Here is a 72,089-nt window from a genome sequence, read left to right on the forward strand (position 1 = left end):
TCTAATCAGTTTCACCGGAAAACCATGTTAGAACGTTATCTGCCATAACTCGTTTCCCTTTGCTGAATCGTACACTGTCTTGAAATTAATAAACATATGAAGGATTTGATTGTTATACTTCCGAAATTTATTGAGAAACTGCCGCAAGGTGGACATCTCATCCGTCGTTGATCGGCTCTCACGATACAGGCTTGACAGAAACTCCCTCGCGAAAAAAAGAAGCGATTTCGGCGATTTTCTGAGGAGAAAAATAAAACTCAGAAATCACAACACAAATCCTCAACAGCAACAAGCGCGAGCTTGTCGCGCAGCGAGGAGTTCGTCCAATACTCATAATTGCTTGTTGTCTTTCTCTCGTCCACTCACACTCAAGAAGCTCTCGCGAGTACCATTCTCATACAAAGAAAGACTCTCGAGGCAAAAATAGGACTCTTTTATCCGGAATCATCATCGGCTCTATTTTCGTTCCCCTCTTCCTCGCTCGATTTTTATTGCCTATCTGTTTGGGGTTCGTTCGCTCCCTCGCGACGAGGCAGAAGCAAAACACTGCTCTAGAACATGTTGCAAAAATCTTTTGATTTTGAGGAGAATTATCCAGCCTGCTCACGAAAACCCGCCTGATATGTGCCGACGATGAACTCCTCAATCGGCCTCAACTTGTTAAACATAATTCCGGTCAAAATTGTATACGCTGAATTGAGAAGAGTTCAGGCCAAAGATGTTTAAAGGTCCTACACCCTTAAACAAAAGTACACAGCGAATGAGTAACTTGCGAAAAGACAAAGGATTTTCACTCATATTTGCGTACGACTGGATCAGCACAAAAAATGTGCTGATCCGGTGTTACACAAATTTGCGTAAAATTTCACACAAGTTTGCATGAAATCTTTTGTCTTTTCGATCGCTGCGTGAAAGTTACTCCTTACTCTGTGTACATTGATCTTTCCGTGTATCTGTAGAAGAGAGCCTCTCTTTGGTTTCCCTCTCTTTCGTTAATATCTCAGCTGTTTATTTGTATTATGATTGTCTTCTTGCATTGAACGATGGTCAAAACAATCTTTTTTTGATTTGTACTTTATTTATTTATTTATTAACTTCATCTTCAGCTATAGCTGTACAGATTGTTTGGTTACTTAAATTAATTGCCTAATCCTAGTTTTAAAAGTCGTTCTAGATAAATTGAAATCAAACCACGGTACACTGTTTAATAAGCAAACGCATCTCTCGAACGGGTGATGCTGACCATACGCTGTGGAATGTCGAGCAACCCAGAACAATTGTCGGTGACGTAAACGGCGATCCGGAGCATAGAAATTGACTTGATGTAGAAGATCTGGGCAGTCTAAACGGTCACATAAAATATCGAATGCGAACATCATCTGTAGGAACTTACGTCTTTCACGAAGAGTTTCCAGTCGTATCAGCTGGCATCGTTGTTCGTATTGTGGTAGTCTCCGCGGGTCATTCCATGGAAGCCTTGTTAGCGCAAACCTCAAAAAACTGCGTTGAACTCGTTCTAAACGTTGTATCTGAGTTTCATGATATGGTGCCCAAACTGGCACAGCATATTCGAGTACACTACGCACAAAACAGCTATACAAGGTTTTGAGAGCGTACACGTCATCAAAATCGGCGGCATTACGACGAACGAAGCCTAGCAGCGAGAAACCTTTAGCCGTTGTCAGAGATATATGTTCGTTGAACTTTAGCTTTGAATCCATAATCACTCCGAGATCTTTTATAGATTCAACACGTTCAATTTTGTCTCCGTCTATGGTGTATTCAAAGCTAATTAGAGGCCTAGATCTTCGGAAGCTTATTATTTTGCATTTCCCGGCGTTAAACAGCATGCCATTAGATACACACCAGCTATCTACGGTATCGATGTCCTGCTGCAGAGCAATGCAGTCGACGACGGAACTGATGGTCCTATACATTTTCAAGTCGTCTGCGAACATAAGGCGGTGAGAACTTATACGGTGACAGAGGTCATTAACAAACAGGATGAATATTAACGGGCCCAGATGGCTTCCCTGAGGCACTCCGGAAGGCGTGGTGTAAATGTCAGATTTTGCGGAGTTCAGTTTAACGAAAGCGGATCTACCAGTTAGATAAGAACGTAACCAAGCTATGAGCCACTGAGGGAATCCGTATTTCTCAAGCTTTTCCAGCGTTAAACTGCGCAAATAGTTGGAAAGTGTACCATTACATTGCAATAATTGAAAGAGAAAGTGAATAAAGAGAGCTTCTCAAATGCAGATAGGACCTATTGAAATGTTTGGCCTGAGTTATTCCCCTGTAGCTCACGCACAACAGTTGATGCCCATTTTTGTATAAAGGACAAATGAGACCAATTGGCAGACAGTTCTTCCTCTTCCCATATCTTCAATATAATACGGTGTAAGAGTCTGTACAGCTGCTCACCACCGTGCTTGAGAAGCTCGGCTGGAAGTTCGTCCTTCCTAGCAGCCGTGTTGTTCTTCAGTGCTTTAATGACTTACTTGGCCTCGTTTAGCTTTGGAGGTTTCGCAGCCATTTCGTTGTCGTCGATTTAAATCCTGTCTTTCGCTCCTTGATTTCCACTGTTGAATAATACCTCGAAGAACTCTCTCCTCCTGGCAGCCACAATTGTTTTATATGTCAGCAAGTTTCCACTTGAGTTTCCATCAGCGTAGTTGCCAAAGACGGGAGAAGGCACTGTTTTTATCCACACGCTTTCGAAAGTTTCGTAAAACCTTCGCATATCAACCTGTTCCATACCCTCTTGCGCCTGAGTAATCACATTTTCCTCAAACTCTCTTTTCTTTTTGCGATGGATTCGTTTTGTGGCTACTCTTGCTTCCCTATATCGATCCTTCCAATCCTAGGTTGTGCCTATCATCTATCAGTCAGCTATCGTACTGTCTCTATTTAATAGGGCCGCATGTTGAAACGCATAATTCACCGGTTCCTTCTGTCCACCACGGTTGAAAAGCGAGCTCGAATCTTACTAATTACGATATAGGAACCCCTAAAAGTTCTAAAATCAATGACGTCCGAGAAGTATCTGCCAGCACAATGCCGATTTGATTGCAAATCTCGTCGTTTGGGTGTCTCCAGGTGTGCTTGCAGATATCCTTGCGTGCAAAATAGGTGCCACTTATGGCCATTGGTCATCCCTCTGTCAATAGCAAAGTTGACTAATCTCAGGCCGTTGTCGTTTATGATGGAGTGAAGACTCTTCGTACCGATGATTTTACGGAAAAAGTCTCTTTCCTGACCTGTGCGTTGGTGTCACTAATGACATTCTTAACCTTCCGTAACTCGTGCGGTTGGCACTTTACCTGCACAACGCTAATGCTAAGATGCTGAGTACAAAAAGCAAGATTTTTTCAACGTGTTGTACAAAATACAACAGCGTGATCGCTCGGCTCGAGGGTTAACATTGTGCTTTGGGCATTCTCCATAGGTCTTGTTAAGCCATTCGTTGAACTAATTTTTCATCCTCCGGATAGATATAAGCAAATTTGGCAAAATTTACCGAATAACAGCAAAACGTTGCTGGTGACTAGCAGAGTTTACTGAACGAATCAGCAACCTTCAGCACAGCAAGATTCATTATAACCTTATAACATCACCATTATATGTGAACATCAGCTTTAAATAGCTGACAGGAAACGATACCTGAAGCCTTCTGTAGAACATTCCACCCATGGAGGAACTCACGATAACGCATCCAAACAAACGCAAGGACCAAATTCCATCAGCAGCACCGCGCAGCGGTCGATTACTTTGTATAAATAACGAAAAAGTCGTGGAATTCTGTTTGGTGGTGTCGTGATGCGGCTACGAGTAAACTGACGACGACGTGACAATCAATTACCCGGTCGGGCGGTGCGCGGTTGCGACCGTTTGAAGCCTCTTGCCGGTTTTACATGATACCCCCGTGCCGCCCGCGTCACACGAGCGTAGCGTGACAAGAGTGGTAGCCGGCCGGGCGGATTGGTTGGTCCTGTGGTAGTGTTGGCCGGGATGAGAGAGGTGTAATTTATTGTCTACCTCGTAGATCAATTGTCGCGACGACTTACCGACAGTAACAAACAACAAGGACCATTGTCGGCGTCGGTAGTCGTCGTCGGTGTCGTTGTCGATCGGTGCGAGACAGTTGAAAAGTGAAATCAGTTTTGCTTGGCTATAGGACGCGGGGGACGGCGTCCGATGGTTTTATTTTTGGGGGCCGTCAATGCAAGACGAGAATAGTGCATAGCTCTACTTTCTCGGTGGCAATTAGCATTCCGATGGCTTTGTTGAGCGTTTCAGTATAGCAAAATGTACATTCTTGGGATTGTCGGGTTGTTGCGGGGAGATTCTGTGGTGACCGCTGCTAGACCGATTGATGAAGACTGCATCGGCAATAAACGGCTGAACAGTCGAGAGGTTTGCTATAAAGCTAAAGAGATATTTTTGTTTAGATTCTACAGTAGGGTGACTGGCACATGCATAAAAAAACGGGATTTTTGTTCCTCTTCCGACACAGTCCCTACTGGTTAAATTGCCAAGTAGCAACAGAATGTCCGAGTACGAGACGTCAAAACCTGTGACGTATATACGACAGCTCACGCAACAGGAGAACAACCTTCTTTAGCATGCAATGTTGCAGACTGCTGCAATGTCCTGAACGACTAAGTAAGATTGGTGGCGATGCACCGTTGAATGTCACCTCTGAGAGCTGCCGCCGGCCAGCGAAGAACAGGCTCCTCTACCTAACCAAGATTTATGTGCACCCGCTCGAGAAATGTTAATTGTCAATATTAATTAATTGCAATTAACGTCTATAAATACGAGCGTTGGTCGTCTCTTTTATGTAGCTCCTCATTTGCCGCCGCCGCCACATCGATTGCTACTGTGTAGAGCCATCACGAGTCACGCAAAGTTGCAACTTTTTTTTCGTTTCGCCCATCCCTGCAGTCAGTGTGCATCGACGACGACGATGGCGGCGGCTGCACCGTGATAGAGATAGTACATCTCTATTTGCCATGCACTTCTAAAAGTGCAACCGGGGCAGCAGCTGTAGCCAGCAGCAGCAGCATCCGACCGGCAGTGGCGGCGGTGGCAGTCGACTTTGTGCAAAGTAGATTAGCATCAGTTTCAGTTCAGCACACGAAACAGTAGCCGGCACATGGCAGGATGGCGACGGCGACGACGACGCCACACAAAGCCCCCGGGAGAGATTCCTGCCGGTCAGCTAAATAAGTCATGCCACACCAAATGCAGCCAAGACTATCTCCATCATCATCATCGTCATCGTCGTCATCGGCATCGCGATCGATTCCGGTGGAATGCATTCCCTGCTGGAATGGAATATATGTAGTTTACGTCTACGATCGTAGAGTCGACTCTCAAACAATTGATTTTCCTAATGCTACTACAGCGCAGTCGAAGTAATGCGATGAATTGCTTGCATACTTAGTTTATCACACCAGATGAATCTTACTTTCCTCACTGATCAAACTAAGGTCTGAGTGTCCTCTGCTGTAGTAGGAGCTACTAGGTCCACAGCCGTGCGATTCCAGTTCCGTACTCTACGAAGGGTCTGCAAATCATCCTCCACTTGATCGACCCACCTCTAGAGGACTGCTGGAGTACAGTGAAAGCAGCCATCAACGACGCAGCCGAGAGCACCATCGGGTACGTGGAACGGAATCGACGGAACGAATGGTTCGACGAAGAGTGCAGAACGGTTTTGGAGGAGAAGAACGCAGCGAGGGCGGTAATGCTGCAGCAAGGGACTCGTCAGAACGTGGAACGTTACAAACAGAAGCGGAAACAGCAGACCCGCCTCTTTCGGGAGAAAAAGCGCCGCCTGGAAGAAGCGGAGTGTGAAGAAATGGAACTGCTGTGCCGTTCCCAAGAAACACGGAAGTTCTATCAGAAGCTCAACGCATCCCGCAACGGCTTCGTGCCGCGAGCCGAAATATGCTGGGACAAAGACGGAGGCCTCTTGACGGACGGACGTGAGGTGATCGAAAGGTGGAAGCAGCACTTCGATCAGCACCTGAACGGCGTGGAGAACGTAGGCACGGGAGCCCACGGCAACGGAAGGAACGACGACGCCAGTGCAGCGGAGGACGGAATTGAACCAACTCCCACGCTGAGGGAAGTTAAGGATGCCATTCATCAGCTCAAAACCAACAAAGCAGCTGGTAAGGATGGTATCGCAGCTGAACTCATCAAGATGGGCCCAGAAAAGTTGGCCACCTGTCTGCATCGGCTGATAGTCAGGATCTGGGAAACCGAACAGCTACCGGAGGAGTGGAAGGAAGGGGTAATCTGCCCCATTCACAAGAAAGGCGACCATTTGGAATGTGAGAACTTCAGGGCGATCACTATTTTGAATGCTGCCTACAAAGTGCTATCCCAGATCATCTTCCGTCGTCTGTCACCTAAAACAAATGAGTTCGTGGGAAGTTATCAAGCCGGCTTCATCGACGGCCGGTCGACAACGGACCAGATCTTTACCGTACGGCAAATCCTCCAGAAATGCCGTGAATACCAGGTCCCAACGCACCACCTGTTCATCGACTTCAAAGCGGCATACGATAGTATCGACCGCGCAGAGCTATGGAGAATCATGGACGAAAACGGCTTTCCTGGGAAGCTGACTAGACTGATTAAAGCAACGATGGACGGTGTGCAAAACTGCGTAAGGGTTTCGGGTGAACTATCCAGTTCATTCGTTTCTCGCCGGGGACTGCGACAAGGTGACGGACTCTCATGTCTACTCTTCAACATCGCGCTGGAAGGTGTGATGCGACGAGCCGGGCTCAACAGCCGGGGAACGATTTTCACAAAATCCGGTCAATTTGTGTGCTTCGCGGACGACATGGACATTATCGCCAGAACATTTGGAACGGTGGCAGAACTTTACACCCGCCTGAAACGCGAAGCAGCAAAGGTCGGACTGGTGGTGAATGCCTCAAAAACAAAGTACATGCTGGTAGGCGGAACCGAAAACGACCGGATCCGTCTGGGTAGTAATGTTACGATAGACGGGGATACTTTCGAGGTGGTGGAGGAATTCGTCTACCTCGGATCCTTACTGACGGCTGACAACAACGTGAGCCGAGAAATTCGGAGACGCATCATCAGCGGAAGTCGGGCCTACTACGGGCTCCAGAAGAAACTGCGGTCGAAAAAGATTCACCCACGCACCAAATGCACCATGTACAAAACGCTAATAAGACCGGTGATCCTCTACGGGCACGAGACATGGACCATGCTCGAGGAGGACCTACAAGCACTCGGAGTTTTCGAGCGACGCGTGCTAAGAACGATCTTCGGCGGTGTGCAGGAGAACGGTGTGTGGCGGAGAAGGATGAACCACGAGCTCGCTGCACTTTACGGCGAACCCAGCATCCAGAAGGTGGCCAAAGCCGGAAGGATACGTTGGGCAGGGCATGTTGCAAGAATGCCGGACAACAACCCTGCAAAGCTGGTGTTTGCAACGGATCCGGTTGGCACAAGGCGTGGAGCATAGAGAGCACGATGGGCGGACCAGGTGGAGCGTGACTTGGCGAGCATTGGGCGCGACCGAGGATGGAGAGCGGCAGCCACAAACCGAGTATTGTGGCGTACTATTGTTGATTATGTCTTATCTTAATGATGTTCAACAAATAAATGTATGTATGTTGATCGACCCACCTAGTTCGCTGCGTACCAAGTCTTCTTGTATCGGTCGGATAACTCTCCATTTTATTCGCATTGCTATCCGACATCCTGATGACGTGACCCGCCCACCGTAGCCTCCTAATTTTCGCGGTGTGGACGATGGTTGGTCAGCAGCTGATGCAGCTCGTGGTTCATTCGCCTTCTCCAAGTCCCGTCTTCCATCTGCATTCTGCACTCAGCAGTAGGCGGTACGCAACGCCTTCCGTTCGAAAACTGCAAGGGTGCGTTGGTCCTCTGCACGTAGAGTCCATGCTTCGTGCCCATAGAGGATTACCAGTCTAATTAGCGTTTTGTAGATAGTTAACTACGTGTGACGACGAACTTCGTTCGATCGTAATGTTTTGCGGAGTCCATATTAAGCTCGATTTGCTGCCAAATGCGTCTTTGAATTTCTCTGCTGGTGTTGATGTCGGCGGTCACTAGTGAGCCCAAGTACCCAAGCACGAATTCTTCAACCACTTCGATTTCATCACCCTCCATAGAAATTCGGGGTGGCGGGTGCGGTAATTCCTCCCTAGACTCTTTGCCATAATGTAACTCAACTAACACGTATGTCATATAAGAGCTACGGCAGCGTAAGTTTTGGTTGTATAGAAATTTATTTGACGTTATTTTAACACAACGCTAGAACAACGTCAATTTAACTACTATACAACCAATATCTGCGCTGCCGTAACTGTTATATGACTTGTGTGTTGCTTGGGTACTTCGTCTTCGACACATTAATGACTAATACGATTTGCCTGACTTCATTTTTTAGTCGGTTGTACGTTTCGACCATCGTATCAAATTGGCGAACTATAATATCAATATCATCAGCGAAACCAAGCAGCTGAACGGGCTTCGTTAAAATTGTACCAGTTGTGTTTCTCCCGCTCTCCTTATTACACCTTCTAAAGCAATGTTAAACAGCAAGCACGAAAGACCATCAGTTTGCCGTAACCCTCTGCGAGATTCGAAGGAACTCGAGAGTGTCCCTGATAATCGAACTATGCACATCACTCGATCCATCGTATTCGTGCATAATCTGCCATAGCTGGTCAGGATCCATTGTATCATGCGCCTATTTAAAATCGCGGAACAGGTATTGTGTGGCACGTTGTATTCGCGACATTTCTGTAACACCTGGCGGATGGCGAACATCTGGTCCATTGTAGTGCGTTTACCCATGAGTCCAGCCTGAAACGAACTCTCTTGATGATAGACGGTGGTATAAAATTTGAGAGAGTATCTTGTAGGCAGCGTTCAGTAGTATGATCGGGCGGTAGCTCCCGCAATTCAACTTTTCGCCCTTTTTGTAGATGGGACACACGATACCTCCCATCCATACCTCCGGTAATACTTCTTCCTCCCAAAGCTAGGTAATGACCCAGTGTAGTTTTTTTTATCTGTATCAACGAGATTTTTAGTTTATCTCGGGACCCACGCATTACTTCCCTTCCGAAGGAAGAACTCACGTTTTGCGAGTTTGTCGGAAGTGGGATTCGATCCCAGGTCCTCGGCGTATGATAGTCAAGTGTTCTAACCATCACACCAGGTCCACTCCACAACCAGTGTTGTGCTCTCATCAGTGCTTCTCCACCGTATTTTAGAAGCTCGCTTGGAAGTTGATCTGCTCCAGCGTCTTCGTTGTTTTTAATCGGCCAACCTCCTCCTTAACCTCTTGGAGGTTAGGGGGCAGTTAGTCTTTCGTCCTGCGCACGTAATCCTAGATCTGTTACCACGCCACAATCGGTGCTTTCAACGTCGCCATTTAAGCGCTGCTCATCGTAATGCTGCCTTCACCTCTCGACCACCTCACGCTTGCTCGTGAGAAGATTCCCATGATTGTTTCGGCACATGTCGGCTTGTGGCACAAAGCCTTTGCGCGAGCGGTCAAGCTTCTTGTAGAACTTCCGTATGTTCTTAGCGTGGTACAGCTCTTCCATCGCTTCACGATCTCGTTCTTCCTGCTGGCGCTTCTTCCTCCGGAAGACTGAGATCGTCCAGTACCGCGCCTGTCTATGACGTGTCTCATTCGCCCTCGTACGGTGTTGCAACATTCTCGCCCATGCTGCATTCTTCTTGTTTTTCAACTGTTCACATTCGCCGACGTACCAGTCGTTTCTGTGATTCGGAAACCTAGTGCTGCAGCCGAGGTACTACCTATGAAGGATCGAACGTCCCTCCAACCATCTGCAAGTGTAGCTGCACCCAGATTAACCTTCCGTAACTCGCGCGGTTGGCCACCACCAGCAGCACCACGACAATGCCGAATACAAAACGAGATTTTTTTCAACTTGTACAAAATACAACAGTGCGATCGCTCCCGGGTTAATCTTATCCGGGATCGTATTCGTCTTCTTAGCATTACGTCGTAACTTGGCACAGAGCCTGCTTTTCAGCTTGATGTTAAATGAATACGTTCACAGTTATTAACCCTCTAATACCCAAATTTTTGATCTAAATATAATTTTTCGTCATCTAAAATCGATTTAAACATGTTTTGGAAGATGATTCTTTTTAATTCTCGATTTCGTGAATTTCAGTTTTTGATTTTTCTAATTTTTATTTTTGAACATCTCCACAGTTTTATATTTTTCCTGGAAGCCTATTTGGGGTACGGATTTTTTTAGATGAAAACATTTTGAGATTGTATGATTATTGTTGAAATATTTTTATTTTTATTTTTTTCATAGAAAATTTTATTTTCCGTGTAATTTTAAGGAAAATAATTTTAGAGTGTATTCGATTCTCTTAACCCTCGAGTAATCGCGCTGTTGTATTTTGTACAACACATTGAAAAAATCTCGCTTTTTGTACTCAGCATTGGCGTGGTGCTGACGCAGGTAGTTCACCGCGCGAGTTACGGAAGGTTAAACTATAAAACTAGGATTGAATGATGTGGGAAAAAAAATAAAATATGTTAATTGTAGCGATTCAATACAAAATAAACAATGACTTCTACAAGGTGACTAAAACATCAATTTTTCAATGATTTTTAAAAAATGTAAATGCGCTTTAAAATACGCCAAATACCATTTTGAGATATAAAAAACAGTCCTAAATATTAGCCAAAAATATAAAAAAATTGATTTTCCATGGAACAAAAATTACAAAAATTCTCAAACTATACCCCGTCTAAAGGCGGGGTTGGGTATTAGAGGGTTAACTGAGGACTTTCTTAATCAACTAGTTTTCGTTATAATGATAGGACAATACAGGTTTGTGGCTGTCACTCTTCATCATCGGTCCCGTCTAATGCTCGCCAGATCATGTCCTGGTCCAGCCATCGTGTTCTTTGAGTACCACGCCTTTTTATATCAACCAGATCAGTAACGAGTACCACCTTTGCAGGGTTGTTATTCGACAATCAACATGCCTTGCCCACCGTATTATTCCGGCTTTGGCCACCTTCTGGATGCAAGGTTCACCGTAACGTGCAGCGAGCTCGTCGTTTGCCGCCACATACCAGTCTCCGGTACTTCTGAGGTATCCCCGCTTGGTGTTACGTTCTGTCATGTTTGGTTATGCCTGCTAGCATGTAGTCTGTTTAAGACGCATTCATCACCAGCCCGACCTTTGTCACTTCGACACCGTTTCAAATGTGCTGGCAAATATTATCCATATCGTCTCCAAAGCACACAAATTGATCGGATTTCATGAAAATCGTACCCTGGCTGTTGAACCCGTTTCGTCCCCTTACACCTTCCAGAGAGATGTTGAAGAGCATGAGGGTCCGTCACCTCGTCGCAGTCCCCGGCGAGATTTGAATGAACTGAATAGATCATCAGAAACCCCATCAGTTGACACATCGTCCATTGCATTTCTGCTTTGATCAGTCTGGTAAGTTGCCAAGGAAAGCCGTAGTTTTCCATGACCTTTCATAGCTCTGTGCGATTGATACTGTCGTATGCCGCCTTGAAGTCTATAAAGAGGTGATGCGCTAGAACTTCTGGAACATATTGGCCGTACTGCGAGAACTGGTCCGTTTTCGACCGGCCGTCAAAGAAGCTGGCTTTATAACATCTCACAAACGCATTCATTCTAGATGACAGACGACGTCAGATGATCTGGAATAGCATTTCGTAGACTGCATTCAAAAAGGTGATTGTTCTGATGTTCTCACATCCCAAATGATCGCCCTTTTTAAGAATGGCGTAGATTACCCCTTCCACTCCTCTGGTAGCCTCGGTAGCCCAGATCCTGAATCAACCGGTGCAGGCAGCGGCAGGTGGCCAACTTTCCCAGGTCCATCTGGTTGAGTTCAGCTACCCGAGCAGAAGCAGAATAACAACAGCATAAGGAGCTGTGTTATTAGGGCAAATTAACGAATAATAAAATCGATTATTTTTAAGTTATTACCATAACATATTGTGTTATAAACGTGTCTGTCATAAGCGGCAAAATAACAAGTTCCATAACAAAAAAATGTTCCTGGAAAACCATTTCAATAACTTGTTTTGTTAGTTTCAATAACAACTTAATAACAGTGAATCCGGAAAATATTTCAACAACAAATTTTGATATTAATATGTTATTGATAATAATCGGAGGGCAGAATTTTCTATGATATCCAACTCGTTACTAAATAAGTAATAATACTTATTATATAAATTTATTCGCTTCGCACAAACCTGCCAATAACAAGAACCTCACTCTGACGTAAGAAATATTTTCAAATGATCGAAAAATACTATAGGGCACTGCATGAAATTAACTCCTTCTCTTTCACTCTAACAGAAATTTTGTAAACAACAAGGCCAAGAAACGTCAAAATCCCATACAAATTCAAAACAGTGCAGTGCCCTATATTCAGTTTTAAATTTATTCTAAGAGATTTGATGTCGCAAGATAATCGAACTTTAGTAATTTCTGTATTATCAAATACGACGAGCTTCGATTTCCACCTGTAATTTATAAACTGTTATACTTTAATTGTTTTCGGAACACGTGTGACCTTTGTTTTTTTTCAGCATAGAAACTGAAGAATTTTTAGAATGCTCAACAGTTTTGCAGAAAATTTTTGGGATATTGGAAATATGTATTGTACAGATTGTAAGATTGTTTTAATTCCTCCGATTTTTCCCTGGATTCAAGAATTATGTCGAATATTCCTCCTGAATCGTAGAAGAATTCCTCCAAAAATTTTGCTATAATATCTCCTTAACTTCCTCTGATGATTCCTACAGGACCAGAAATTTTTGCAATCTTTTTTCTAAAATTCCTTTATTTATTTTCTAAGGATTCCGTCGAAAACTCCTTTTATGTTTATCAAATGACTTTGTCATAAAATTCTTCCAAAAATTTGTCGACAGATTTGGTCATAAACTTTTTCCTAAATGACTTCAAAAATCTTCCAGAAATTTCTCCGAGAGTTCTTTAACGGAACCTTTCATGGATTTTCAAAGGCTCCTCTCGAAATTCGTCCAGAATTCTGCATAGAATCGCTTCAAGGGTTTCTTCAGAATTTCTTTTGATCATTAGTCCTGAAGTTCATCTTAAGATTTCTCTGAAAATTTCTTTGAGGATTTCATCATGAGTTTTTCCGAAGCATTCTCGAAGAGTTTTTCAAAATATTCGGCCAAGAATCCTAATAATTGCTCAGAAGAATAAACTTCGGAATTTCTAAGAAAATTGCGCCACTAGTTCTCTTGAAGACTTCTCCAGGGATTTATCGAAAGGTTCCTCCAGAACTTCCAAGTGCTTATTCAAAAATGATTTAAGGAATTCTTTAAAGGAGTCGTTTAGGAATTTCCCTTTTAACTGAATACAAAAATGGAACAACACAGAGGGACAGGTCATAATTGTCGAATTGTTGCTGTGATTTCAAAACTTGTTACTGTTGTGCTATTGCTGATAAGTTGATCAATAGTACAACAATAACTAAACTTATACGTCAACAAAACATGTTATTTAAATGTAATTTAGTTAATGTATATCAATAGCTTGGTTATAACAAAATGAGATTGTCCAACAAAATTTGTTATGGTAAAGCTATGCTTTGATAATTGAATAATAACAAAACAAGATATAAAAACAGGTTATGTGATTTCATAGTTATTAACTTGCAATTCTCCTCTGCTCGGGATACGGTACCATTATAACAAGCTTTGTTGTTTTTCTGTCCTCTACTACACTAAAGTTGTCGTTTTCTCTGTTGCCTTAGCTACCCGTGGCTACATTCTCCCGCCATTCAAGTGTCCCATCAACCTTTCAATCACCTCACGACCGTCCGTAAGGAGGCTCTCAATTTTATCTCTATCGGCAGCTCCACATACCGAGTTTCCAATCGCGAGTGCACATTTGAGCTCAGAGTCCTTCCCTAACATGGGCAACAGGCGCAGCTGTTATTTTTTTTATCTGTATTAACGAGATTTTTAGCCCTAGGCTAGTTCATCTCGGGACCCACGCTTTACTTCCCTTCCGAAGGAAGAACTCACATTTTGCGAGTTTGTCGGGAGTGGGATTCGATCCCAGGTCCTCGGCGTGATAGTCAAGTGTTCTAACCATCACACCAGGTCCGCTCCACGCGCAGCTGTTAGCCGCTTCTCCAAAAAATAGACGAAGCATCTCTCCCCTGTTAGCCTTTAACCGAAGTATCCACCGGGGTTGGTAACTTGATCTTCCCTGAGGTTACTCACAGCCTCGTCGGTGCACGCGGAGGTAGGGATAGTAGTTGTTGGGCAAAGACTTGTGATCTCCTTACTTATCTCCTTACTCTGCTGTACATAGTAGCCGTTTCCATTCCATTCGGTCCATGGCTGTTTGTCTCCAGTTCCGCACTCTGCGTAGGGTCCGCAGATCGTCCTACACTTGGTCGACCCACCTAGCTCGCTGCGCAACACGTCTTTTTGTACCGGTCGGATGACTCTCGAGAACCATTTAAGTCGGGTTGCTATCTGACATCCTGATAACGTGACCCGCCTCCCGATTTTCGCGGCGTAGGCGATGGTTGGTTCTCTCAGCAGCTGATGCAGCTCGTGGTTCATTCGCCTTCTTCAAGTCCCGTCTTCCATCTGCACTCCGCCGTAGATAGTACGCAATACCTTTCGTTCGAAAACTCCAAGGGCGTGTTGGTCCTCTGCACGTAGGGTCCATACTTCGTGCCTATAGAGGACTACCGGTCTAATCAGCTATTTGTAGATAGTTAATTTCGTGTGACGGAGAACTTTGTTCGATCGTAGAGACTTGTGATCTCCATGTGATCTGAATTACACAATACCCAGGCTGTACTGTATCGCTTCAGTTGTAGGTCCCTTATGGAAGACGCATAAGTGAACTTTCGGTTATTCAACAAGATTATGCTGAGGGTGTATTGATTCGTTTCTCGGGGGGCTACAAACTTTATGTTAGGTTAATTTCCTTGTATAGATCTCGATGGAAGCAGAAAGCTTGTTATTGTGATGTACAAATAAAAGGTTTGAAATTTGGTGAGCTCGTTTCATGCTATTATGTTTCCTTTCATGTATGTGAATGTTAGACCACTATGCGGCAGCAGAGGTGACCGCCGCTCTTTTACGATGACTGTAACGGCACTTTTATCATGATTACTTATAATTCATAAGTAAGGTTATTAATGAAATTTAATTAATACTCCAACAGGAAAGTGGAGACGACTCATGCAATTTGGCATGCTAATCGAAAAATGCATAATTTCTGCCACCAGTCTGTACCTAGAAACCAGTCATACCCTTATCCGAAACCAAAACTGAATTCCATCACACCGCTCCCCTTCTTGCGTCAAATTCCTATTCAGAATCTTAAATCATGGCATGGTTGGGTGAGGGCAGCCAGCAGTCAATGCATTACTGGTTCGCCACTAATTAGAACATGTGAGAGGAGGAGTGCATACACGTCTAGGTGTTATTGAAAGCTGCAATGGACTTTTAATCTTTAATCACCTAGCCGCTCAATTGTGCATCACGCAGGGGCCCTTCGTCTGTCTGCATTATTGTACGTAGGTACATTACCTTGATCGTTCATTCTTGGTTTGGAGATTTCCTCCCGGAAAGGGAAAATCGAAGAACCCGAGGCGTTTCGAAAGGATACGGTAGATTTCCCATTTCGCATTTGTTGCGGTGTGGTGTTGGCTGGGCAGAGCGCTAATGTGTGAATCTGCTGTAGCAGTAGCAGCAGTAGCAGTAGAAGCAGTCGTTGCTGAACAAGTTTGCGTCGTCTTGTGCCAGATTCTAACACCGATAATAAATTTTGCTCATGAATTAATCATAGTTTTGTTGTGCTTACAGGTGGGGCGCACAGGTGGGATGATTGTGCTAATTAAAAGGTAATCGGTGGGCTGTGTCTAATTTTTGCTGCACTCATTTTACAATATTACTTGTTTAACTTATTAGTCTCGTAACGTCTCGTACCGGTTGAAAACTTCGTACAATTATGCTTATCGAATTTTCCGATCGAAACGTGTCTAGACTTTCTTATTTGATCTTAATTTGTTTAGATAGCAAATACTGAGTCTCTACGCATTTTTTGAAGCTTTTTTTTCAAATTTGGTTTTCAAAAAATAAAATTTATATATTGTTTAGCTATCACAATGCTCGTTGCTTCTACAAATTTTTAAATTTTGAAATACTAACATTGTTTCTTATTGTCTTCTTTTTTTCAGGTTTGTTTTCCATAATGCTTTTACTCTGGGCACCAATCGAAAGTCAAATCGTGTACTGTAAACGCTTGACGAGGTAAATTGTATAGTTCTGGAATTTCAATTACCGAATGTATCTACTTTAATCGTACCCAATTTATTTTCCAAATTCAAACAAAAATATTGATTGAATGTTTCCACCCATCACTAGTTACATCTCAACCCAAACCAACTCTGTTCCAATGCAATGGCTACAGCAAAGTGACGTGACAATATCCGCACTCGCATCGAATATTCGCTCCCGCCGCTTTTCCATAATGTTGTACTGAATTGTGTCCCACTACTGGTGGTGATGATGATGAGAAAACGTTTGCACTGTGTGGTTGGCGTACAGCGTGTTACCTGCCCCTCGTATTCGATGCCTACAGTGGTGGTCAATACATGCCTTTTTTACATTTTTCAAGCCAATGTTTTAGTGCTAGACATGTGCAACACATAAACCAATATGGTTGAAATTTTGACAACACATTACTTATATTTTGAATTCTTAAATATTTTTTAACAAATTTTGATCGACCATATACTGAAGATATTTTCATCATCTTTTGAGCTTAAAATTACCTCCGAAGCTCTACCAAAATAGCAGCTGCAACTTAGAAAATTAGAGTTGACCGTTTTGTGTGAAGAATTGAAAAAAGTTCTAAATCACTTGACCAATACAGTACAGCCAGCGGCACCGAAGTTGACAACGCCATCATTCACGCAGAGTAGCTAGCAATATGTTTTCAAAATATTAAACAATATTTTCAATTTTACAACACCGCCACACCACCAACAACGTGTTTTGCGGCGAGTGGGTACCTGCATCTATAGCTCCTCTGACGCCTTTGACAAACGGCAGCGATGATGTCTGCCCCGACGACATTCCACTTGTGCACGGAATATTCGAATAAATAATTGCAATAAAAATAATATAGGACTATCAGGTGGGAAAATGCAAATATGGAGAAGGCGAGAGCGGAAAAAACATGGCACTGAAAGTAGTGGATCGTAAAATGTGGCAAGTGGGAAAAATATAAAAATTAAAAAACAACGACACGCTACTGCAATTATAAACTCCTTCTCAATGTTGGTCAGTGTACGTTGTTTCAGAGTTTTGGATATTGTCGTTGTATTTTCGTGAAATGGTGTTCAATTGGTACAGCTTAAAATCACTCATTACCGTTTTTAGCTGCATAATATATTATAAGGATAGATGTAAATTGGTAAGCTTGTTCCACATAAATTGCCTCTGTAATAGGGTGGGGTGATCCACAATAGGCCGTCCCTTGTTTTGCAAAACACTGGAAAAGTTAAATGTTCGTTATTGGAAAATGATTGCTTGAGCTAAAAAAATATCGTGTCAAAATTTGGAGTCGATCATTTTCCAATAACGAACTTTTAACTTTTCCAATTCTTGCAAAATAAGAGACAGCCTAGTCCACACTTATATGAAAAACATAAACAGCTCTTGAATCAGTTGTTTAGACTCCCAGAAGCTACGTTCAAAAATTTTGAGCGAAATCGGTTAAGAGGCGAAATGTATGCAGAAATCTTGAATTTTTGTATAAAGTAAGGCACGTACAGTATCTAACTCTATACAAAAACTCAAATCAATTGGTTTGATATTGACTTAATTATGGCGGCAAGTGCCCAAAATAGATGCACCAGGCTAAATGGTACAAGACCCTATGTCAAACAACTTTGTCGAAACCGCAAAGTGATCCGTCGCCTGCAAGAAGTGCCCTAGATGAAGTGAGGCAAGTGTTTTCCAGTATATTTAAAGAAATAATATAAATAATTAAATCCCAATGATTTGCCTCACTTTGCCTAGGGTATAACTTTTTTTTTCGCGTTGGATCACTTTGCAGTCTTCGAAAAAGTTGTTTGTCATATAGTCACCTTCAAAAATACCAAAGGTTTATAAATTGAACGCTTACAGCGTCATCTAGAAGCAAAAATCGGAAAATAAAGATTAATGCGCAGATATTTAGTAATCCCGTGATAAAGAAAACAGGTTGAATTCCCGGTCGATACAGGTTTTTTTGTTAAGGAAATTTCCTCGATTTTTTTGGACAGTATTTTCGTGCCTGCCACACGATATACACATTCAAAATGTTTTTTGGCAGACGAAGCTCTCAGTTAATGGCTGGGTAGCTGAAATCTCACAAGAAAAATAATATAGATTAATACGATAGAACCGAAAATAGTATTGCAGATTTCACGTTTGTGAGTTTGTTTAGCACAGGCCCAGTTGGTTAATCCAAAACCATCAATCAAAATGCTTTCTAACACTTGGTAGACTCTTTTTGAGAGGATTTGGATCTATGACAAAAGGTCGAAGGTCAAAAGATTGATGGTTAAAATGTCGAAAGGACAAACGGTCGTAGGGTCCCAACATCGAAGGGTGAAAAGGTGAAAAAGGTCGAAATAAAAAAATATCCCCATAAAGGTTAATGATAAACAAAACGTTGACCTCTACATCTTTTGATATTTTAGTAGATATTTTATGGAGATCTCTTTGGAAATGTAATAGATCGATTCTCGTTTCGAATTTTACAAGTTAGTACAATGGCAGGCAAAGAACTGTGGAAGTGCTAAAAACACTAAGTAGATACAGGCCAAGTTGCAGAAAACTACAAAAAGGGTTTAAGATTATTTTTGGTCGTTTTCAGTTCGACTTTTCGAACTCTTGACCTTTTCTCATTTTCTCTTTTCGATCCATGGTACTAGTGTTTTTTTTTTTTTATTTCGGCCTTTCAACCTTCTGACGCTTTGACTTTTTGACCCTTAGAACTATTGACCATCGAAATTTTAAGCTACGACTTTTTGACCTTCGACCTTATGTTTGTGTGACAAAACGTCGAAAGACAAAACGTTGAAAAGTAAAAGAATAGGGTTTCTCCAAAATAATAAATATCTCACTTAGCTTAGGCTACACGTATTTGACGTTTTGTATACCTCAGCATTAAGGTACACCGGGGCAAGTTGAAACAGGTGGGGCAAGTTGAAACAGGTGGGGCAAGATGAAACACGAAGTTTTGAAATAGTTTTCAATACAATTTGGAAATTTTTCTTTCGCCGAAAGATTGTTTGAATAAAAAACTATATGTTTTGGCATTCAAGCTGTTAATATGTTTACATCATTGGATAACATCATGTTAACACGCTGTTTCATCTTGCCCCACCCGCTTTAACTTGCCCCTTACAAGAAGATACAATTTTGATGTTTTCGGTAAATATGTTTATCTAGGCAAACCTAGTCCGATTATGCTATTATTAGTAAGAATTCCTTCGAACAGGTGGCACTGGTGTGAGAAGATATGAATATGGTAGTTAAAATGATCACATTAGATAGCACTCATATACGGATGTTCCCGGATATCTTGGTCTACATACGAACCCTCCTACATACAGGGGATAGACAAAATGATCGGGACAAGCAAAATTTTCACTTTTCAAAAATTGTTCAACTAGCTGTAACTTTTCGAAAAGTGCATCAAATATTCTCAAATTTTTACTGTAAGTGCATTAACTAGTTGTGCATCAGTGGTTCAAATTTGAAAAAGATCGGGCCATTCTCCACGAAGTTATAAAGATTCTTGGAAAAGGTAAAATTATCCGATAGCCAAATTTGAGCTGTTATATCTCCGGATTCAATGAACCGATTGAAATGAAATTTTGACCATTTATGACTTATATAATGAACTCTAGAAAACATTTGACTTAACTTGAAATTTTTAACAAGAGACAAAATTATAGCGATTTTAATTTTTTTCACGATTTTTCAGTAAATTGGCCCATTTTTAATATGCATTCTATAACTTTTTCAATTTATTAGTGGTTATGTTATTACTTTCCTTCAAAACACATTTATATATAAGTCAATTAGAGGGAAATTAAATGAACTATAATTTGCATCTTGAATTTTGAAACGATGTTGATATTTTGGAAAATTTGGTGTTTTATTAGAAAAATAATCTAATCGTTATAATTTTCTTCCGTGTTAAAAATTTCAAGTTAAGTCAATGGGTTTCAATAGCTCATTATATAATTCATAAATAGTCAAAATTTCATTTAAATCGGTTCATTGAATCCGGAGATATAACAGCTCAAAGTTGGCTATCGGATAATTTCAGCTTTTTCAAGAATTTTTATAACTTCGTGGAGAATGGCCCGATCTTTTCTAATTTTGGACCACTGATACACATCTAGTTGATGAACTTACAGTAAAAATTTGAGAATATTTGATGCACTTTTCGAAAAGTTACAGCTAGTTGAACACTTTTTGAAAAGTGAAAATTTTGCCTGTCCCGATCATTTTGTCTATCCCCTGTACAGAGATTTATTGATAACGATATTCAACGATTCCTTCCGAATATTTCAACTTGGATTTCTCTTAGGGCTCTTATCAAGATTTATCTCGAAATTTCTCCCGGCTATGCTATAGGAATCCATACCAAGATATTTCCAAAAATTTCTTCTGATATTCCAATCAGGCTTGCTCCTGGGATTTCTGTAATTATTCCAAGGATTCTTTCTTGTATTCACAAAGGAGTTTCTCTCGGTATTCATTCATTATTTATTCCAATTGATTTATTCCGGTATATCCCGGGATTTGTTAACACATTTTTCCTGGGATTCCGTACAGGGATTTCATCAAAAATTCCTCTCGAGATTCCTTCAAAACTCTATTCCAGGATTCTTTTAAGGATTTGTTCCAGAACTTCTAGTGGGATTCCTCCAGGGATCACTCCAAGAAAGCCTTCCAAGATTGTTTCATTTATTCCTCCCAGTAGTCCTTGAGGGGTTGCTCGTTGGATTCCTTCATGGATATTCCTGGGATTCCTTCATTGATTCCTCCAAGGATTCTTTTTTTCATTTTTCCTGTAATTCTTTGAATGGTTCATCCAGCAATTTTACCTAGGATTACTTCAGAGAATCTTCCCCGGATTTTGCTAAGAATTCTTTAGAAATTTTACCTAGGATTCCTCAAGATACTCTTCGCAGGATTCCCCAAGTAACCACGGTGCTGAAGCCTTATTGCATGCAAATATACGGTGTACTTAGAGCAATCATTACTTTTTTTTTTTTTTTTTATTCCTGTTCGGGTTTGTCACTGCGACCAGTTTTTAGATCTATTGTGACATTACCCGTATCCTTAGTGTAGTGCATGTCGCATTACTCAATTGCCATTGAGGGGCAATAAAGTATCGATTTTGATACAGTTTTTGTTTTGTTTTCTTAGAAAACAAAACAAGAGTACTGATATTGGCCATGCATCGGAAACCTAGCATCACCCTTGTTTTACTGCTAAATTCTCCCCAGTAGGAAGTTTAGGACCCGGGTTTTAACATTAGCAGCAATATCATTCCAATAATGGAACATGTGTTCAGTAATAAGGATTCTAGTATGTTCCTTGCGTACTAGCACTTTCCAGTTTTCGAAGAGTTAGTACATACATGGATCCCTAACCCAATTTGATTTCCTTTGCATTGAGTTTAGCCTCAGATGGTGAGGTTTTTAACTATATGCAAAAAAAAGTTGGTAAACTCAGTTTTATTCAAAAACTGGAAGTCACCAAAACACCAGTAGTAGGACTAAATGCTATAACTCCTTGAATTACAAGAACACATATTCCAAAATTGAAAAATAGGACGACACTAGATTTCGGTTTGGTAGATCTATCACCGCAACGCAACCCAAAAAGGCGATCTACCCACGCTACGGGCTCCGTTAAAGATCGAGCATCTTTTAAACCCCCTCAACCATTCATCCCTCAGCACGGGTCGCCTGACACCTTGGATTGGGGTTACCTGTTTGGTGGACTTTTACCCCCGGAACAGGTGGTCCGTAGTGCTATTCTAAGCCGGCAACTACACGGGCCAATCATTACTTTACATGCAAACTTAAAGTTGATTTAAAGTGGAAATGGGCAATTATGCGACTGCTTCACGATTATACCAGTATAATCTTAATTTGATTCTATAATTGCCCACTTCCACTTTAAATCAACCTTAAATTTGCATGTAAAGTAATGATTGCACTAAATACACCGTATATCTGCATGCAATAAGGCTTCAGCACTGTGGTTACTTGGGTCTGCCAAGGATTACTTCCGGGATTCGTCTAAGCGATACGTCTCAAGATTCTTTGAATAATTCATTCAGATCTTACGAAGATAACTGAGTTTCCGTGTAATTTCCACATGGTTTGTTTTCACATGCGTGAACGATATCAGAATATCACATAGATTTTATAGAAGTTATGTGATTTTCCAATAGAAGCTATGTGATTTGCTACTAATTTTCACGTACCGCGTTGATTTCATGTGGTGCACATGGCTAGGAATGTATAAATACAAAAAGCATAAAAAGAGAGTAATGTGTGCATAAATGAAGTTTGGGCTTTAATGATAGTATCTAAGTCGTTCGCTAGAACAGGTCTTGCACCTGTGCATTTGATATGAAACTACGAAGGTTCCCAGAAAGTCTCCAGAAATCCCCAAAAAGGGCGGTCCAAGGGGCTTCAGGGGCGTTTCAGGGAGATGTTTTGGGGGGTTGTTTCAGGGGATTTCAGGAGCCTTTTAACGGCGTTCTGTCAGGTTTTGCTGGCGTTTTAATGGAATTGAGATGAATTCATGGGCATTTCAATAGGAGTAAGGGGTTTCGGGGACGTTTCAAGGGACTTTATGGGCAATCCAGTGGATTTCAGAAGTTCAGGGGTTCCTGCTTATCAAAGGGGTTTCAGAGGTATTTCAAATTGATTATGATGATTTGAAGGGCGTTTCAATGGGACTACGAAATTTTCAGAAGCTTTCGAGGCAGTTTAGATCAAACCCGTATCAGGGGGTTTCAATAACACCCTTATCAAAGGGAATTTCAGGGGCGTTTCAAAAGATATTGTGATGAGGTGTCTGAAAATCTCCTGAAACTTCCTGAAATGCCTCAGAAACCCCCTTAAGACCCCATCGGATCCCATGTAACGCATGTTGCCCTTCGAAACCCTTGAAAATCCTCTGAAACTCTCTGCAATGCTTTCGAAAACTCCCTCAGTTCGAATTAGACCCAATAAGCGTGAAGAATAGTTAAGAAAAAAATGTTGAAAATATCTGTAGTAAGAGCGTTAAAGTGCATGGGACAAGCACGTAGGAAAACAACAAGGGATCCGGGTCGGATTTATTAATCTGGTTTCCCGGGCCACGGTATAGTGAGATCCAAAAGATATACTTTTTTTCTCTTGTAAACGGAACAAATGAGAGATTTCTTAAATAATTTTACAAAAAAATAAATGTAGTTGTGGAAGAACTTAAATCTAGGAGAATTAGCATCTATGGCAATTCCATAGATTTGGTCGCAATTCATGACAGAGCTTGAAGAAAAATTTCAAGAAGATCATATAGCATCAATTTTCGAGAGTTTTCTAGTAAACTTGTAGCTAAGATTGATGTCGTGAATGCTGCAAAGCAAACTTAAGCATTAGAAGATCTAATACGCTAGGAGAGTTTCTCCAATAATCCCATTAAAGATTGTATTTTTTTTCGAAAATTCTGGCAAAACTTCATTAATGGAAACTATAATTTTTAGTGGAAGTTCTAATAGAAACTGCTGTTTTTTTGGAAATCCAAAATTAGTTTCTGATAAAATTTTTGAATGAATTTGTCATAACTTATGCGAAATTTGTAGAAATAATTGATGGAATTTGCGGGCTATTTTTCCAAGAAAAATGTTTGTAAAACTTTTTAAATTTTTTAAGAGTTTGTTTAAAAACTTTTTTCTGCAATATTCCTAAGTGGAATCTCTGGGTTTGGCCAGGAGTTGGACATAAATTACATTTTGAATTCAAGAAGAACATTAGGAACTAAACCATATTTTTCTAACAAAATTCGGGCCGAAACTTATACTACCTACTGATTAAAATAATGAGTTCTTCCCTCAAATTAAAATAAGTTTTTTTAAAGTGTATTTCATTCATTTTAAAGGAACGGATTACATAATTACCGTAATTTTGCCAATTAAATCAAACCCTCAAATTTCTGAAAATTCCTGAAGTTCTCCCAAGACATTTGTAGGAAGTTTTTTTCAAAATATCTCCAAAAAATTTCAAGAAGTAAACAAGAATATTTCTTTGTTTTTTTTTAGAACTACGTGGTAATCTGCACAAAATATATTCAAAAAGTTTCGACATGAATAAATCACACGAACATGTAGTAGGAAATTACGACTCTTCATCAGGGTTGTAAAATGCCACGGAAATGTCATGAAAAAAATGTCATGACATTTTTCAATTCTACCATTTTTAATGCAAGTTGTCATCCGTAAACACAAAACTTCAGTAATGTTGATTAGTTATAGTAAAATAACGATTTTTTCGATGAACATTTCTTGCTGAGGGTAGTGAAATAGGCAAACAATCAAATGACTTTTTTTACAACCCTGCTCTTCATCCTCTAGAGTTTCAGAGTTCATCCAGAATGTAAGCGAACATTTTCTCTAGGATATCTGGTAAAATATCTGTGCAATTACACAAAATTGACTTATTTAAGCGAGATAATGTAAACAAGTTTGGGAAATAAAAATCATTAGTATATGTACAGAAATCTGTAGTATTTCCAATAAGAACCACGTATCACATACGTCGTGTCAGAAGACAGTCAGTGATTTGAAATTCTTATAAAAAAAATCAAGAGTTTTTTATTGTTTTGCATTTTATTTGTGCGAGCCCCTAAAACGTGGTGGCTCAAGGCCATGGCCTTGCATGGTACAGATATCCTTAGAAGAGCAATATGGGCAATCAGCTCTCCGTTTAAAATTGTACTGAAATGACTATGCAATTACTTACAATAAGAGAAATACTTTCATCAAGAATCATAAATATCGATGAAGGCTTCTTTCGACAGGCTCACATTTGTTAATCGATGTTAAATTTTATCAGAAATTTGTTAGGATTTCCGAAAAAAAAAAACAGCAGTTTCTATCAGAACTTCCACTAAAAAGTAGTGTTTCCATTAATGAAGTTTTGCCAGATTTTTTGAAAAATAAATAACAATATGTAATGGGGTGACTGGAGAAACTCTCCTAGCGTATAAGATCTTCTAATGCTGAAGTTACAAAAGCAACTCGATACGAAATTTGCATGACATCTCCCATCTACGAAGGAGCGCACGTCCACAATTCCCAAAGGGAGCCTAAACCGAAGACCTTGACAGCGAAATCGAAATCAGTTTGCATGCCTGCTTGCTATCTAGGTAGTGTTTGTTCTAAATTTTATAACCGTCTGAACACCATAGCCCGGCGTCCACGTCGACAAACGTGGATGGATTGAATATTATTTTGCCTCGTCCCTTGTCAGCGTCGTCATGACGCGGAATATCCTCTCGTTCGTTCTTTGACAATAATATGATAAAACGTCGCACATTGGAGTAAATCACATCAAAACCTGATCATAAGTGGAAAAACTCAAAATGAAGTAATTGGGTTTTCCGTTGTGTTTTTGCCAAGTGTAGTTATCGTGTAATCGTTTGACAGCTAAGCAGTGTACAAATGTTTTGTTTACGCTTATCAGAAGAGGTTAAGTGAAGCTGAAGTTTAGCCGTTTTCTTTGATATAACTCACAGCGCGTGCTAGTTTTGACCGTACAAAGTGAATGAAATTGATAGTCAATCAATTCAACAATGCAGTTTGTTAAAGAAGGTTAATGTTGTTTTTCTGTTAATTTGAAACCTAAACAAATTGACGTTGAATTTACATACAATATATGAAAATATTGAAAAAAAAAAATTGATGGAATCTTTTACCGTACATTCAAAATGAAATAAGTTGATTTTCCGGCTGTTTCCGGAAAATCTGCGTTTAGTGTATGATAAAACTATTGTTCCTCTTTCAAATGCAGAAAGAAAACCTTCCGGATGTTTCCGATTTCAAAAGTTGCAACACTTTGAAAAAATCGTGATAATTATTTTATTATATGATATTATTTGCCTTAAAACACCATTTGGCCCTCTGAACGTATTTTTGCTGAAAACTAGAACTCAACAGCTTTCAAGCAAAAAAAAAGAAGTTTAAAATCGGTCAACTGGTTCAAAAGTTGTGATTTTTTGAAAAATTTTAGTTTCGAAAAATCTTGACTTTTACAATCATAAATCTGGTCACCCTATTGACGAAATAAAAAAATACGAAAACTATGAAATACGTTTCATTGCTAATTTGGGTTGCATTTGGGTTGTGAAAATGCGTCAAAATAATTTTGATCAGTTTTGATGTACTAGGTGCTCCACTGTGCGTCGCCTACATCGCAGGGTACGACGCGACGACGACGGTAGGGTGGACATCCCAGGCGGGGCTCGGTCAGCTAGCTCATAGGTGGGCGGAGAACGTCGCTGGCTGCTGATGATGGCAGCAATTAGCACGGCCGGCAAAGGGAGTCGGTTTTAAGGGCAGGCAGCTCATTCTCGCGACTGTTTGCGGTTTCTGTTTCGTAATATTATTAGGTGGGCGATGGATGTGATGTGGTCTAGGCCAGTTTGAACTTACTTCGCAACGAGGCACGGCTGCTGCTGTATATTGTCTAATCAATGGGTTGTGATAATCGGTTTGATTTGCATTTCCCGAGCGGGACTTGTGATTGATGTGGTTTCGGAACAAAGGATCGCCGGAGTGGGTGTGCTGCTGTGGAGAGACTGCGTTTTGTTGTGCACTGAAAGCGTTGACTACAGTGGTCAGTTAGGGTCAAGGTTAGAGTTGTTGCGTGTAACCGCAACGGAACATTCATATGTCGTCTATGCACATAGTTTACTTATAATCTTATTTTGACATTGAGGCAAGCGCAGGAAAAGTCTAAGCTATGAGCACGGTAATCCTCTGAAGAAATTCTTAGAAGAAGAATTTAGGACTTTGCTCTAGTAACACTTATTTCATAGGAGTTACAGCAGCGCATTTTTTGAATGTATAGAATTTATTGAAAATGATTTCTATACAACTAAAACTTGCGCTGCCGTAACTCGTATATGACATGTATATTGCTTGGAGGAATGTGTTCATTGAGAAATTGTTAGGGAGAAAGAATCTTGTGAAACTCCAATTTTTCGAAGTTTTAAAAGTGGGGGTTTCGAGGTGAATTCCAGGGCCATTTGATTTAGGCATACTTTATAATTCCCTCGAAATCAGAACGTGTAAAGAAATTTTTGGAAAGACTCTCGATTGTTTAAATTCTTCATCACAATATTATCCTTATTTTCCACATTCAATCATCTTTTGTCGATCCATCGCTACCCATCCATGCAAAACTGCATATTCCCGAATGCCAAAACCTTGAACTCATTCGCTGCCAGTTCAAACGCATTCCCCTATCGCCATCCATCTAGCAGCGCACTCGCCTGCCTCAAGCCATACAGAGAGTGCCGAATATATGCAGTCTCTCAACCAGCGCGAAACACAGTCAGCCTGTCAACGTTTTTAAATAGACCAAATGTCCCCATTTTCGCCGTCAACCGTGCTTTCAGGCAGTGTGTTAGTCGTTTGTTGCTGCCAGCGGCACTTGACGAGATATGTACGCGTCCGAAGTCCGACTGTGTGCTGAAGTTTTCCTAAGTATGAGATGCACCATATCTCTCCCCTCTCTCCCCTATTTCTTCGATCGCGACAGCCAGTCAGCGGCAGCCAGCGGCACAACCAACAATGCTGTGTGCACATTTTTGGCAACCATCATTTTCCCTCATCTCTAATAGCGTAGAGGCGCAGGCAGGCAGGCAGGCAGGCGAAGGCAGTGCTGCGGTGTGTGAAATCATTCGCCGCTTGACATCAACAACACAACGCCGTTTCCCTAGTGTACACTCACATGGCCGCCACTCGACCAAAAACTGTGCGGTCCGCTCCGCTGCTGCAACTGCACAACCAACAGTGGTGGAAAACGAGATCGCACGTTTCTTTGGGTTGCCAAAATATCCTCCCATCGTCGTCGTTGTCGTGGCAGGCAATATGCACTAACGGATTGGTCCGGTATCGGTAGGGTGACCAGGTTCAGTCGATGTCCATCATTTGTCCTATCCTATGTGTCCCAAGTTCACATTCATCGAGTAATGGTTTTAAGTTGAAGCAAATCAGGCTCCTTTACTCTGCATTGCTTCTGAGAGGTTAAAAGACAATATCAGTTCAGTCGGGATATCCTAGGTCATCCAAACTGTTCTTAAGTTTAAATCCTAAAGTCTACGGGTGTAACGGTAACTTCTTTCGTTATACAAAGCTACGATTCGTAATCTATCATGTCCAGTAAGTCTTCTGAAAGTTCAATAGGCAGTATCAGATAAGTCGCTATATCCTAGGTCATCCAAACTTTTCTTGATTTTAGATCTTAAAGTCTGCGGGTGTAACGGTAACTTCTTTCATTATACACAGCTACGATAGCTACGTATCTATCATGTCCAGTATGTGTTCTGAAAGATTAATAGACAGTATCAGATCATTCGCTATATCCTAGGTCATCCAAACTGTTCTTGAGTTTAGGTCCTGCGGGTGTAACAGTTACTTATTTAATTATACAAGGCTACGATTTGTAATCTATCATGTCTAGTAAGTCTTCTGAAAGTTACAGTGGTTGTTTTTATCAACTAAGCTTCATAACAGTAAGGAAGCCCAGAATGTACCAAAAATATATAACAACGCTTATTGTTCCTCTAACTACTTCGGTTAGTACAGTGGATTATCACACGTATAGCTCTGAGACTATGGTCTCTGGAGTAGTGTTTTTGATCTGGTATAGCTCAACACTATCTTGAAATGACTCATGATATGCCAGGGGAATCACAAAATACAGTTTAAAGTTCATTGTGAGAATAACTACTGTTATTATCAAGAGCTTAACGTCAGGATAGTTTGGACGACCCCAATGTCCCAAAGGTTCATGATAATATATAGTAGACTTCAGGTTGGTCCAGTTACTGCGATTGATTGTAAAACGTTACTCAGTATGTCAGATATAGCTGATGTTACGAGTGTAGATCTGAAGTTCTAAACTCGGAACATTCTTATAGTGTCTCTAAATGACATTTGAGATTTCAAGAGCTTCGTGGATTTCAGCAGATTATGCAATACTATTATTTATGGCGAAAACACATAAAGTTTTCTTGTAGATTTGAAGGGCTTCATTATAGAACAGTTTGGACGAACCTGAATGTCCCAAAGGTTTATAATAAAAAAGGAGACTACATATTGGTATAGTAACCACAGATAAATATGCAATGTTACTCAGTATAGCAGATATGGCTGTTGTTACGAGTGTAGACCTGAAGTCCTGAACTCCAAGGTAGTTTGGCTGACCTGGAATATCCCTGTCTCTAAATGACATTATAGATGTCAAGAGCTTCACGGATCCCAGATAGCAATGCTATTATTTGTGGCGAAAATACATAGAATTATTCACGTAGATTTGAATTACTTCACTATAGGACAGTTTGGAACACCAAGAATATCCCAGAATATAAAACACCTTTTGATATTCTTGACGAAGGCTAAATGAATACAGATAAACGTAACCTACATCCAAGTTCAGCTTTTAGAACAACTGGTATGTCAATTATTTCGTTTTTCCAAATTTCATGGTGTTCAGGATGTTCTAGTTAGGTTATCAAGGAAGTCCCAAATACAAATATTCCCATTTTTTCCTAATAGAGGACTCAATTTCAACAACTTTGCCAAACAACTTTGCCAAAGATATTCTGTTTAATCGAATGAATGAATTTATACAGCCTTTTCTATGTTGAGGTCGATCCCTCCGGCTCCAAAGGGTCAACTGTATCTCTTCCCTCTGAGAGATTTTCAGGAAAAAAACTTCATAAAATTCTTTCTCTTCTTCTTCTTTTTTACTCTACGTCCCCATTGGGACTTGGCCTGCCTTGCTTCAACTTAGTGTTCTTTGAGAACTTCCACAGTTATTAATTAAAGGGCTTCCTTTGCCTACCATTGTATGAAATTGTATATTGTGAGGCAAGTACAATGATACACTATGCCCAGGGAGTCGAGAAATTTTCCCGACTGGAACGGAAATCGAACCCGTCGTCTCCGGATTAGCGATCCATAGCCTAAACCACTAGGCTAACTGGAATCTTCAAAAAGTTCGGTGATTCCTCTAGAAGTTCATTCTAGGATTTCTCCTGTAGTTTTTTTTGAATCTTGGAAGAATAGCTTCTGAATTGATTGTATAAAATTTCTGGTGGAATTCCATAAGGAATTTCTTAAAAAAAAAACGATAAACAGTAATTACTTTATCAGAAATACTAGAACAACGTCGAGGAAAACCGCCAAAAAGGAATATCTGAGGGACCTCAAAAAGAATCATCTAAGGAATCGCTGAAGAAACTTCCGGAAGGATAATCGTTGAGAAAATTTCAGCAAGGTCTTCAGTAATTTCTTTTCGGGGTATTTCTGGAACTCTTCCAGTAGTTCTTTGTGGGATTTTTTTTTCAGGAATTGCTTCTGGTATTCTTCTGACATTTTCCAAAACTTTTCTTTCCTTTTCTTCCTACAGTTTTTTTTCTGGGATATTTTCAGGAATTTCTCCTGTGATTCTGATATTTAAGGATTCATAAATTTCTTTTGGGATCCTCAAGAAGAACTTCCTCGGATTCTTCAAAGAAATCCTTCAGCGGTCCTTCCACAAGGTTCTTCCGGGATTTCTGCTGAAAATGCTTCTAAAATTTCTTCAGCACTGCCTCCTGGTATTTCTCGATAAGTGTCTTTTAGAATATTATAAGCATCTTCAAGAAGAACACACGAAGTACGCACTGAAGGAATCCCAGAACGAAGTTCATTAGCTCCAGAAGTTCCAGTAGAACATCCAGTGGGTAGCTCAAAACAATCCCGTTAAAAATATTTTTTCCCAGGAAGAAGTTTTTTTTAGAAACCCCACACTAAATGTTTGGAGGAATTGTAGAATTATTAAGGTATCCTAGAAATAATTCCGTAAGAACTATCAGATTTGAAATTTTGGAAAAATCATAGAAAATTGCTCATTGCAAGCATAGCAAGATATCCTGAAAGTATTATACTGCTGGAAGAATTCTAGACGGATCTTCAAGTTTAGAATAGTAGACTCCCTGTATAAACTCCTTCAGGTATTCCAGAGGCAACCTCTTGGTAGATTCGGGGAGAGGCCTTTGCTGCCCAAATTCTGCAAAGTGACGTAAGCGACATTGATAGTTTTGGCCCATTTTTTGATTATTATGCATAAAACTCTTTCCCATCCTCTAAGTTTCTTTCCATAGATGATAGATTACGACTAGATCTTGCATTCTAATACAACAGGCATACCACAGTGTTATTTTTACACCAGAAATTACATATAATATACCAACAAATATCGACATTTTGAATGGCGCTTACGTCACTTTGCAGAATTACGGCAGTTTGCAGAGATCATAGAAGAAATATCTGGAGGTATTTCTGAAGGAATTCTTAAAAACTCTCCCCGGAACAATCCTAGAAAGAATACCTAAAGAAAGTCCAGTTGAAATCTCAGAGTAGCTTCTTGAGGATTCACAGAAGGAATTTTGAAAAAATAATAATAGAGGGAACTCCAGAAGGAGTACTAGAAGAAAGTCCAGAAGAGAACCCCTGATAGGAAACCTTGCCGTATGTGACTGAAAGCCGAAAAACTCCCATAGTTGCAAGAAGGATGTTCTGTAGGATTCCCAGAAGGGTGTATGGGAGAATTCCAGAAGAAATTCTTGGATAAATCACTGAAGGAACTGCAGAATACATACCAGAAGAAATTCCAGGAGAAAAGCGTAAAAGAACCTCTGAATAAATCTTAGAAGAATCTTGTGGAGGAATCGCAGAAGAAACTCCTTAGCAAAAAAAAAAAAAGTCCAGCGGAAATACTACGTGATCTAGTGAAGACGTGAGGTAACATGTATTTTTAAATGTAAAGTAGGTAATAAAATGAAAGATTTGATAGTATTCTCTTGGGTGTTATTAAGTGTGAAGTTTTGTATTTAGAAAGTGAAAACTAGGCATCAACTAGTTGACAACGATAAACTAGATAAATGATCAACAAATTGCGTTGAACTCCCAACAAGAATTACTAGTGGAAAGTTTGGGAAAATCCTGGGGAGTCTCCTTAGCGTTTCCTAGAGCAATCACTGGAGAAACTCCAGCCAATTGCCTTAGGCATTTCTTCCATATTTTCTCCTGGTTTTCTCGCTAGAAGTCTTTTGGAGTGAGGTGGATACATTTCATTTTAACTTTTTGTTGGGCATGACTTTGCAGATAAAACAATATTAATCAAAACTCGGGTCTTGCTCAAAATTCTTCAACAAATCCGATGATTTATTGATATTTTTCGGATTTAATGCTTTATTAGCTTTGTCCCCCCCCCCTTCGCCCAGCCAAAGAGCGGTTGGCCAAAAGTGAAATAAATATTTGTAACGGTCTCTTTTACAAATTTAAAATAATTGTTTGCATTTCCATTTTGAGAAGAAGCTCTGACTGAATTCTGCCAGGGATTACTCGCAAATTCTTCAACATTGTTACGAACGCGAAGCGTGAAGTAAATATGAATTCACTCAATTCGAACCCAATTCTTTTTAGCCCAATTAGCCCGCAAAACCCCAGAACAAATTTTTTTTTGTCGACTGATACTCAGGAACTGCAAAATATAAAAATAGGCGATGGGAAGAGTTGTTTGAACTTGATTTTGCACCGGAAATAAGTGTTCCCTGGTGCAATGTTTTGGCGATATGTTCTGTAACTGTCTATTGTCAACTTTTGGCCAGAGCGGATACTTAGAATTATGAAAATCGAAAATCATTGTATCGACCAAACTTTTTCTAACTCTGATAATTATCTTTGGGTGGCCAGTCCCTTTCAGAGGAGAATCTTGAGCAGAGAAAGGCCTAAGTATTACTACACACGATTTAGACGAGTCCCCAAACATTTAATCTATCGAACTTTTTCTTACTCTGGCAAGCTAAGGTTCCGAATGCGAGAAAGTTTGCACGAGTCTAGAAAAGGCGAGTTTGGTCAAGGTTCAAGTGTGAAAGGCATTCATTCACTAATTTCTCACGCTGATAAGCTAAGGTTCCGAATGCAAAAGCGTTGGCATGAGTCTAGAAAGGCCACACGATTTGGGCGTATCGATTCTTCCTCTCAAATCTCTTACCCTGAGTGAGTAGTATCGGTGTTCGAAGGTAACGCGCCTAGTCTGTTTTGGTTGGCACACACGGAATGTAATACCGTATCCCTTCGCAACGGTACCGTGAAACAACTGTGGGTTTCGTCACCCTGATCATCGTCAATTCATCATGGCGATAGCTGTGGACAAAAGTGCTGCTGGATTCAGTAAGTATTTGGTCTAGTCCCACACCGCAATAGAAACAACACACCAATCGTTCTGCCAATTAGAGGATTGTGCTAACACCAACATATGGTGGCTCCAGAGAGGAGCTACTGTCACAAACAAAATTAATCTAATTTATCTACATCATTTTACTCAAACTTATTTTGATTATTTAGGAATTCTTGCATACAAAAATTCTTGAAGGAACTTCTGTCCGTTTCATTCAGGTTTTCATCGGATAATTTATGTTTTTTTCTTCAGAAATTCCTTAGTCCAGAGATTTTTTTTGTAATCCTTTTGTCTAGTAATTTCTTCCGGTAGTGTTCAGCCTATTTATCCTGGAATTCTGTCCTATGGGTACAAAATATTCCTTCAAAATTCAAACAATTTGTTCATAGATTTTCCGTTAAAAAATTAAGGAACTCTCAATAAATTTATTCTGTATATTTTTCCTACGACTTGCCAGTAGTTCCCGATGCAATTTATAGAGGAATTCCTAGAGAAAATAGTTAAATGTTCATGAACATTGCTTCTGGACAGACGGAAATATACTCTCAAATAATTGGGACCTAAACGTACTGTTTTTTTTATCGCAAACAAGCGAAATATCAAAGCGCTTGATTGTGAAAAACACAATTTTTCGAGTAATATTTCTGCTTTTCATGAACATTTTTTAGACATTCAGTTCATTCTTATTCTAACAGCGACAACTTGAAATAAAACTAAGCTTGTGCTACTACTACTTCTGACTACTTCTGACAACTTAAACAAAGTTTACATAAGGCCTGTACTAAAAAAAAACTGCACTACAGAAAACAGTAAAGAGTAAGTGTACCAGTTATCGCCATAGTGCCATAGTCCCCATTTGGCCATAGTGAAAATTTATAAAGTTTTCAAACTTTGACCTATTATGAAAGTTTCTACAGCAAGAACTTGAATGTATCTTGTCATTAATGTTCCTGACATGAGGCAACATTTTTCATTATCTCAAATAACCACTATGGCCAAATAGGGAACCACTATGGCGATAACCGGTACACTCAGCCTACATATAACTTTTGATTGAATGAATCCAAACAGCTGATTTTTAAACAGGTACAGTACACTTACTTATACTTGATGATTCCATAAAAATTTCATAAAAATCGGTAAAGTATTGGCGAAGATATCTCATGCGCAAGAAAACGTGATTTTATGATTTCTGGGCACCACTGTAAAAACGTTCGAAAATGTGTCTGTAGGTTCCCGACTTTTTTTTTAAAGAATGAGAAAATACTTTGTCGAAGACCGCAAAGAGATCTGTGATTCTGAAAAAAGTTATATCCTAACTTGTAATTACCGTCTTGATATTGATCAGCCCCTAGTGATAGTGAAGGTGGTCAAACAGTCAACTAGAAGATCTGATATTGTTCAACTCTACGTCGACCATAATTTCGGAATAAGTGTCATCTGTCATCAATATATTTATAGTCAATTCAATGAAGGCTCTGATTAAATTCTTGCTTTTCCGAATAACGCATTCTCACGATTCAGGAGCACTTTGGCTGACGTCGACGGAAACATCATGAGTATATATTCATCGAGAAAGGTACTATCACCACTAGGTGGATTATTCTGTTTTTTTTTTTACAAAAAAGGTAAATAAAAAGTTTATATCCAGAACCATTCCGCAGATATTCCGGATTGTACTGTCGGGTGGGGGCAGGTGATGTTTTGGCCAATGGCTAATAGTGATTATTTCGTGTGTTATTTTGTTTGAGAGGCCCCCGCGGAACCTGTTTCAAGTGTTTCGGAAGGGCCTATATCAGTAGATACATGGTTTTGTCTACTTTTCTGCCCCATTCTCTCGAAATCATGAAGATTGATACGTCGCACGGCATGTTTTGATTGCAAACCAGAAATGTCTCCGATGACACCCCAGTGGAACCTGTGCTAGATATTCCGGGGTGGCCATATTCGTTAAAACAGCCTTCAGTCTATCGTTTCTGACTCAGTCCAGTCATTCGAAATCATGAAGATGACATATCAATCATATTTAAGTTGAAAACCAGAAGTGTTCTCCATGAGGCCCCGCGGAACCTGTCACGGTGTGTTTTACTGTTTGCAACAAAATTTTCGCTGAAAATGATGGTTCAAACACAATAACACACGAAATAATCACTTTTAGCCATTTCGGCAACCCTCTGATCCCAACACAATCCGGAATATCCCCGGAATGGTTCCGGATATTGCATGGCCACTTGAGTACAATAAACTTGCTGAAATTTATGATTGATTAAGAGCGACTTGAAAGAATCGCCTGAAAATTGACGAAATTCCAGCATTTTAAAAATGAGTTGTTGGGGGTCGGCTACGTGAAAGTTGTTATTTTATAAACTTCCCGCAGATACAGCCGTTACGGTTGGAGATGTTGCTTAACTCAAAGTAGCAAACAAATGCTGTAGATTCTCTGGTTGGGTTATCCTGAATATCTCGCAAGTATCTCATAGTCTTTTTCATTATTGCCTAATTGATGCTACACGCTAACTCTTTGCAATCCCAAAAATAAACTCGCAACTTTGTTTGATGTAAAAAGTTACTATAACACTCGTAGACTTTATTCTGTAAACTCAAAAACAGTTTGGATGACCTAGCACATTCGATAATACAGTGACCCCACAATTTATGAATCGGCAAAAATGACCACAGTTTATGGATCACTCATTTGATTAACATGGTGATTCATAAATAGTGTACAAAATTAAGGTGATTCATCGGTGTGTAAGTAAACCTCTGATACGTCCCTCAATGTCCAGACTGGTAGACAAGACATGTATCGGCCAAGGAAACCAAGGAAAGCATTCTAAATCTGGAAAACCTATGTAGATGATGTAGGGCCTGGACTATTTGGGCAGAGGAGCCTGTTTTGGGCACTTACTGCTATAACTAAGTCTATAACATTGACTGAGTTATAGCAGCAAGTGCCTAAATTAGATACCCCTGTCCAAATGGTCCCAAACCCTAAATATCTACCGTACCATTTTAAACGATGGTAACCCTAATGTCGTATCGGTATTGGTCTCAGTCGTCGCGTCGTTTCGCCGACCGGTGGTCACTAGACCAGAGACCAGGGCAGTCCGCAGTGAGCTCTCTGTTCTGCCATCATCAGCGAGCTTGCTGCCGCGCGCCGGTCGCTTCTGATGACACGGTCCATCGAGAGGACAAATAATGCATTTTATTCGATGTGACAAAACTGTTCGTCTTTTTGGCTCGAAGAGCACGTCTTTATCGTATGAATGGTATGAGTTAGCTGGAGATAAAGAAAAATTTAACAAAAAAATAGAAGACCTATATAACGTTCCTGAGTCTGCATCAGAGGATGAGGAAAACAACTCTTGAAAAAAGGTAATTGCAGTCATTGCCACACGTACACGAAATGGAACATGAACGCATACATAAATACGCACAAGCAAACACCTTCACAGACACGCTCTCACACACACACACACACACATACCCACACACACACACACACACACACACACACACACACACACACACACACACACACACACACACGCACACACACACACATACACACACACACGCACACACACACACATACACATACCCACAAACACACACATACACACACACACACACACACACACACACACACACACACACACACACACACACACACACACACACACACACACACACACACATACACACACACCACACTTTGGATTACTGTAATCATCTGTCAACTGTCAACTGTCAATTTGGTCGTCTTGTTCTTCGATAGCGAAACATCTTTCAACCAACGAGTTCACCATTCCATAAATGTACACTTACAAATTTACAGCAACACAATCCATACACATATTCACAATCATACTGTCACATACGCAAACAGCCTCAACACAACCATTTGTGAAAACATACACACACGCACAACCACACATAAACGCGCACACACTTACACACACACACACACACACACACACACACACACACACACACACACACACACACACACACACACACACACACACACACACACACACACACACACACACACACACACACACACACACACACACAAAATGATAGAAGCAAACATATGATGCACATTTCAGCCAATAAAATAACTTTTGCAAAATAAGTAATAAGTAGGTAATAACCCAAGGAAAATTTCAGTATTTTTTTTTTTTTACTCAATGTGCATCTAGATGTGAGGGAGGATGGGTGGATGCTTCTATCATTTGAAACAAGAAAAAAACACATGCAAGCACGTACTATACAAACATAATTCACATACACACCTTAGAATACTCTTTTCAAAACAACATTCAGTTCATACACACAAACTACGAACACAAACATATAAAATGATAGAAGCAAACATTTAATGCGCATTTCAGTCAAAACAAATAAAAGTAGTAAAATTCTTCTTAGCGCATTTAGATGTGAGGGAGGATGGGTGGATGCTTCTATCATTTCAATTGAATTTGATGAGTTTAGTTAATACTTTTTAATTTACTATATAACAACATATCAATATTTTAATTGTAAATCCGAAACGTTTCTAGATGTACTTTTTTTTTTTTTTTTTTTTTTTTTTTTTTTTTTTTTTTTTTTTTTTTTTTTTCAATATACTGCTAATTAACATTTTATTTCAGCAGGATTCAGGTAAATTCATCGAATAATATAAAAAAAAATATTGAAAAATATGTAACTAGGGCGAGCGTAGCACTGATATGTATTTTATTCGACGTGCAATGTTAATATTATTTTATATTTCAGATTATCAACCGAACAATCTAGTAATTCAACCAAATACCATCAAGACGACAAGGAAACAAGGATGATTCGAGCAGACAACTGATTCGAAGAAGGCTAACAATGGTGTGCCTGAACGTTGACCAAGAGTATCCTTTGCAGTTTACCCTTCCACTAACAACACCCAAATTCCCGTGACACCTAGGCCTGAGAGATCGTAGAGTTGTCTACATTTTTCATAGGTGTCCAAAACTAACCATCCTTTCCCATTCCCCAGCAGTCGCAAGGACGTGGCCAGGACAGTGCTCGACCATTGGAGGATTGCGTCAGTCTTGTCTAAGAGTCAGAGATTAGTCCCAAATCTTTGTGCTTTGGTTCAGACGGGAAGGAGGCAACCCTCATAACAGCGGTCTAGGACTGTACCACCTACGAATTTGTGCGACTCGCTTAATGCTAATGCTAATGCTAATGCTAAGAGCACGTCTTTATCGTGGTCGTCGTCGACGTTTTCATCGGTCGACATCAGCGACGCAAGACAAATTGGACGACATTGCCGTTAGGTCCCTGTTTGGTGGGGATGATTGTGTGTAGATTCGTAGAAGTCCAGGAACGGCGAAGAAACTCTCATTCCGTCTCGTGAGTGACAGTAATTTTTCTTTTTGATCGATACATTTCACGGATCGCGCGGTTGCCTTCGTTTGCTTAGCCTGGTTGCTGTACCTAAGGGACGACCCAGCGTTCCTCTCCCGGTTCGCAATTAGCACTGCACTTCGTTCGGCGACGGCTTCGACGGCTACTGCTGCTGCAGCAGTGTACGACAAATACGTCGACCAGACCAGATAGTCGTCGTCCAACAGCATCTGTGTTCATGTAAATTAGTCTGATGACGATCAAGGCGGCCCACGGACGGCTAATGATGTAGCCGTGGCTTGTTGTCTGGCAGTGGTGTTGCAGTGAGGCGGCGGCGGCGTGCTCCGAAGTAGTTTTAATTGTTGTTGATATTAATTGAAAATAATATTCTATTTAGACTCATTAATCTCAAGAGGGAATGTGCCGGGGGAGTGCAAGAAGGAACGCGGAATGTATGAGGCCTAGCACGTGTACTACAACGACGACGTCGACGACGGTTGGTAGTGGCATGTAGATTAACTATAACAGCAAGCGTCTCAAAGTTGGTACTCCTACAGCTTCTGGGTTGGTTCTCGGCAAACAAGGCAGACAAAGGCCGCTGGGAAGGTTAAGCAGATCGGAACTGGGTTCAAGCTGTAGTTAAGAGAATGCTGTTTGTGTGGGTGGAAGCTACATGTGTGTTTTACAGAATGGAAATATTCCAGAATTTTAATTATATTGAAAAACCAATTATGAAGAGAGACGTTTTGTGAATAACGACTTGAAGTCTTGGAAATGTACTAGAAGTTGTTAAGAATTGAACATAATCTCGTTTCTACTTCCTGTTGTCGTTGAAGAGCTGCTTGAATATTCTCCTGAATCCGGTTTAGGATCACTTTGCAAAGGGCTTGGAGTGCGATGCATAGCAGCTATCATTTTCAGATTTCATACTACAGGTGGCTATAGGTCTTCAAGAATCTTCTCGTCTATGCTGCTACCAGTCGTATGCGCTCAAACATTTGCCGTAAATAGTCTTTTTAGAAAAATATTCTAGTCATCTCATCTACAGCTTCCAGTTTACCCTACTAGTAATCTTTTCCATCCCCACATCCACGATTGCACCTTTTGAACGCGTTCATCCCTACTTGTCGCAAAAGCAATATATTCCAAATGCCTTCCGCAGGAAAAAGCTACTCTCCCCGTAGGGGCTTCCAGTTGATGATGTTTCGAAAGAACCCTCTCTTGATGCGACAAACAATGTCCAAGAGGAGGCCACGCATAGCTATTACGCAAATGTCCCCACCGTCCTTACCCATATTAGGGCGCACGCACTTTTCAAGTAGAAAACTCCTCTACTCAAGGTCTCTAGCTTCTTAGCCCTTCTAGAAGCAAAACGTACGTAGGTACACGTTCAGTGCGTGGTGAATATTGTGCGTGCAGTGGCAAACAATTGCACCTTTCACCACCACACGTCGTTGCCGCCGAGTTGAGCCGAGCCGCAGATTTCGTTCGGAAGCACCGGAGCGAATCTGGCCAATTGTCGACAAGTCGATCCTGCCACCACCACCATAGCAAACAAACATGTACATTGTACATGTACAAGGTGCAGGGGTACCTCTTCTAGCTATTGCTGCCCTTATCCCATCTAGTAACTCCCTCCATCTTGAGGGGTCGTCGTGGGGGGAAACTTGCAGAAATAGGTACCCCCGTCGTCGCCCGTCGGTCGTCGTGGCTGTTTTCTGCCGCAGCCGTTGCTGCTGCTGCTGCATCAGTGTTAACAAGCAGCCAGGGCAGCGCGAGGTGTTCGCTTTGATGATGAGAGAATGTGCAATGCTCTATATAAAGATGTGCACTATACAGACGGAGGGACTCGGGTTTCCCTTTAACATCATGTTCCTGCCGCCATCGTCGTCGTCGTCTTCACCGGGCGGCCGCTCACAAATCTTGTGTGCTTTATATTATGAAAAATTATTTATACCACTGCGAACATTCATAATATGCACTCGCCGGGCCCCGGATTGATGCTGTATTAGAACATTGTGGGGAAGTGGTGTTCCTGTGACGGGTGGCAGGGAGGGACGCACGTGGATCAAGTCTTAGCTGTACGTACACTCTTTTTAGTAGGGAAAAAGATTGTACGGTCCAAACAAACTACAATGCCCATATATGTATGAACATATGTGTTTTGGAATAGGGTGATTCAAAGTATGTTTTCAGGAGTGTGTTTGTTAATTAGAATTTGAGGTCAAATGGCAAATTTTGGGTTCCTTCACTTCGGAAAGAACAACTCACATTTTAGATATTTGTTGAGTATGGGACTCGATTCCGGGTCCTCGCCTTGAGAGCCATGTGATAGATACCAACACCCAGTGTTTCGTCAGTCATTAATTCTGGCCCTGATTCTGGTTTTAAATGTGTCCTCTTTTTGAGTAAAATTTTTCAGCAACTTGGATTGCTTCAGCCGGAGTTTGAGTTTTGAACATTGCATTACTCATTTGTTGTAATTGTTCAGACAAAAAGTCAAAATCTGAAGCAGAAATACACTCTGAATCAAGTTTATTTTCGGAACTTTCAGTTTCATGATATGTATAGTTTGAATCTAACTACCAGCACATGGATAGCACAATACGTTTGGAGAAAATTTAAGCCGTTACCTCCACTGCTGAAACGTTGTTTAACTCGATAAAAATCTAATGGACACAGTTACATACATACATTTATTTGATCAACATAACTTTTAAGATAAGACATAATCAACAATAGTACGGAGTACGCCACAATACTCGGTTTGTGGCTGCCGCTCTCCATCCTCGGTCATGCCCGATACTCGCTAAGTCACACTCCACCTGATCCGCCCATCGTGTTCTTTCCGCTCCACGCCTTCTTGTGCCAACCGGATCTGTCGCAAACACCAACTTTTCAGGGTTGTTGTCCGGCATTCTTGCAACATGCCCTTGTCCATCGTAGCCTGCCGGCTTTGGCCTCCTTGTGGATGCTGGGTTCGCCGTTAAGTGCAGCGAGTTCGTGGTTCATCCTTCTCCGCCACACACCGTTCTCCTGCACACCACTGAAGATCGTCCTTAGCACGCGTCGCTCGAAAACTCCGAGTGCTTGCAGGTCCTCCTCGAGCATGGTCCATGTCTCGTGTCCGTAGAGGATTACCGGTCTTATTAATGTTTTGTACATGGTGCATTTGGTGCGTGGGTGAATCTTTTTAGACCGCAGCTTCTTGTAGAGCCCGTAGACTCCCGCTGATAATGCGCCTTCGAATTTCACGACTCACGTTGTTGTCAGCAGAGATGTCCATATCCTCAGTGTAGGAAAGAGAAATAGAAAATACACCACTCACTCTGTGTATCTCAACAGGAGCTCGTCTCTTATATGTGGATCCACCACTGCGATTCGGATGCGCGCAAGCTTGGTGGGTAGAAATAAATCTCTTAGCTCCCTGAGCACTAGGCCACACAACAGTGCGGCGAGAGCGATTTAAAATTCTCTCCGGTGAAAGTGTAAAAATCACCCGGGCGCGCGCTCCAGTGAGGTTTTTGCGCCAGAGTGCGCGCTGCGGTGAAACACCGGAGAGTTCTCGCCCCGGCGACACCATGGTGATGATTCGGTGATTGCTGGGTGAAAACACGGGAGAGCGCCGGAGAGCGATGCGCGCGAAAGAGTGAGCCACACTCGATCCAAGGCGAACGAGCAAGAGCACGCACTAGCGCTTGGTCTACCCACCACCCAAAACAAGAGAAACTGGCTTCTTGGTGTGGTGAAAAATGTTCCTATCCCCAGTGCGGTCGATAAACTGACACCGCAGTGAATCGCTACGGTGAAATGCCATCTCTGGTTGTCAGCCGTCAGTAAGGATCCGAGGTAGACGAATCCCTCCACCACCCCGTCTATCGAAACATTACTACCTAGACGGATCCGATCGAGTTCGGTTCCGCCTACCAAGCATTCACCACCACCAGGGTGCTAGGACGCCATCTTTGAGAATACAACATGTTGTATGTAAACATTTGTGTATCCACAAAGGATTCCATTGTGGATACACGATAGATGTTGGCTCCTTTCAGATGCATTAGGTAGGATTAGGGCTGCCACATACGTGTTCACCACCAGTCCGACCTTTGCTGCTTCGCGTTTCAGGCGGGTGTACAGCTCTGCCACCGTTCCAAATGTTCTGGCAATAATGTCCCTGTCGTCCGCAAAGCACACAAATTGTCCGGATTTTGTGAAAATCGTTCCCCGGCTGTTGAGCCCGGCTCGTCGCACCACACCTTCCAGAGCGATGTTGAAGAGTAGGCATGAGAGTCCGTCACCTTGTCGCAGTCCCCGGCGAGATTCGAATGAACTGGATAGTTCACCCGAAACCCTCACGCAGTTTTGCACACCGTCCATCGTTGCTTTAATCAGTCTAGTCAGCTTCCCAGGGAAGCCGTTTTCGTCCATGATTCTCCATAGCTCTGCGCGGTCGATACTGTAGCCTTAAAGTCGATGAACAGGTGACGTTGGGACCTGGTATTCACGGCATTTCTGGAGGATTTGCCGTACGATAAAAATCTGGTCCGTTGTCGACCGGCCGTCGAAGAAGCCGGCTTGATAACTTCCCACGAACTCATTCGTTTTAGGTGACAGACGACGGAAGATGATTCGGGATAGTACTTTGTATGCAGCAATCAAAATAGTGATCGCTCTGAAGTTCTCACATTCCAAATGGTCGCCTTTCTTGTGAACGGGGCAGATTACCCCTTCCTTCCACTCCTCCGGTAGCTGTTCGGTTTCTCAGATCCTGACTATCAGCCGATGCATACAGGTGGCCAACTTTTCCGGGCCCATCTTGATGAGTTCAGTTGCGATACCATCTTTACCAGCTGCTTTGTTGGTTTTGAGCTGGTGAATGGCATCCTTAACTTCCCTCAGCGTGGGAGTTGGTTCATTTCCATTCGTCGCTGCACTGGTGTCGTCGTTTCCTCCGTTGCCGTGGGCTCCCGTGCCTACGTTCTCCACGCCGTTCAGGTGCTGATCGAAGTGCTGCTTCCACCTTTCGATCACCTCACGTCCATCCGTCAAGAGGCCTCCGTCTTTATCCCTGCATATTTCGGCTCGCGGCACGAAGCCGTTGCGGGATGCGTTGAGCTTCTGATAGAACTTCCGTGTTTCTTGGGAACGGCACAGCAGTTCCATTTCTTCACACTCCGCTTCTTCCAGGCGGCGCTTTTTCTCCCGAAAGAGGCGGGTCTGCTGTTTCCGCTTCTGTTTGTAACGTTCCACGTTCTGTCGAGTCCCTTGCTGCAGCATTACCGCCCTCGCTGCATTCTTCTCCTCCAAAACCGTTCTGCACTCTTCGTCGAACCATTCGTTCCGTCGATTCCTTTCCACGTACCCGATGGTGCTCTCGGCTGCGTCGTTGATGGCTGCTTTCACTGTACTCCAGCAGTCCTCTAGAGGGGCCTCTTCGAGCCCACCCTCGTCTGGCAACGCGGCCTCGAGATTCTACGCGTATGCTGAGGCGACATCCGTTTGCTTCAGTCGCTCTAGGTTGTACCGTGGCGGTCGCCGGTACCGTACATTGTTGATGACGGAGAGTTTTGGACGCAGTTTGACCATCACCAGATAGTGGTCGGAGTCGATGTTGGCGCCACGATAGGTCCTGACGTCGATAATGTCGGAGAAGTGCCGTCCGTCAATCAGAACGTGGTCGATTTGAGATTCCGTCTGCTGTGGTGATCTCCAGGTGTAACGATAAGGGAGGCTGTGTTGGAAAAAGGTGCTACGTATGGCCATATTTTTGCAGGCGGCGAAATCAATGAGTCTTAGGCCGTTTTCGTTCGTCTGCTGGTGGGCGCTGAACTTACCAATCGTCGGTCTGAATTCCTCCTCCTGTCCTACCTGAGCGTTCAAATCACCTATGATGACCTTGACGTCGTGGCTTGGGCAGCGATCGTACTCGCTTATCTTAAGGAATATCTGGATTATTTAAAAAAGAAATCCCTAGAAGGTTTCTGGAGGAATTTTTGAAGGAATACATGAAAGGTGTTCATAAGAAACCTTAGGAGAAATTTTGGATGAAGCCTATGGTAGATTTCTAATAGAATATCTGGAGAAATTTCTGAATGAGTTCCAAATTTGTAGTTGTCTGGAAGAATTTATGATGACATTCATGAAAAGTTTTCTAGTTGAATTCTAGCAGAAATTTATGGATCAACCCCTAGTGAGCATGGAACAATTTCGAAAGGTATCAATTGAAGATTTTCTATGCGATGTGAAAGATTTTTTTCTTTTTTAAGGATTCTCTAGATGAATTTCTGATGAAAACTTTGGTTGGATTTTTAAGGAAATCCATAGAAGAGTGCATCTCTGCAAGATTTTTTTCATAACAATCCAGGAATTACTGAAGTAATCTATAGAAGGGTTATGATCATCTTTAAATATATTGTTGCAGGAATCTAATGAAGGAAATTATTGAATAAAATCGTTGTAGAAATATCAAGAGGAATCCTTTAACTAATTACTGAATAAATTCCTAGAAAAGGAGTCTTTCGAGAAGAATTTATAATTAGATTTTTTTGAATAAATCTAAGAGATTTTCTGAAGAAATTCTTTGAACAGTTTTCGAAGAAATCCCTTGAGGATTTTCCAAATTATTTTTTGCAAGATTTTCTAAAAGTGATTCGGTAAAAATCCTGAACAAATACCTAGTGAGATTGATGCAGAAATTCCTGGAATATTTCAGTTGTTTTGAGGGAATGAAAATAAAAAAAATCAACGATTGTTTTGTGGATGAATACTAGTTGAATGGATTCTGTTAAATTTACTAGAGTTTAATCCCAAATAAACGTTTATTGGTAAAACAATTAGATGAACTGAATGAATATTTTTCATTAAAAATAATTTTACAGTGTTTACAGTAAAATATTTCAAGTATGCAAAGTCGATCTTTGGAAGTAACCTAATGACATTTCCTAGTTAGAATTTTTAGGAACTTTCAGAGAAAAATTTCCACAAGAATTCCGAAAACTTATTGATTTAGCTTTGCTTATTTAATACTCAAAATAATCTAGAAAAATCTGAATTTTAGAGAACATGCAAGAACGTAAAATAGTGAAATAGTAAAATAGTGAAATGATGATGACTTAGAAGGAATCAACAGAATCATCCTGTTAGCTTCTATACTTTGACCTTTTCGATGCTTCTTTGAGGCTAGCGCTTTTGGCGGGGGGCCGACCCGGCCAACCGTATGCTACGGCTCTGGTTCCATGGCCCACTTACAGCACTTACGGCACCAAGTAGGGTTCTTTTCTCTAGGCTTTTCACCAGACTTCCGAAACAGTTGCCATGTCACCTTGACGTAATACATGAGGCCCATAGCTAGTTTAAAGTTCAGTGAATCGAACTATTGTAAGGAGTAGCCATAGTTATTGGCCACTTAGTGGAAAACAAAACCTTACTTTGGGTTGGGATTCAATTGAGTCAGGTAACCTAACCAACAGTAAACCCGTGTGGCATTCCTACATTCTAAGACCTCCTCGCATTCCCCTAGGACCCGTGGAGTTTGCTCCGGACTAGCTAAGAGCAAGCAGCCAGTGGAGATAGCAACACGTTACCCACGAGGAATGTTCATCCCAAGACCAGGCGTACACACACCCTGTCTGGCAGCCCACGTGGAAGCACCAGCCTGCGAAAGCCGCCAGCCGACACCACCAACGGTAGTCAAGAGCGATTTTAGAGGAGAAGAACGCAGCAGGGACGGTAATGCTGCAGCAAGGAACCCGGCAGAACGTGAAACGTTACAAACATAAGCGGAAGCCGCAGACCCGCCTCTTCCAGGGGAAAAAGTGCCGCCTGGATGAGGCGGAGTGCGAGGAAAAGGAACTGCTATGCCGTTCTCATGGTACACGATATTCTACGAGAAGCTCAACGCATCCCGCAACGTCATCGTGCCGTGAGCCGAAATAAGCAGGGATAAGGATGGAGGTCTCTTGACGGACGGATGTGAAGCGATCGAAAGGTGGAAGCAGCACTTCCATGAGCACCTGAATAGCGTGGAGGACGTAGGCACGAGAGACCTAGAGAACAGAGGGAACGACTCTATCAATGCAGCAGAGGACGGAAATCAGCCATCTCCCACGCTGAGGGAAGTTAAGGATGCCATTCACCAGCTCACAACCAACAAAGCAACTGGAATGGATGGTATCGCAGTTGAACTCATCATGGACCCAGAAAAGTTGGCCACCTGTCTGTACCGGTTGATAGTCAGGATCTGGGAAGCCTAACAGCTACCGGAGGAATGGAAGCAAGGGATAATCAGCCCATTCACAAGAATGGCCAATGGCGACCATTTGGAATGTGAGAATTTCAGAGCGATCACTTGAAACTTGAACGCTGCCTACAAAGTGTTATCACAGATCATCTTCCGTCGTCTGTCACCTAGAACAAGTTCGTGGGAAGTTATCAGGCCACCAGCTTCATCGAAAGCCGGTCGACAACGGGCCAGTGATCTTCACCGTACGGCGAATCTCCCAGAAATGCCGTGAATTTCAGGTCCCAACGCATCAACTTCAAGGCGGCAAACGAGAGTATCGACCGCACAGAGCTCTGGAGAATCATGGACCAGAACGGCTTTCCTGGAAACCTGCTCAAACTTATTAAAGCAATCGTTAACGATTACACAATTGCGAATTGCGTAAGGGTTTCGGGTGTGCCATTCACATTATTCGGATCTCGCTGGAGACTGTGACAAGGTGACGGACTCTCTAGCCTACTCTTAAACTTCGCTCCGAAAGGAGTAATGCGACGAGCCGGGAAATGATATCCGGTCAATTCACCATGCGCCAAATGTACCAAGTACAAAACGCTTATAACACCGTTGGTCCTTGAAGGATACAAGGCATGGACCATGCTCGAACAGAACCTGCAAGATCTCGGAGGTCTAAGGACGGTGTTAGGGACGAGCTCGCTGCACTCTACGGCAAACCCAGCATCCAGAAGGTGGCCAAAGCCGGTAGGATGAGGTTGACAGACAAGAATGCCGGAAAAGTACCCTGCGAAGTAAAAGTTTGCTTCTGATCTGGTCTGCACAAGAAGACGATGGCGAATATTGGACATGATAGAGGATGGAGAGCGGCAGCCAGAAACCGAGTATTGTGGTGTACAATGTTTTTTTATTATGTTGAATGTGATGTTAAACAAATATACCTAGTTGTGTATGGGTTCTAAGGACCTCTCAGAATCAGTTTGACTCAAAATGCGTCTCTTATCATAAATTCAAAATGTTTTATCATATCGCCTCCAAGTAATTTTTCTTCTCATAGCAGTGCATCACCCTAAAAGTTCTCATCCAGCGCGACGGTATTCAAACATTGAGGGTTCTCCCGGCTTGGACTTGGTTGTTTTTTTGTTTTTGTTTTATTCTTCTCGCACGCCGCCGCTGAAGCACTCGCCCTTTGATGATGGGCATTTCTTTTACCTTCTACGGCAGGCGGGCAGCGTGCGGCAGCCGGTAGGGCGCGCGAGGTGCCTCCTTGGAGCGTGTCTTTCTACATACTGCAAACCCCTGAGAAGAAGAGTTGCATTGTGCTTGGAAAGCAGCGAGAAAAAAAAATCAGAACCTACGGCGCGACCGGGGTCTAAACTATGTACCTTGTGTATGTACGGACATGCATGTACTTGCAATATTTTCTCCCGGATTGCACTGCTGCGGCAGCGGTTTGTGATTATTATCGTCGTCATCGCATCAACAAGATGCATAAATTTCAAAGTATGGCGAAGAAGATGCTTTGAACCAAATTATGTGAATGCACTCATGCAGGGGAGGATCTTTGGCAAGTGCACCTTTATTAGGATAGTAAAGGTGATTGGGATAAGGTGTTAGGGCTGCGGCTGTTCAACTTGTTCAAGGAAAAAGTTTCAAAAATTACCCAAGTATTCTCACTTGCAGTTGTGACCAGGTGCAGACAAAATCGAGTCACCGCTGTAATAAAACTCAGTTAACAATTCCCTTACTTTCTTTATATGAAAACGTAGTTAAAAGAAGTTTAAAGGAGTATATGAAATAGGGAAAGATTGTGATGCTTCGAAGAGTTTTCAACTTCCTTACACACGCGTAACCTTGCGGGGAAAACTCGATGCATCGCAATTACTCGCACATAATTCAAGCAAAATAATTAGTCCAAGTTGTTTGACATCCACTTCAAAAAGTGCATCTCGGTGCAAGAAAAGATTGCACGCATTCCCTCCCATCAAGATGGAAGTGCACATTCTTCGGTGGTGGTGCTATCATAGTTGATGAACTTCTTTCATTGGCATATTTTACGGTTCGGAGGGATCTTCTGTACGAAAGAGCGCAAGATGAATAAATTATGCGTATCTGGAATCACGCATCTCTCGCATCGGATTCCTGAGTCAACCCCCGCAGGCAAAACTTTTCCTTTTTGTGATAAGTGGATCCTTTTCAATAGGACACGCTAATGAGCACTCGCGAAGTGGGGCTCAACCGGGGCTCAAGACGATTGCTTTGTGTTGCCTGCACTTTATCGCAAACGAGAATGATTCCCTTTTTCAGGTTGACGACGATGACTTTTTTCCCCTGAAAATATGCAATTTATCGTCGTTTGCATTTGCATATTGCTGCTGCGATATGAATTAGTAACTGCACAAAACTTCGCCCGACATTGTCCTATCATTCCACTGAAATCGGCTTCCCTTTGATGCTTTGATGTGAATTCCTTGTAATGCAGCGTGGTCGACTGGAAGCGACTGACACGATACCGCCCCTGCTTAAACGTTACCGCATATGAATCTTAATGAAACACATAGTGCAAAAAGTCCCCAGAAACGCCTTCCCTCGTCGACCAACTGACCCATCTAAGCCCGTCCGTCCGTCGCTCGTCGTGTGCAATTCTAATTCTTCTTGGAGCGCTCATTTCGACCACCTTGATGGTCGGTTGGTTATGTTTAGTTTAGACTTAGAGCGAGAGCGGTTGCCTGCAGCTCAGTAACGATGATGGCCGACGTTGACATAGACGTGACATCTGTAATGCTTGCGCTGGCGCTGCAATGGTGGTGGCGGCCACCGCATCGTTGACGACGAACAATGGTCCGTCAGTTGGAAAAATCGTCGTCATCATCATCAGCAAGTGGACATGTAGGTACTACCTACATTGTTCTTGAGGTAGCCCTGGATAGTCGTGTGTTGTACGTATTTAGAAAAATACACGAGAATCTAACCGAGAGTCTATGTTAAGGAGGTCGGGAACGATGTCACACAGCTTCCCACACACATGACAGGGATGGTAGCGAGTCGCTGTTCAATGTGTTACCATATTCAGCAACTAGTTATGGATCCCCATTAATCACTATCTCAACACGAACTCTACTGATGGGTTGTCAATGTCTCTACCGGCAACCATATACTTCGACTTGGTACAGCTACGTCTCTCTCTTCAGATAAGACAGGGATGCCTAGAAGGCAAAAGTATGATCTCTCTGTAATCTCTGTGTCGTTTTTTAGTACATATGTTGGGTATACGACACCAACCTACCAGATGGTGATCATTACATTATTCTTTATTTTCTTTATTAGAATCTTGTGGATACCGCGCCATTCTAGCGGTATTCTTATTTGAATTTTATGTTTATCATTTGTCTTTGGGTTCCTCAGTCTTGAACTGCTTCCAGTTGAAATATTCGTAAAAATCTGACATCACCTTTGTCGATGGCAGTTATGTCCTGTGATCATATAAGGGTATGAAAACTTACAAACTTTCCGGATAAAAGTCTAAGAAAATTCTAGTAGATGTTTTTAAATGATTTTATGCAATTCAGTATTATAATTTATATTTTATGTAACTCATTTTGGTATCATAATGGCCAATTTTCCCGAACTGGTTTATTATGCAACAGAAATTAGTTGCATAATGAAAAATAGTTGAATAATGTTCATAATGCAACTCATTAGAGTTGCATTATGAACATTATGCAACTCAAATGAGTTGCATTATGAAAAAATCATTGCATAAAATTTTGTATGGAACTCGTTGCAAAACTCGCTTTTTTCATCACTCTTCGTATTTATCCTACTCGACAAGCCTCGTTGGATAAATGTACGACTCGTGCTGAAAAAATCAACTTTTTGCAACTCGTTACATAAATAACTATTATAGAAGTATTTTTGGCGAAGAATATGTGCTAGAATTCGTGTAAGAATCTCGAAAGAAGAATCAATATAAGATTAAATAGCAAGATGTATGGATGGGGTATTTCTGACTATTTTGTTATCCACGATTTTTTTCAGGTAAAACTTCATAATTCTAAAAAAAACTTCATAATTCTAAAAAAAAAGTTTTATGGAGTTTGTCCCAGTAATTCAATATGATATTTATGATGTATATGATATTTTCTAAGACATATTTATATCACTAATGTGATTAATCCACCTAAAAGTGAGATAAAAATTTGATTTTTTTCATAAGTGAAGATAGCGTGTTTATATCTTCAGCAAAGTTGTAGAAAATGTTATTATGAGAAAACTTGCTGAACAAACTTTTGCTCTATCTGCTCAATTTCTAGAGATATGTGCCCTTATTTGTGAATGACCCCTTAACATCAGTTTTTTTGTTATAGCTTTTTCCAGACATTTTTGGGATTTTTCAAATGTTCTACAAAGTTTTTGAATATGACAAAACACGTGTTTCTTCTGAAAACGGAAACGTTGTATCTTTGATAGCTTTTGAGATATTCAATAATTTATTTTAAAAAATAGCCTTTTTTACGGCTTTGTGACATTTACAGAGGCAAAATGGGGCTAAATTTTTCAATTGAATATGAAAGAAGTTTATAATAGGTGTAAATGTTGTGTCAGCTCAGGCTGGACACTTGCTTCTTTGACAGTAGAATGGAGCTGTGAAATATTTTAGTTCGTAACTAAAATTTTCCAAAAATTCAAAAAGTATTGAAGATAGAACTTTGTCGTCTTTTAGGTGGATTAATCATATCAATGATACTTCCAAAAGAAGGGCTCTGATACACCAAACAACTTCTTCGAAGACTCCAAATCTCTAAAATCAATTTATCATGCCCAAAACAATTTCGATCACGAAATTGGGCCTTTGGAAACAGTGTGTGTTGTGGTGAAAAAATTGGCTCGAACCTATATTATTTAACACGAAATCTTCCCGAGATTTTTCTAGAATTTCCTTCAGAGATTCCACCAAGAACTTGGAGGATTCATGCAGATACTTCTCCAAAAATTTCAACAGGAATTCGTAGAGGGGTTACTCTAAGAATTTCTCCATGAGTTCTTTTAGGACCTCCTCCAGAAATGGCTTCAGGAATTTTTTACAGACCCATCCGAGATTTCTCAAGAAACTCTTCCAGGGATTTATCAAGAATGCCTCTACAAATTCCTCTGAGATTCCGCCACGACTTCTTCCCGGTATTCCTTCAGGAGTTTCACCGGTGATTTTTTCAGATGTTGGATCAGATATTCTTCCCAAGATTCCTCTAAGAATTTTACAGAAACTCCTTCTAGAATTCCTTCAAAGATTCCTCCAGGGAATTCACTAGAAATTACTCCAAAATTTCTTTTGATGGATTTTTCAGGAATTCTTTGAAGAAATGCTTCAAGTACCCCTCCAGGAAATCTTAGAATTTCTGGACGAATTTCTACAGGAAGCTCTGGAGGGGTTCTTGGATGAATTCCCAGATGAAAACCTTTGGAATGTTTTGGAAAAATACCTGGAGGATATCCTGAACGGGTTCTTGGAGAAATTCCTGCAGGAAACTCTGAAGGAACTCTTAAAGAAACTCCTGGAGTTTCTCGATGAATTTTGTCTGAAGAAATTTCTGAAGAAATCCCTGGAGAGGTCCTTGGAGGACTCCCTGATTGAATTTCCGAAATTTCCGAGTTCTGGAATAACTGCTGGAGAAATCCCTGGAGATTTTATTAGGGATTCTTGAAGGATTTTCTGGAGGAAATCCAGGAGGAACCCTTGAAAGAATTTCTGGTGGAATCTTTGAAGGAGTTTCTGAGGGAATTTTTAATGAATTCCTGGAGGCAATCCTGGAGGAATTCTTGGATGATTTTTTGGAGGAATCCCTGAAGAAATTCCTGGATATGTTCCTTAAGTTTTTTCTGGAGAAATTCCTGAAGGGATTCTTGGAGGAATAACTGGAGGAATACCTGGAGGCATTCCTGCATCAAATTCTGGAAGAATCCTTGACCTACTGGAGGAATTCCTGAAGGAATTGCTGGAGGAATTCTTGGAGAAATTTTTGTAGGAATTTCTGGAGTAATTTTTGAAGGACTTCCTTGAGGAATTCGCGAAGGAAAAAATGAAGGAGAAGCCCTGGAGGGGTTCTCGGAGAAATCCTTGGAATAAATCCTGGAGAAATTACTGGAAAATACCTGGAGTAATTCCTGAACGGATCATCGGAGAAATTCCTGGAGGAAACCCTGGCCAGGCCTGAAGGAGCTCCTAGAGAAAATCCTGGAGTTTCTCGACAAATGAGAAATCCGTGAAGAAATCCATGTCCAAAGGAATTCGTGGAGGAATCTCTGGAGGGGTCCTTGGAGAACTTCCTGAATGAATTTCCGGTTGAATTCTTGGGGGAAATCCTGGAGGAATTAGTGGAGGAATCACTGGAGGAAACTTTGGAAGAATTCCTGAAGAAATTTTCCAGAGATTCTTGATGGATTTCCTGGAGGAAATCGATGAGGAATCTTTGATGGAATTCCTGGTGAAATCCTTGGAGGCGTTTCTGAAGGAATTCCTGGAGGAGTTCCTTGTTTTCTTTTCTGGAGGAATTCCTGAAGGGGTCCTTGGGGGAACTACTGGATGAAGCCCTGAAGGTACTCTTGGAGTAAACCTTGGATTAATTCTAGGAGGATTTCCTGGAGGAATTCCTGGAGGAAATTTCTAAAGGAATCTCTAGATGAAATTTCCAAAGGAATTCCTAGATGAAATTTCTAAAGGAATTTCTAGAGGGATTCTTGGAGGAATTTTTGGAGGAATTTCTGAAGGAATTTTTGGAGGATTTCCTTGAGGACTTCATGGAGGAAGACATTTTTCAGGGAATCTTGAAGGATTTCCTGGAAAAAATCCTGGAGGAGTCCTTAAAGAATATACTTGTGGGATCCCTGGAGGAATTCTTGGAGGATTTCCAGAAGGTTTATCGGAAATTCATGTTTTTTTTTCTGGAAGAATCTCTGGAGGATTTTTTTTAGGAATTCCCAAAGGCATTCCTGGAGGCATTTTTAGAGGAATCCCTGGAGGACTTTCGGGACTATTTCCTGGAGGGGTGCATGAAGGAATTCACAGAGGAATCCCTGTAGTAATTCCTGTAGATAGCCCTGGAGGAATTCCTAACGTTATCCTTGGAGGAATTTCTGAAGAAATCCCTGAAAAATTTTCTGGAGAAATTCCAGGAGGAAGCCCTGGAAAAATAGTAACTTTTAAAATGCAGTTGGTACTCTGGAGATTTTGGATAAATTCCTACAAAAAAAGTCGGAGAAATTTCTGGAGAAATTTCTGAAGAAATTGCTTCAAGAATCATGTTATTTAAGAGTATCTAAATTATTTCGCAGTCAGCTATGTATCAAAAGTGCTTACAATTAGATGAAAAGGAATCCAGAATTTCATAATGTTTGGTGAGCAGGAAGTATTTTTCAAAATCTTTGCAAATTTGTTTAAAAATCTTCGGGCGAGCTGTCATTTTATTGATTGAACCAAACATTGAACTGCGATTCAATGAGCAGATATAAAATCTAGAAAAGGTATAGAAAACAGCGATAATATTTTCGCTACCCAATTTTGGAAAGAAACTGATGAGAAATTAGGGAGATTTTAGAACAAAATTTCTGAAATATTTCCACGTAATACAAATGCAAAATGGTCAGTAGCAATAAACATCTTTCAGCTTAGTGAAGTGCATATGACTCAGGTTTAGCGAAACAAGGTTTGTCATAAATGGAACTTCATGCCAAGTAGATATAGAAGATCCATGCGTTATTCTTTGTGGTAAAATTTCGAAGGGTTTGTTTTGGCACGTCATCAAAAGGTCCTTAATATTCAAGAAAACTTTAGAGAAACTTCACGTCATGAAAATGTCCAATTGAAAAACTCAATGTATGTTTGAAATAATCAAATTCCTTTGAGGAAAAATGAGAGAAACCCCATTTGCTTCCTTCGACTTCCTTCAAATCTTCAGAGCTTTTAAGTGCCCATTAAATCGATTGTATAGCTACAATACTCGGACTGGAATCCAGAGATTTTTTTTTTATCTGTATCAACGAGATTTTTAGCCCTAAACTATTTCATCTCGGGACCCACGCTTTACTTCCCTTCCGAAGGAAGAACCCACATTTTGTGGGTTTGTCGGAAGTGGGATTCGATCCCAGGTCCTCGGCGTGATAGCCAAGTGTTCTAACCATCACACCAGGTCCGCTCCACAGGAACCCAGAGATTCGTAAATACTGGTTTATCAGAATATATTTTGAACTTGACCAGATCAGACTTCCAATCAGGAGTTCCTCATGCAGTCCTCACAAACCGCAGAGGACAAGCTTCTTTTAATGCTATAGTTGTGGTATACTGCAATATAGGGCGTTGTAGTAACAAAACCATGATGAAACTCTCTTGGAGTGCTAATGAAAGTGAGCTATCCATGAAATGTGGTCGCAACCACATCAATACAGGTTACCCAGCTTGTTGAGCAGGGATGCCTGAACACGCAAAGTTTGCGAAGGAACACTCAAATGTGCAAAGAAGGTCAAATAGACGTTCCACATCTGTCACATGTCAATCAGCCAACTCATGACAATTTCTGCTCGAGCAGAGTTAGGTTAGGTGCAATTCTATGTTAAGTTATCCATGAACTGTACTACCTAAGTATTCCATGTAACCGAAGTTTCTCAATCTAATATCTAAGCTACTTCAGATGATGTAATCACCATGGCAACACTGCCAAATATCAGCGGAAAGATGCTGAATACAATAACCAACACTTTGCTTGATAGAATTCATATGGAAAGGTTCAATACACTGTCGACGTTGACGCCGAAAATGAACTTTCGGAGACTTAAGAATGGAAACTAACTATCTCGGAGAAACACAAGATCCAATGCATCATTGCTCTGGTTAGCGCAATAAGAGCGACATACCGTGGAGAACGCCATAGTTCTTCACAAGCTCCGTTTGTGGTTAGGTTTTATTAGACCTACTTACCATTCATTCCTTGGCACGGTGAGCATAAAGCAACGTTACAGCATGAATTAGGGGTGACCTGTTTTGTGTACTCTTACCATATGAACAGGCGGTCCGTAGTGTTATTTTTAGCCAATTGAGGCAACCGCTACCGACACTACACAGCTATCTAGGCTGATCAGGAAAAGAAGTTATCATAGATGGTCAACTTCCAAACGAGCCCGAACAGACACTCACATTGAGGGTAATACAGCAGAACGCAGAAGGTAAAAACAAATAACAGACGCTCCAATGTGTGCATGAATTCTCGCAACTTTATTGTTTAATAGTCCGTCCGCTACCAGCCCTGCACGCAATGCTGCATCGACCAATAGAGAGCAAAACCCGGCGACCAGATAGAGACTCGAGGCCGAATCGGTCAGCGCTGGTGGTGGCCGCGGCAGCGTCGTTCATCGCGTCGCAACGCTCGCTGCATATCGCTGCAGTCAGTCAGTGTGTTGCTCTGTCATGTTGAGCTGACATGACTAACAGCCGGTCAGCGTGCGCGTCGTTACTTCTGAACTGCCGCTACTTCTTCTGCTGTAGATTATTCAGTAGCGCACCGCTCTCAACAGTCAAACTGGCAACGAAGGTCTGCAAGACGATTTACCACCGCCACCGCATTGTGCACAATTTCAAACATATGACAAATTGCATATGATGGACACATTGGACATGGACGTGAGGAGGCGTTGCTCCCTGTTCTGCTGAATGTAAATTGCATGTGTGTGTTCCAAGAATTGCTGCTGCCGCCAGAAGCCATGCGAAATAGATTCCACCTTCGCCGAATGGGTGGGCTGATCACTACTACTGTTCGTTGTCGCAGGAGGTTTCTCCGATGTTTTTAGTGGGAATAACACGACTTTCAATTTAAGCTATCAACAATTGTAAAAAAGTGTTCTTTTTGAAGTTAGCGTGAATGGTCCCTACTATGTACTTGAAAAAAACTCCAGGGAATTATTGGATATTTCTGGTCATCCTCTGATATCTCAATACTCGGCCAAACTCGAGAGATACAGAGATCACATCTGAGGTAAAATCTTCAGGCCAAATAGTTAGGATTAGAGGATGTCTGTCCAAGAATCATAAAAATGAAAAGAACTTCGGTTTTACACCGGCTTCGAAAACTTCTAAAAAACTAATTGGACTTCAAGTAGTTGCTCAAGGTATTTTATTCCTGTGACGTCGTGGAAGGTTAAGAAAAAACTTTAGAAATTAATCCTAGATACATTTAGTGTTATTCAGTATGTTTAAACTCTTGTTTGATGATTTATTAGGTTTGTAGGTAGAACTAATGCAGTTTCTGCAGTGAGGATGTAACAATGCAAAGAAAAAGTTGAAGTGCTACACTGAGGATTGTTACCGTCCTAAACGGTAACATTCTCGTGGTTTATGTAAGGCTCGGGAAAGAGGAATCAAAGTTCTTCAACGTCAACGTTCATTTTGAATGCACCGAGCGGTAGCAACAGTAGCAAAGCGTGGGCGGTGCTAACCAACCTTGCCAGCCGTGAATTCGACTGCCATGTTACGAGCAACGGATGTAAGGGGACGATGAAGCCCGAATGAAAAGAGCGTGCCGAGGAGGTGATCAGTCGAGTGAGTTTGGAGGCAGTCGGTTTCAGCGCTCTCCACCGCACAGAGGTGCAGCGCTCGACAGGTTCCGAAACCTATATAGGGTGCAAGTTTTATACACGACAACCCCCCCCCCCCCTACTGAAGACGGGGGAGGGGGCTCTCAGCTACTCTGGATACAACACCTGAAAGCTTCCCGCGAAGAGTTTTACGGCGTCTCCCAGGCGACGGCCGGCCGCACGTGTACCGCGGACTACTACCGAGCCAGCCGAGTTCGGGGCTACCAACACTGGGAAAGCTCAGCTCAATATTAACGGAACCTACCGTGTGGCTACAAGTGATACTCCCCCCCCCCCTCATTTAAGACGGGGCTGCTCCGTCTAGGCGGACCGAACATCAGGCCACAAAACCCAGCCTCGTGGCGTCTCCACAGCGGTGGACGGATGGCCATTCCCGACGCACGTGAACCAGTGTACTTAACCGCTGACAACAACCTCGGGTTCCGAACATCCAATTATTATCGAGCGGCCATTCGGCGCATGGCGGTGATGAGCACGGACACCCCCCCCCCTTTTCTGTGGGTGCGCAAGGCACCGATCATCCGACGTCACAGGCCGACAGGCAAGGCCAGGAGCATCACCCCGCCCACGCTGTTGGATACTTCGCTTAGGATGGAAAATACAGCTAGAATTTAAATTGTAAGTACAACATTTCCACTTTCCCCCGCCATCCGAAAACTCTCCCCACCTTTTAACGCCCTGGGACTCGGGAGCAAAAGAGGCCTTTCGCGCCCACCCCGGAAGCTGCCGACGGTCAGACCAGCAGCTTGGGGTCTAAGCGGGTCTCCTTCTGGGGCCGCACGAGCTCCCGAGGTCAAAAGACGTTTCAGGATACTGTTCGTATGCTTTTCATAGTTTGCATCTTATGAATCAGTAATTTTTATTTTTTCCATCATTTCATAGTTCTCGTATGCTTTTCATACATTGAAAAGCGAAATCCATAAGACTTGTCGTATGAAAAATCTCATAAGAAGCATCGTATAAAAATCATAAGATGTGTTATGAAACACCATTGCTAAAAAACAACAAAACCTTTTATTGGCTTCTAACCACTTCAACTTCCGAAGCGTCAATGGGCGTATGAGTAAAGCACGCACTCGCCAACCTTGACGTTCCTGGTTCGATTCCACGTTGCGATTTTTTTTTAATTTGTGTAAAATATTTCATAAAAGTATGTATGATAGTCATACGACATAATTTCAGATTTTATACGTTAACGGTATGGTTTTCATACGTGAGTGTTATGAAATTTATACAGTAACAATATGACAATAATAGTTGGCGCTTTGAATCCAAAATCATAGTTCGTAACTATGATTTTCGCAAGAAAGTCTTGTGGCAAAAAATCATAGTTGATTCGTATGATTTTCGGTGTTGCAGTATCCTCAGTGTACACTTAAAAAGATTCTGGAGTGAAGTTACAACCTTTATTAGATCAAAATGAACATTATTGATAAATCCTTTCAGATTCGTTTCTTTTTCCTGATTCCTCAATTACCATTACCCAACGAAATCAATAACGTTTCAATTTCATACCAAATTAAGCTGCTACTCCCGACCCTAGCAATTGAAGTGCCAACAAGTACCCACCTTTGCCACCTTCGAATCGCCACAATCCGAACTCACAGATCTACACTCCTCCGCAGAATCCACAGCTGGTGCGATAGCCCACAGGCTGTCCAGCCCATTTCGATTAATTTTCATATAGATTGGAATGTCTGCCCACTGGCTAACGATGACGACGACAACCATGGTTGATGCTGCTGCTGGAACGATTAGTGTACTTTATTGGCGTGAACAAATTTTACGATTACCTACGTTTGTTTGCCGCCTTCCAATTCGGGCTGATGGTGGCGCGGTGCACACCAATCCGGACCTGCAATAGGTTCAATCGCCGACCCGGGGGCTGTTTGCTGATTTGCATTTTAATAAACTGCGCCTGCAACCTAGTATGCAGTAGTACTGAGCCCATTGCTAGCTCTACGAGTTTTGCCAGCTTGACCGCTGAACGGTACTGACTGGACTAGGCAAGGAAGTGTGTTGTATCTACTTATATGGGAAGGCAAAGTGTATAGGACACATTCTACCGTGACGTTACAACGTTTTGACGCCTTTTTGGGCAGATTTTTCACTATAATTCGTAAATTTGGCCATAAACCCTCAAATATTTTTGCATATTCGGATTCCTTGTAAAATTAACTATTAGTATTATCTGTTGAACAGTTAGTTTTGATTGAAAAAGTATGTTAAAAATGTGAATTAGTAGCGTGACGTTACAACGTTGTAACGTCACGCTACTAATTCCCATTTTACACATACTTTTCCAATCAAAACTAACTGTTCAACAGATCATACTTATTGGAAATTTTACAAGGAATCCGAATATGCACAAATATTTGAGGGTTTTCGGTCGAATTTAAGAGTTATAGTGAAAAATCTGCCCAAAAAGGCGTCAAAACGTTGTAACGTCACGGTAGAATGTGTCATAGTTATTTGTTTTATAAAGTCATCGATTGCAAATGCTAATTTAAAAAGGTCTTATTTCGATTCTAAATATCTGACGTTTCGTTTTCTCTTTCTTGCTTTCAGGTAAGTCCCATGAGACTAGTCATTAAAGGTACCAAAGTTAGCATGGTACGAGCCAATTCATAACACCACCAGCAGCTGGACCGGCGTTCTACATGTCCACATCTCGGTAGGGTTGATACACAATTCGCGGATTGACAGTTGGTAAGCAGCTCACCCAGTGGAATTTCATGTCATTTTTTGATTTGTTGAAAAAATAGACACGAATGCCACAATAATGGTAGAGTGTCGTTAATAAATAGTAATAATAATAATAATAATAATGCAAAAAAAAGTTATTCGTTTAAGGTTGGAAGTTTTGTCGGACACACTATGGATGATTTTCATTTGAACAGGTGGACAGGAATGATCTCACCGCTTTTTAACATTCCAAAAGCACATCTGTGGGTTAACTTTTGGTTGAAATATCACGAAAAAATTTAAAAAAAAAAACATTTAAAGGGCATACAATCTCCATACCAGACGCAATCCGAGATTTACTTTACAATTCATCTCAAATTTAATATCTAGTTCCATAGTTCTACCTATCAGATAATTTTTAAACTCGAGCTTGCTTGATTAAGTGCCCGCAGTTGCAACTCCAGTATCGCCAGATCAGCTACACTTTCCAAATAGCACACATGTAGTGAATGAGCTTATATAACTTCTTTATGACAAAATTTAGTCACATAAGAATCACAAGGACTGATGAAGAAACTGATGAAGGGGATTACACATTACACAAGAAACCAGCTGAGTGTTGGTGATCTTGAAAAGTGATGACTGTAATTCATTTCAGACCGTTGAGTCATTTATGCCTGCAAAGGTTTATGCGGATGTCGGAGTGTTCTTGAGATATGACTTTTTTTGGTAGAGAATACACGCATTGGTGCATGGATGCCATACGTGAAGTGATAGATTGTGTGAAGATTACTGTGAAGATAATACCCAAGATAATACCTATAGCAAAGTTCGCTTGGTTTCATAGCTTGTAGGTGTAATATGATAGATTGACACTGTGCTGTGGAAGTTGGAACCACTGGCGAATCTAGCTTTTTCCTTTTTCTCACCTATATTCCTTGACAAACACGAGCAAGACCGGGTTGAAAGGGTGCTACGGTCCCCTCTTTAACCCTTCTCTTTCTCATATTTGTTTAGGAGAGTGAGTAAGAAATAAGAAAAAGCTAGATTCGACAACGATTGGAAGGTAGGGAAACGGCATTTTCAATCCGTTTCTGGTTCTAGCGATAACTATGAACATGTGAATATACGTGAGATGTAGATAAGAGAGAGAATGAAGATAGAAACGCAAATAACATTTCGAGTTTTATGCTGCCCTGTTAGAAGTTTTCATTGCCAATTTTATAAAGCTGCCAATAAAACCAAGCATTCCATAATAACTTTGGGACAACCGCTATAAAAACGCTTCCCAGGTAACAATTTGATGCTGTACAAACGTCTTTTCAACTATTTCGAAGCAGCCTTTATTTGAACAAAAGCTGAGCACAACCCGAGCAGAGGACAAGTACTGACGATCAAAATGTGATATTGGTTTGTTTGAGATAAGAGGTAAAAGTACTAAAAATAATAGCAAAAAATTGTTCTTGAACCATCTAACCAATAGCAAAATTTGATATTTGAAGATCAATCAAATAGCTCACTGCTATTGGTTAGATCTTACCGAGAGCTAAATGTGCTACGATGATGATGTTCCAGGAGCAAAATTGAGATATTATTTTCAGTACTTTTAACTCTTATCTCAAACAAAGACATATCACTTTTTGATCTCCGTATCAAAATATGCTATTATTGAGCTATTTTACTCTGCTCGGGAAGAGGTACATGGAGTTCATTGAAAAGCTGACTTAAGGCTTAATATGCACTTAACCAGTAATCAATAAATTTTATTTGTTTTGATAAAAAAAAACACTTTTGTAAGCATTGTTACCATTTACGGCTTTCTTTTTCTAAAAGAGATGTTAAGGAGTGCATAAATTAATCTTTGCGAACACTGGGAATTGAGCTCGGACCTCCTGATTTATAATCACTTACCTTACACAACTGTATACATATAACCTACACCACACAACTGTATACATATCCTCGAAAATGAGAGCATTACTTGTTGTGTCTGAAATATCATGAACAAAAGTTGAACTAAGCCTGTTTTAAGCCTTAAGAAGCTATGTAGACTCTACGAAAACATTGTTTGGGTCTGCTGTCAAAAAATATTTGATTAAAGGTTGAACAACAGATGATTAATTATGCATGCTGGTGTCTGTTTTACATGAAGCTGGTTACACAGATGAATAATATCCTATTCAACTTGATATTCAGCTATCCATGTATTGCTGATTAAAGAGGTTGAACAAGCCACATTTCAGATCAATATTCAGCTATCATTGTGCTCAGTCACTGACATCATTAACCAACCAATGTTCATCTAATGCTCTCACCGTTCAGCATTCATTGTTACTTGGGTTTCCAGCCATGTGGACCACACTTATAAAGGTTTTTGAAGGCAACATTGCGAGCAGTAATAAATTCACAATAAAACCAGCAACTTGTTTATTTTTGGTCGAACAATGTTGACAATCAGTACCTTCAGTACTGTGAGAAGAGAAAACAAACCCATGTTGACTTCGCAATCATCGTGGAGAGAAGCTCCGTTGTTTATCACAAGTAAAATATTCCCAAACTTAGGCGACTCGGTTGGCGATTTGTGTAGCAGTGAAATATGTACCGATTTAGTTTTAATGCAAATTTGGGGTTTTTATACTTATTCTTAAAATCGCTCAACAATTGCCGTTGACGGAGATTTCAGCATTTCAGTTTCGTGGGTACCTGGGTACCCTGCCGGCATTCTACAAGTGTTTTTTTGCTGGCCACATAACTGTAAATATTAAAACAATATTCTTTTGAGTTTGATCACTTCTTAGTGGGTTCGTTATTTAGTAATTCGCAAGTTATTGAGAAAAAGCTTTTTTGTATAGATTTTAATCGCTGTTATTTACATCGGCCAATGATTCAAGTTATTCCTGTATTCAATTGTTTCATGCATCCAATTTATCACTCGAATTTAACGTAAGTCTTTATTGGAAGCCTGCTTATCATTTTCCATGAACCTGTCTTATTTTCAAGTAAAATTTCCAGAACCGATCTAGAAATCTCTGCTCTATCCTAATATTGTTTTTTGGGCTAAATTTCAAGCTCGTGCTGAGCAAAATTTCTGGAGAAATATATGAAAATCATACTGATGCAATTAACGAGTTCTCTGCCAGGTAAAATACCTAAAAGGATTCGCAGTGCATATGCTCGAATATGCTTGAACTATGTGTAGCCAGTTCTCTACTTGTAATACGTAAATCCTGGAAGACATGCCTGGCTATTTTCCTAGTGAAAGGTTTTGTAAAAGGCGTTTGTTGAGAATTACAAAGCATAATAATTATGCTAAGACATATTTTTTCTTCAAGCGGTTCCATACATAGTTTCTTCAACAATTTTATTTGAATTTCTACAACTAGTTGGCGGTTTTTACCTGGGTCTAAAAAATATCAAAAGAAGAGCTAATTTCGCCATTAAAATTGAATAGCTGAATGGCAGAATTTGATTTTGGGAATAACAAATGAAAGAACAAAAATAATAGCAAACATTGAACTGGAAAATAACTCGATAACAACTAATTCTATCATTTTAAGAACAAGCCAATCGATTATAAGAACAAACAAAATTAAATGCAAAATAACTGAATCAGTTATTACTAAGTTATTGAGAACAAAACAAGAGCAAAATTAACTGTTTCTTAAAAGAACATCATAATTGTAATTTTTGTTGTTGTTATTACCCAGGTAACCACTAAGCATTTGAATAAGCCGTGTATCAGCCCGTATTACGCATTCAAACTGCTTGCTGCCCTACATAAGCAGTTCGAATGCATAGCTGCCTTGAGTTAGCATAAGCTGTGCAGCTCAAAAGCTTTCGGCTGTTAATTAGCATTTCAACTGCTTGAAGTGGTTTCACTTGGGAGCATACAGAATGCTTTTCAACTGCTCTTTAAATGCTAGGAGCAAAAAGGATGGGAGATATGTTCGCATTTGGCAACACATTTTGTCTCTCTCTCTCTTACAGAGCCTATGCTTCTGTTTACAAATTTGTGCATCTTATTTGTTTCTTCATTTTCCCCTACTCATCCAAACGCACCAAAGAAAACATTACTGCAGCTCGATTGGATTGGGAACTTGTCCATAAAAAAATCACCAATTATTTATCATTTCGTCGGAAAATATGTGCTGAATAGGTGGATGCTTTGGTGGATCATAGGATTGTTTGAAAGAGGGAAGAAACAATCTTATTTCACAGATATTTAAAAGAAGGGATCGTAATGCTCTACCACAATGAAATATCTCAATGAAAACAAGTTTTGGATGTTGAATCTGAAGCTGTTATCGAATCATTCTTTATATTGGCGATTAAATCAACGCACGCCACCGGGACAGCTTTAGCATCGTAGATCAGGAGCAACAGAATCCGAAGCAGATATGATTAATCAATCTCCGGATCGTAAGTTCAAACCTACATCACTACAAAAATCAGCAAAAAAGTACCACCTAGCACCGGCTAGAATATGAAAGGACGATGAAGCGGGGAAGCAGGCTGAGAGAACGAGAAGCAGACGTCAGTCTATTTTTGTTTTTTTTTTGCTCGACGAGGCGTTACGCTTCTTTGACATTTCGTCACGACGTTCCTGAAGGGATAGCACTAAGACAGCCAGTTATTTTGCCAAAACCTGCTGTGAGGTAGCGCTATAGGCGCATATACGGCTAATTAGCATTTAACGCCTTGTCGTAAAGGCTACTATAATGCTGAAGGAATGCTATTTTAAATGCTTACTGGTTACTTGGGTAGAGAAATCTGTACTTAATGTTTAAACGTGTATTATCCTTAATTTGAACTTAAAATAACAAAGTTAGTTTCCATTAACTTATTTTCTGGAAGAAATCCAGTTATCATTTTAGTTCTTTTATTCCCAACAAATCAATAACAACATTTTTCCATGATAAATATTTTTTTTATAAGAAAATTTGATAATCTTTTGTTAATATTAATAAGTTATGGTTGCAGAAGATGTATGCATACCATTGGGATGATATTCAACTATTTTCTATACTCCATGCTTAGAAGAACTTATTTTGCTATGATTGCATATTTTGTTATTGCTCAGTTTATTTATTAATTTTCAGTAATAACTCAGAAATAACAGATTTTAAACTGATGACATTTTTTGTTTATGTCGTGTTCCTTGGTGTTGTTCAAAAATAAGTGAGAAAGTAAGGATGAGTTACGATGGCGAACTTGTTTTTATTTTGTACATGCCCAACTAGAAAATTATATCAAGTTTATATCTTATTGTGATATGACGTTATAATATTTTTCTTATTTAACTTATTATGTTATGAATTAGACGCAGAATGATGTTAACATACCTAAAATTGTAACAATAAGTACACTAGTCTAATTAAGATAATAAGCTATTTTGTTATAATCAGATTAAAATTATAACAAAATGTGATATGAATTGTTGCTTTAAGATTACTAGTTTCTATCAAAATTTGATACAATTTCTTAACCTGATTTTCTAAGTGTTGGCATATCAAAACTTAATTTTACAAGTCGGACTCGATTATCGGGAGTCGGGTTCTGGCGTTTCCCAAAATAATATCTCGCAATCGGAATACTGTAAGATGCTGAAATTTTGACTGATCACTCATCAAATTTGGCTTGACAAAATGTAAAAATTTCAGCTTTTTATGGCATTCCGTTCTCCAGATAAATGTATAAGAAGTACCAGAATCCGACTCCGGATAATCAAGTCCGACCTGTAATACATTCATTTATTTAGCATTACATTATAATCATAAAAGAACTGAATCAACAATACTTCGCCATATCACTCGGTTCGTGGTTCTCCATCCTCGGCCGCATTCATCACTTGTCAGATCGTTATGTACCTGGTCCACTTACCTTGCATGCTGCTCTCCAGCTATTTTTGGACCATCCGGATCTCTTGCAAATATTGGCTTTGCAGAGTTGTTATCCAGCATTCTCACAACATGCCCCGTCCATCGTATCCTTCCAGCTTTTGCCACCTTCCGGATGCTAGGTTCGCCGCAGAGTGCAGCAAGCTCGTGGTTCATTCTTCGCCGCCACACACCGTTCTCCTGCACACCGCAAAGGATGGTCCTGAACACCCGGCGCGCGAACACTTCGAGTGCTTGCATGTCCAAGCATAGTCCAGGTTTCGTGAACGTAGAGAACCACCTGTGTTATCAACGTTTTATACATCGTACATTTGGTGCGAGGGTGGAACTTTTCCGACCGCAGATTCTTGTGGAGCCCAAAGTAGGCCCGAATTTCACTGATGATGCGCCTTCATATTTCGCGGCTAACGTTGTTATCTGTCGTATATAAGGACCTGAGGTGGACGAAGTCCTCCACTACCTCGAGAGTGTCCCCGTCTGTCGGGACACTGCTGTTGCTTCACGTTTAAGGCGTACAGTTCTGCCACCGTTCCAAATGTTCTAGCAATAATATACATGTCATCCGCAAAATAGACAAATTGGCCGGATTTCGTGAAAATTGTGCCTCGGCTGTTGAGCCCGGCTCTTCGCATAACACTTTCCAGGGCAATGTTATACAGCAGGCCAGACAGTCCATCACCTTGTCGTAGTCCCCGGCGATATTCGAACAAACTTGACAGATCACCCGAAACCCCCGATCGCTTTGATCAATCTAATGAGCTTCCCGAAGAAGTCGTTCTTATTCATGACCGCTCTCTGCGGTCGATACTATCGTACGCCACCTTGTAGTCGATGAATAGGTGGTGCGTTGAGACCTGGTGTTGGCGGCATTTTTGGAGGATTTGCCGCACAGTGTAGATTTGGTCCGTTGTCGAGTGGCCGTCAACGAATCTGGCTCGATAACATCCCACAAACTCATTAACTTTGGGTAAAAGACGAAGGAAGATGATCTGGGATATCACTTTGGAGGTGGCATTCAGAATTGTGATCGCTCGGAAGTTCTCGCACTCTATTTAGTCACCTTTCTTGTAGATGGGGCTAATGACCCATTCCTTCCACTCCTCTGGTAACTGTTCGGTTTCCCAGTTCCGGACTATTAGCCGGTGCAGGCAGGTGGTCAACTTTTCCGGGCCCATCTTGATGAGTTCAGCTCCAATACCATCCTTACCAGCTGACTTAGTGCTCTTGAGCTGCTGGATAGCTTCCCTAACTTCCCTCGACGTGGGTGTTGGCTCGTTGTTGATCCCTGCTGTACTGACGTAGTCATTTCTCCCGCTACATGTCTGCGCTCTCCGTACCAGTCAGGTGTTTGTAGTAGTACTGCTTCCACCTTTCGATCACCTCACGCCCGTCCGTCAAGATGCTCCCGTGCTTATCCCTGTACATTTCACCTCTCGGCACGAAGCCTTTGCGAGATGCGTTGAGCTTCTGGTAGAACTTCCGTGTTTCTTGTGAAAGGCACAGTAGTTCCATTTGTTCACATTCCGCTTCTTCCAGGTGGCGCTTTTTCTCCCGGAAGAGACGGGTCTGCTGTTTCCGCGTTCTTTTATACCGCTCCACGTTCTGCCGGGTCTCGTGCTGCAGCATGACTGACCTCGCTGCGTTCTTATCAGCTGCGTTGGTCTCAGCTGCATTGTTGATGGCTGCTTTTATCGTACTCCTACATTGAGCTCATCCTCGTCCGGCAACGCTGCCTCGAGGTTCTGCACGTATGCGGTGGCAACATCCTATTGCTTCAGTAGCTCAAAATTATACAGAGGGGGCCGTTCACCATCATCAGGTAGTGGTCAGAGTCGATGTTAGCGCTACGACCATCCAATTGTCGGTCTAAATTCCGCCTCTTGGCCAACCTGAGCGTCTTGACGTCGTGTTTTGGGCAACGGTCGTACTCGCGTTTGCTATAATGCCGAATCCACGGCCCTTCAGTACATCGGTAAGTATGCGGGTGCTCCCGATGGAAGTCAATATCAGTAGAAAAAAATGTATAGAGTAAAGCTGATTTCCCGATTGTCGTCAACCCTATACCTTATAGTAAGCAAACACTAGACCCACCAGACTTGATGATGGTGATAGTGCCGAGAAGCCGGCTCGTTGCAGCGATTAACAGTTGGTGGTGATAATTGTTTAATTATGGCAAACTATTTACATACACAGATCCCCCTTACCCTACCCCTTTGCGATTCAAAGCGTGGGTTACCTGTGAATTTATGGAGCACCATCACGGTCTTAGCGGAGGGGGGACCAACTACAACTCCAAACAGCAGGATTAAGTTTCGTGTTTGCCTGTGGAGCTCCCATGAAAGCAGCGCACAGAGAGCTTAGTAGCACTCCTCTGGCCGTTTCTTGTTGGCGCGCGCTTTTTGATTCCCAGTCATGCGGCTAAATAGCTGTGAAATCGAGTTTAAACTGATCCCACTTGCTCGGTTCGGTCGGCCGCCCGGTCGACGATGTCTATTGCCTACCATCATGCCATTATTATCTGTGGCTGGCTGGCTGCCTGCGCGTTAGATATGCATGGTGGTAATGGCACATGAGCTCTGTCGTCGCCGCGCGCGCACACGTTTCTTTAGGCGGTCTGAAGTTGCGTGAGTGCAACACTTTTAGGATAAATATCGGTTGTCAGCAGCGGTGCGGTGGCTTTCCTCCGCTGGGTGCTGCAATGCAACACAGCGCAGCGGCGCGCCAGAAAGATCGATGAGGTGAAAATGCGAAATTTTGCCACGGATTATCCATGGGTGGTTGTTGCTGCTGTTTAGGTGGGTACAGATAGACTTGATAAGAAACGCCAAGATAACGTATCTCTCGGAAGCAACTGGATTAGGCCTCCATCAATATTAACACAAATGGCAACTCTTTTAATATATTTTACTGCAATCTACAAACCGATCAGATTTAGGCATCATCTATTTTTGCATGATTATGATATCACCAATGGATTAAGGACAAACGTCTTGAAATCCCGGTTCCACAGTGCATCAAAACTTCAGACGCACAAATCTCAAGAAGCAAGCTTCAAACAACAATGCATTTTATTATTCTGTTCTTGCTCACTTGTGATAAGCTTAAAATAAGAAGCTCAGGTGCGCTGGTTTTGTTTACGAAGAGATTTGTGCCCTCAAAATCGTGAGTAGGTGCCAAAGTCGGCCATTGTGGCGGCCATATTGGGATTCTAACAAGTCTGTCCTTAAAGAGTTCACATCTTGTTTAAAAGAAGAAAAATAACGTTTCGGAGATTTTGGCTTTCACAGTCTAGGGAATCCAAACGAACGTTACGACAAACCATGTAGTGAAATGACAAATGTTAATGGTATGTGTCGTCAACCTCATCAACAGCTACTCCAGTAATAACGTCAATTGGTTTGCCAATGTCTCTACTTGCGATCATGTACTTCATGTTGTTAAACTCGCATCCACAGTCCTACAATCAATTTCAATGTTGAATTACTGTTTTTCAATTTTACTCTACACCGCACCGATTGAGATGGACTGTTTTAAAAGCTCATTATCTAAACATTGCAAATACTATATCAAGCGCTAATCCTTGTTGTTCATCATAACCTCAACTCTTACATACGACTCCCCTAAACAGGATCCGGTTCTGCAACGGCCGTCAGCTTGCGCTTTTTGGGGCTTGCCATTTTTTGCCCAAGGCTTGCGCGTTTTGCAAAAATATCAAATTTCTTGTGTTTGTGTGATCTACGACGACCATGCCGACCGACAACTATGGGATAGGAATTTACGGTACGACGACGATGACAACGACGACGCACGGTGATGGAAGCCTGTTTACACATTCGCCGTAGTTTATCTGTTTTCTTCACCGGGGCCTTCTTTCACTTCATCACGTCGTCGTCGTCGTTGATGAGAGCCGGTCAATCGGTTATGAGGTCGTTTTGTTTTTTACCCGGTGTTCTTGGAATTTTCTAATTTTGAATCGCCGGTTTATTTTTTGCTCTCGCTTCTTTCCGGTGGTAAATAATGCGCCCCCCTCCCGATCCGAGCGAGTCGGTGGGTGTGCGTGTAAACTGGTAAACTGTTGTTTTGCTGTCGTCGTCGTCGTCTTCATTGATCGCGCACAAATAACCTGAGAGGAGTATATTGAAGGCAGCCAAGCGAAGCCGAGGCACGTGGTTGTGGCGAGATTTAGTGAGTTGCGTGACGTTTTGTCGGCGCAGTTTGGGAATATTTCACCTAAGCCGCATTTGACAAACCGTGTTCACGACGCCGCGCCGCGGCGTTGAAATACGAAACCTTCATCTGCGATCGAGAGAGGTAAATGGTTCGCGCGTCGTTGGGAAGTCGTAAATTGGTGGGAATTTAGTAGCTTCCAAGTCTGGTGTGTTCCGGAGACAACGGTTGTCTGAGATGGGCAATTTCCAAAAAACACGGTGATGATTGATATCGGGGCACTATGGTTCAGAAAAGCATTGGCTATTGAGCTAAATGGTCGCTTTGAGTGCAGGCATAATCTACCATCCAGTTCGCACTACCTGTTAGGGCAGAACTAGAAAAAGTAACGTTGATGCTCGTCTCTAAAGGTACTTCTAGTACCAACATTAGTCAGATCGACATTGAGCACGGTCAGTGCCTATAGCAGGATCTGACCCCACTGGTTCGTGAAACGGCTTCCTCATTCCACGGCCAAGGCATTGAAGTCGCCCGCTATTACCACCAGCCTTGACCTTGTCAGCACGGCCATCATACTGTCCAGTATCTGATGGAAGGCTCGAACGACCACCCGCGGAACCTTAAATCAACTACAAAAGAAGCCCCCGGTGACCTTCACGACGCCCTCGTAGAATGTAGACACCAACTTCTGGACGTTGTTTCTGTTGTTGTCATTTTGGACGCATCCGCTACCCAGTTGCCATTAGCGACGGGTACTCGGTATGCCTGACACAGCAGCTTATGGGATGCGTCACAATGGTTCAGGTTCAGCTGCGTCATCTACACTGTGACATGTCACTTGTGGCTCTTTTGAAGGCCTGACACCATGGACCTCCAGTCAGGTACTTTCCTAGATCAAATCAAGTACTTGGGAGGGTTTGTGCAGTCTTGCGCCTTATGGCCTTCACTCCTACAAAGCTTGCCTCTGTCAGGGCCTTTACAGTTCCACAACTTGGGTGTTGGTTCAAGGCACATGAATCCAGTGGCTCACGTATGCCCAGCGGACATTCTGATCTGCCTATATGGAGCTTCCCTACTTTAATTGCCCTATTGGCGTCCACCATAGGTAGCTGAACCAAGGCCACCTGTGACCCTGCTAGACCTGAACGACTGCGGCGGTCACCTGCACCTTGCACTGTTACCACAGTGCCGTGATAAGCTCTTCTGCGTCCGTGATCTTGTACAGGTTTTCAAATATTGGAGTCGCTTCAGCAGTGAAAGCCCTCAAGGAACTCTTTCTTGTTGAGCGCTCTTTGAGGTTTTTGACTTGCTTGAGGAGGATAATTTCGCAGTACCAGTACGTCAAATAGATCGACTCCACGATCCGTAAGCTTGGCAGCGCTCCTGAGTACTAAGACTCATCCGTCTTGATGGCAAGAATGTC

This window comes from Aedes albopictus, chromosome 2, assembly GCF_035046485.1.
Source record: "Aedes albopictus strain Foshan chromosome 2, AalbF5, whole genome shotgun sequence".
NCBI lineage: Eukaryota > Metazoa > Arthropoda > Insecta > Diptera > Culicidae > Aedes > Aedes albopictus.